General features: G+C 40.3%; 1 protein-coding gene across 4 annotated transcripts; it reads left to right on the forward strand.

Moving 5' to 3' along the window:
• The first annotated feature begins 14,510 nt into the window (after positions 1-14,510).
• Positions 14,511-60,572, forward strand: atf7ip (activating transcription factor 7 interacting protein). Of its 4 annotated transcripts, none has more exons than XM_020049726.3 (14): positions 14,511-14,772; positions 37,612-37,665; positions 38,652-39,197; positions 39,405-39,891; positions 40,141-40,328; positions 40,440-40,577; positions 40,840-40,911; positions 41,044-41,102; positions 43,844-43,902; positions 44,951-45,604; positions 45,698-45,802; positions 45,942-46,040; positions 54,208-55,445; positions 55,569-59,285. In XM_020049726.3, exons 3-14 carry the CDS (start codon positions 38,658-38,660, stop codon positions 56,019-56,021), a joined length of 4,092 nt encoding a protein of 1,363 aa, XP_019905285.3. In that variant the 5' UTR covers positions 14,511-14,772; positions 37,612-37,665; positions 38,652-38,657; the 3' UTR covers positions 56,022-59,285. The 4 variants fall into 4 exon arrangements, with proteins under 4 accessions (XP_019905285.3, XP_019905286.3, XP_034149958.1 ...); XM_020049727.3 differs by lacking the exon at positions 14,511-14,772 and adding an exon at positions 32,590-32,711; XM_034294067.1 differs by lacking the exons at positions 14,511-14,772; positions 54,208-55,445; positions 55,569-59,285 and adding exons at positions 33,745-33,792; positions 59,296-59,369; positions 59,524-60,572.
• Positions 60,573-60,948: the final 376 nt, after the last annotated feature.

Raw genomic sequence — 60,948 nt, forward strand, 5'->3', positions numbered from 1 at the left:
CACACATCAACTTTGCTCCTCTCATCCAATAGACAATGCCTAAAACAGGATAAACTGGTTTCTCAGACAGTTCAACGCTGTAATGAGGGATCCATTACTGCTCTGCAGGACTGCTTTGAAACAACGGATTGACAGATGTTCTGTGATACAGCCGATGGGAACGGTGATGAATACACAAGACTCTGTCTCAGCATATATCTCCAAATGCATTGATGATGTCATCCCGAGGGCCAATGTCAGGACATTCCCCAACCAAAAACCCTTTGTAAATGGTAATGTCTGTGCTAAGCTCAGAGCACGGTCCTCCGCCTAGATTAGATTAAACTTTATTGTGACTGAACAGTACGAGTACAGTACAACGAAATGCAGTTAGCATCTAACCAGAAGTGCAAATAGAAGAGGGCAGGAAATGTACAAGTATTAAGTAAAGTGTATTTTACAAGTGTAATGTATAGATGTGCCATGAAGGGAAATACAATGCAAAATGACAATTCTAAATGAGCAATGAAGGCAAATAGGGGAGAGCAGAACATTTACAAATTTACAAGAATTAAGTATATACCGATCAGCCATAACATTATGACCACTGACAGGTGAAGTGAATAACACTGACAATCTCGGTATCATGGCACCGGTCAGTGGGTAGGATATATTAGACAGCATGTGAACATTCTGTCCTCAAAGTTGATTGTGTTGACTTAACTGAGGACAGCTGTTAAGTCAACACAATCAACTTGTTAGAGCATCTCCAAAGCTGCAGTCCTTGTGGGATGTTCCCGGGTCTGCAGTGGTCAGTACCTATCAAAAAGGTCCAAGGAAGGAAAAGCTGTGTTTCCGGCGACGGCCTCATTGATGCACGTAGGGAGCGAAGGCTGGCCCGTGTGGTCCGATTCAACAGACGAGCTACTGTTAATGCTAGTACTGATAGAACTGTGATAGGATTTAGAACACACAGTGCATTGCAGTTTGTTGCAGATGGGGCTGCGTAGCCACAGACCAGTCTGGGTGCCCAAGCTGACCCCTGTCCATTGCCGAGAGCGCCTACAATGGGCACGTGAGCATCAGAACTGGACCAAAAATCAATGGAAGAAGGTGGTCTGGCCTAAAAGATCAGGTTTCCTTTTACATCACGTGGATGGCCGAGTGCGTGTGCGTTGCTTACCTGGAGAAAACATGGCACTATGGGAAGGAGGTAAGCCGAAAGAGGCAGTGTTGGTACAGTTCTGCTGGGAAACCTTGGGTCTTGTCATTCATGTGGATGTTACTTTGACACGTACCACCTACCTGGGCATTGTTGCAGAACATGTGCACCCTTCCATGGCAACAGTATTTCCTGATGGCGTCTTTTAGCAAAATAATGTGCCCTGTCCTGGTTCAGGAATGGTTTGAGGAACAAAACAACAAGTTCAAGGTGTTGATCCAATCGAGCATCTGTGGGATGTGCTGGACAAACAAGTCTGATCCATTGAGGCCCCATCACACAATTTGCAGGACTTACAGGATCTGCTGCTAACATCTTGGTGCCAGATACCACAGCACACCTTCAGCGGTCTAGTGGAGTCCATGCTTTGATAGGTCAGGGCTGTTTTGGTGGCAAAGGTGGACCTACACAATATTAGGCAGGTGGTCATGATGTTATGGCTGATCAGTATCTGCATGTGCAAGTGGGAATGAATAGTTGTGCAATGAGGCAAATGCAAGCACAAATGGCAATTCTGACTGTGCAGTCGAGCAAGATGGGGGTGTAAGGTAGTCTGTGCAACTGAAATGTAGGGACAGCAGCAATGAGGTTCTCGAGGTAGACGAGTGCATGTACTTCCAAAAAAAAAGGCAAGTACAATGGCAATTCTAAATGTGCAGTGCAGGCAAACTGATGGTGCAAGGTGGCCTGTGCAACTGAAAGGCAGGGATAGCAGCAATGGGATTGCCAAGGTAGACAAGTAGTACAAGGGAGTAGTGCAACTAGGTCTCTGAGAGGCAGTACTAAGCCGTGGGCAGGTGGGTATGGTTGGTGATGAGATGGGTCATGGGTTCAGCAGGGTTACAGTAGATGGGAAGTTGCTGTTCCTGAGCCTGCCGGTGTGTTCTAAGAGACCTGATGGTAGGAGGCCAAACAGTTCGTGGCATGGGTGTAAACAGTCTCTGATGATGCTGCATGCAGACACCACTTGTGCTGAAGGTCCACGATGGCTGGGAGCAGGGCACCAGTGATGTGCTGGGCGGTTTTCATCACCCGTTATAGGGCCTTCTGGGCGGCCACGGAGCATCCGACAAACCGCACTGTGGCACAGTTTGCCAAAATGCTCTCGATTGTGCAGTGGTAGAAATTCACAAGGATCTGGGAAGACAAGACACAGCACTGCTGTGTCTTTTAGACCGGGGTTGAGGGTCCAGGGGAGGTCCTCTGAGATGCGTTCTCCCAGGAATTTGAAGCTGGGCACACGCTCCACCTCAGAGCCATCAATGAGAACTGGGGCGTGACTGCAACCTTTAGACTTCCTGTAATCCACAATGAGCTCCTTGTTCTTCTTTGCAATGAGGGCCAGGATGTTGTCCGCACACCATGCCGCAATTTACCTCCTCCTCATAGGCTGACATGTCATTGTCACTGATCAGGCCTACCACCATGGTTTCGTCTGCGGACTTGACAATGGTGTTGGAACTGTGTACAGGAACACAGTTGGGGGTGAAGAGGGAGTAAAGGAGGGGGCTCAGCACACAGCCTTGTGGAACACCAGTGTTCAGGATGATTGCAGTCTTGAAGCACATTGAAACAATCGCTCTGGGGACATGGAGGCTTTGAGGAGATCCAGATATGACCTATGGAAGGCTATCAAGGATGGAAAAAGAGAATACAGGGATAATTTGGAGTCTAACTACCACAGCTCTGACCCCAGTTGCATGTGGGGAGAACTACGACACATCAAAGAATACATAGGGAGAAATAGCAATAATGCCCGCCACCTTGCTCCCTGACGAGCTCTATACCTTCTATGCACGGTTTCAGGTGACCAACACAATTCTTTCCATGAGGCTTGCTCATGACCAGAGCGACTACACTCTGTCCCTAACCACGGCTGACGTGAGGAGAGTTTCTTTTAAAAAGTGAACCCTCGGATGTCACCGGGGCCAGATGGCATTCCAGGCCGTGTCCTCAGGGTGTGAGCTGACCAACTAGAGGAGGGTTTCACCTTTCCATATTCAACCTCTCCCTGTCCAGGTCTGTAGTCCCCTCTTGCTTCTAACAGACCACCATCGTCTCTGTACCGAAGAAACTTTCCATCATCTGCCTGAATGACTACCGCCCTGTAGCACTGAACTCCCCCATCATGAAGTGACACCTTGGACTCCTTTCAATTTCATACCGCCTCTATAGATCCATGGACGATGCCATCGCCCTGACGCCACACACCGCCCTATCCCACATGGATATAGGCAACACGTACGTGAGGATGCTGTTTGTGGACTAGAGCTCTTCAACACTATTGTGCCCACCAAGCTTGTTTCTAAGCTCAGGACCCTGGGATTTCACACCTCCCTCTGTAATCGGATCCTGGACTTCCTGATGGGCAGACCCCAGGTGGTGAGAATGGGCAACCTCACATCCTCTGCACTGAACCTGAGCACTGGAGCCCCCCAGGGCTGCGTGTTCACTCCTCTCCTGTACTCCCTGTTCACGCATGTCTGCGTGGCCACACACAGCTCGAACACATTCCTCAAATTCACGGACAACACTGCCATCCTGGGTCTCATCTCCAACAACGATGAGACTGCTTACAGAGAGGAGGTAAAGAACCTGGCTACATGGTGCCAGGACAACAACCTCTCTCTCAAAGTCTGTAAGACTAAAGAGATGATAGTGGACATCAGAGGGGGGATCACGCCCCCATACACATCAAGTGGAGAGAATCTCAGAATTCAAGTTTCTCTGTGTGTTCATCAAAGATGACCTCACTTGGTCCAGACAAACAAACTTGACTATACGTCCTGTGGAGATTCAAGATATTTAGCAGGTCTAAAAAAACTCTCACCATTATTGCCATCCTTCCCATATCTAAATGTTCAATAATTCTAGCCAGATTGCTGCTAGTTTTATAGTACTATTTTTTTAAACTGTGGCTAGTGTATCGTGTTATGTATATTGTTGCTTTATTTATTCATTTATTTAAAAAATCTGGCTATATTTTTTAAGTTCTTTTTTTAATTCTTGTTCTTAACTCTCACTATGTAGTTGTGTGAGGTGCCATGTCACAAGAATATCATTGCGCAGCATGACACTGTTTGTTCAGTGCGTTTGACAAATAAACCTTGAAACTACTGTACTTGTGCTTGTTCAACTACAATAAAGTTCAATCTAATCTAGTGGCTTGCACAATACACAGACTCAACACCCACTGCTGAGTTGACAGTACCTTGTTTCCTCCTCTGGACCTGGTTGAGTTTTTGGTTCTAGAATGTCTTGTTCTCGTTTTAATCATTAAGCTAAGTGAAGCACAGATGGTTGATCTGACAACTTGTATGTGCATGTAACATTTAAAAGGTCGGTTGAACTATTTTGAGAGTCCCAATTTCCATCTGTAGATCTTTAGCGTTGCAGTAAATGTGCTCTAATAATTAAATTTTTTTTTATTGATAATCACCCATATGTGGTAAAGCCTATTTCATAATTAAATAATGCCCTCTAACTAATGAATTTACTCTGTTAGTTTTTATAAGCCAGGCTGTTTTTTGACCAGGTTTTGGATGTTCCTTACATTGAAAGTAATTAATTGGACTAGAGAAATGGTAATCCATAGTTCAGCTTTCTGTAAACGCCCAGTACAAACTTAAGATAACTAGCCACCACTCGTAAAGAATTTATGGAATTAGGACACCTGAGCATATTTATTCTATAATTGGCAAATTAGCATTAAGCATCCTTTATATAAGAGCAAACAAAATATAGGGTTTAATGTGATTTAAAATGTATTTTTAACATGCTTACACCGTGATTATTTCCAGTCTTATTGGAAAAAAGTCAGGGTAAGGCTTAGCTACAATGCTACTGTAGACAACACCCTGACATAACCACTAGATAGAGCTGTAGGCAAAAACCATATAGCTACAAATTTGGAAATGTTAACAAGCCATTTGTCGCGACAAATCATCTGTCTCACACATCTGCTTCCAATCAGCATCTTTAACTGTGGCAGACTGTGGCATCTCCAAGGTTGCCTGAAATAAGTAATTCACACCTCATGAAACATGTTCAGAGAGCTTGGGTTGTGTAGTTAAACTTCAAGGTGGATCAATTTCCAGGGGAGTCTTCATACTTTACAGTTGGCACCCTTTTTCTTGGTCTCATTGGTGACAACAATGTGTTCATGTACATTACTGTGTTAAGGTTGACTGGTGGTCAAAATAACATGGAAGTTAACAAAGGCAAGGCATTGGGGGTGGTGTTTGACTTCATGATACACCGGCCACCTCTCTCCCATGATACTGAGTGCTCAGCTATCAGTTCAGGTGAATCATTCAAATTCCTAGGGACCACCATCTTCTATAACCTTCGGTGGGAGGACGACATAACAGCAATCACCAAGGGACATCAATGGATCTACGAGCTTCATGCATCAATGACATAGTCTACCTTCAATTCTTCCATTAATGTTTACTTTAGGTTAGTGTGTATCTGCTAAATTGCAATGGGTTGCATGGTCCGTTAAAATGGTGACTGGCTGCAACTTGCACTATATCGATCTACCTTCTGTTAGAAAACAGCAAAAGCCTTTGGTACTTTTTTTCAATAGCTTCATTTCAAATATTTCTTGTTTCAAAATTAAAACATGAATAATAACATTATGACTATTTATGTGTTAACTTATTTTCACTACAAATTGACTTTGCTGTCAATGGTGGCTTTAGGACAGCATGCTAATACATATTTTGTAAAATTATTTTAGGTTTTGCATCTGACAACGATGAGGTATGCTGCATTTTGTAGTTTATTATTGCGTTAACCAACTGCTATTTTAATTAGCACTCTCAAATATTTGACCATGATCCAAGTGGACTCTCTCCAGATTTGAACAAGGATCTGCCTCAGACAGTTACAACTCTCTTTGTGATGCCAGTTGTGGAGCAAATAACTAGCTGGCAGCCTCACAACAAGCCAGTGAAGCACCTACCAATGCCAGTTCTGGCAGTGCAGGAGCTACTTGTGCCAGTTTAGCCAATGCAATGCCCCAGCAAGTTAACCTTAATCAAGTGGTAAAGAAACAGTCCCAGTAAAACAACCAAGTTACGATAAATCATGCTTCTCCCCATATTAATGTGGAACATGTGCTCTGCAACAGTTTTCAAGCAGCTGTGGCATTCAAAAGAAAATTGTTCAAATTTATTGACGATCACAGTCAATATCGTGAAATTCCCTCAGGTCATGAGTAGCGGTTTAACTACATTATTTTGAGTTAAGATATTTTTGTGCCCCTTTAAATAACATTATGCAAAGGAAAGTATTACTGCTCTTTGGTCCTTCAATTCCTTTGACTGGTGTTACTTCTTTATTTAAAATCACAAATGGCACTGTTTGACAAAATTAAAATGGCCTTGTTTGACAGGATTTAAGCAACCCCGATTGATTAATCTACAAATTACATTGCATCAAGAATAACGACTCGTTATTTAGAGGGGTTTAATCTAATAATAATCCCTCCATGGCCATTTGAAACACTGTCACAAAGCCAACAGTGTGAAATGTACTGAAGGTTGTGGCCTTGGGTGGACATGCAGTTTAAACAACTGCCTCTGGTACATGTGGACTGCTGCAGAATGTTTGAATAATTAAAATATACAAAATTATTGTATATTTCTGTCAAATAAATTCTGGAAAAATAGCTTGATATACACTACAGAAAATGTAAATATTTAGAGGGTTTTGAACTTTTAAGTGAGTGGCCCTTTCATGATTCTTGAGCAAAGTGGAAAGCCATGATAGGACTACATTTATTGCCCATGTAATTATCTTATTTTGAGACTTGATACATGTGAAATATGAAATATCTCCTAAATTGAACATTTAAATCTTACTCTGTGTTCTGTATTTTAATGAAAATATATATTTTTTATGTAATTACATCTTTGTAATTTACTATAAATGGGTATTGAATTTCACTATTCAAGTCAAAGTATGTCCCATAATTGATGCATTGTTAAACCTAACACCACTCCATGAAAGTCACAGATTTTTGTTAGCAACACGTGGCAGTGGAGGGCTTGTGCAATATCTCACACATTTCTGTAGCTTGCGTTATGTCACACAAAAGAACAGATAGGGGTTACCTAATTATATGTCAGATTTCGAGACTTCCCGTTGGAAAACAAAAATCCAAGAAGAGATCTCATTGTTTCCCCTGTTTCCCTTAAACAAAAATCTACAACAAATTTACCACCAAAGTGAAGCTAAGATTATTTTCTCCAGGAGAAACAAGCCAATATTTGTCTTCTTAAATCAAAAAGATGGATTGCAAAACTATGTTTAATTTTTCTCTCTTTTATGTCTTGACTTTTTGGTAAGAACTAAAGTTATATTACAAAAAATTGGCAGTCAATTTCCATCAAACAAATGCAGAGCTTGCCTAATCTTAGGCAAATCATGCAAAGTTCCATCCATCCAAACAAATCCTAAAGCTGAGATTACAGCAGCCCAAGCATATCCTGAAGCCAAGCTTCCAGCTCCCCAAGCAAATCCTGAAGCCAAGCTTCCAGCAGCCCATCAAGTAATTCTGACAGCAGCCTAAGCAATTCATGCAGACTGTAGGTCAAGCAAGTCATGCAACTGACCTACCTGCAGTCAATCAGAGTACCTAGCAGTCTACTCTGTAAAAAGGTGTTTTGGAACTAATAGAATTTATCATTTATCAATCTTTCATTAATACACTTCCTTTCAAAGGTTTGTGGTCACTTAAAAATATACTTGTTTTGCTGAAATGAGTTTGAATAGGAAATATAGCTAAATTAATAGGAAATATAGTCATTGACAAGGTTAGAAATAATAATTTCTAAGCAAATTTTTAAGGATACAATTATTATTTCAATGAAAAATCATCATCTCTGTTCACACCTTGAGCTCAAGCAAAATTTGAGATCAGAATGAGATTTAGATGTTACCATCCACTGGATTGTACCATAGACTACCAAGTGGTGGAGGCGACCAACTGTTGCATTTTATTGCACCATTACATCAGCAAAAAGTTGGCAAAAAGAGAAGAGAGAAGCGTCAAACATACTGAAATTCCATTATCTTTTTTGTAAATTGTTGTTGTGTCCTGCACTTACTTTTGATTACTATCCATAGACAGGATGCTCCATCACTGAATCCACCAAAAACCCTGTGACAATAGCTGTAAATTACAGCACAACTTCTAACACTTACCATGTTCAAAGGCAGGTGGGGGTCCTGTGTTTTGCTATATTGATGTTTCATCTTGTTTTTGATTCTGAAAAGATAGTTACTATTGAAATGTAGTTACTAAAGAAACTGTGTATGGTGAATAGAACCACATATTTAAATACGTCTGATGGTACACAAACTCTTGTCTTACAGCATTAAAAAAAAATTGGAAATAGTGTCAAATACCATGTTGCAACAGGTGTAGTAAGTGACAATTGTTCATCAACTGACCTGTCTTGAAAAATGTGGGATAATATTAAAATTTGAATATTTGCAGTGCACCCGTTGTGAGGTTCTGTTTTGTTTGGTTTTGTGTTTGTTCTTGAATATAGCCTGTTGGGTTTGGTTTTCTCTCTTTGTTTTTGTATGTTGCCTGTCCTTTTTGTTCTGATTGTTTTCACCTGTTTTTTGTTAGCCCTCGTTATTTAGTTTGCCCAGTTTTGTCAGCCTTTTGTCTTTCCTGCCATTCTGTAGTTTTTCCCCACCTCAGTTTTATTACTAAATCCATTTGTTGTCCTTTAACTCCATTCCTGGCATTCTGCTTACAACAAAACGTTACACCTGTCATTCAACAATTAAATTATGTAACCTCGCTCTCATATGTCTCAATGAAATCCTCAGAATAACTAGCAACATGCTATTTAGCATGTTAAATGACAGTCATTTTAACTAATTAGCTATTTAGCTAGCTAGTTTTACCTACCTTTAACAGTGACATAAAAAGCTTGCTGAGCCTGTTTAAATTGCTCTGAATTTGTACACATTCAACCCTTAAAATAAAATTTGGCAACATATAGTGTTGTTAGAAAGTATTCAGAACCCCCTCAGTTGTATTATGTAAATAAAGATTCAGAACCTTTTTTCTGTACTTTATAGAAGCACCTTTGACACAAATCACAGCTTTGAGTCTTCTTATGTATACCCTTTGGGTATCAACTTTGTGCAACCGGATTTGAGCAGTTTCTCCCATTCTTCTTTGTAGATCTTCTAAATCTCTGTCAGGTTAGATGGGGAGCTTTGGAGAACTGCAAACATCAGGTCTCTCCACTGATGTTCAATTAGGTTCAAGTCTGCATTTTGACTTGGCCACTCAAGGACATTCACAGACTTGTCTCTTTGGATCATTCTTGGGCTGAAAGATAAATCTTTACACCAGTCTGATGTCCTTTGCCCTCTGGATTATACTCCATTCAGCAATCCCTTAATCTTGACCAGTGTCCCAGTCCCTGCAGCAGAGAAGCATCCCCATAGCATGATGCCCCCACTAAAATGCTTCACCATAGGGATGGTATCAGCCAGGTGATGTGTGGTACCTTATTTTTGCCAGACTTGGCGCTTAACATTCAGGCCTCAATAGACAACGTTTTGATCTCATTAGACAAGATAATCTTCAAACAGCATGTCATATGCATTTTAATTAGGAGTGGTTTCTGTCTAGGCACTCTATTATAAAGGCCTGATTGATGAAGTGCTGCAGAGATAACGGTGCCTCTGACAGTTCTCATCTCTGCAGAGAAACTGAGACGTTCTGTTAGTGGCCATTGGGTTCCTCCCAGACCAATGCCCTTCTTGCCCAAATGCATATGTATGTGTTTATATATACAATACCAGTGAAACCTTTGGACACCCCTACTCATTCAATAGTACTTATTTAGTTTTACTATTTTCCAATGTTAAACAGACCAAAATACATTTCATATTTTAGATTCTTCCACGTAGACACACTTTGTCTTAATGACAGCTTTACACGCTCTTTGCATTCTCTCAACCAGCTTCATGAGATAGTCATCTGGAATGCATTTCAATAGACAGATGTGCTTTGTTAAAAATAACTTTGGGATTTCTTTCTTAATGCGTTTGAGTCAGTCAGTTGTGTTGTGACAAGGCAGGTTTGGTATGCAGAAGATCATAATTATGTCTGTATTATTATAGTCCATAATATTGCATGAACAGCTCAAATAAGCAAAGAGAAATTGCAGGCCATCATCACTTTAAGACAAAAAAATCTAAAAGTCTCTTAAAGTGCAGTCGCAAAAACATTTAAGTCCTATGACGAAACTGGCTTGTGGAGACTCATGGGGGCCGCCACAGGAAAGGAAGACCCAGAGTTATCTCTGCTGCAGAGGATAAGTTCATTAGAGTTACTAGCTAGCATGAGAAATCAGCAATTAGCTGCACCTCAGAATGCGGCCCAAATAAGTGCTTCAAGTAACAGACACATCTCAACATCAACTGTTCAGAGGAGACTGCGTGAGTCAGGCCTTCATGGTTGAATTGCTGCAAAGAAACCACTACTGAAGGACACCAAAAAGAAAAGAAGGGGTGTTCAAATGTTTGACTGGTACTGCATTTTTATAAATATACATATATATTTGGGCAAGAACATTTGACTGGTACTGTATATATACATATTTATAATGAAAGTGTCTGAATACTTTCCCTAAGCACTGTCTGGAAATTCATCTGTTATCCATGACCACTTAAATGTTACTCTACACTCACCTAAAGGATTATTAGGAACACCATACTAATACTGTGGTTGACCCCCTTTCGCCTTCAGAACTGCCTTAATTCTACGTGGTATTGATTCAACAAGGTGCTGAAAGCATTCTTTAGAAATGTTGGCCCATATTGATAGGATAGCATCTTGCAGTTGAAAGAGATTTGTAAGATGTACATCCAGGGCACGAAGCTCCCGTTCCACCACATCCCAAAGATGCTCTATTGGGTTGACATCTGGTGACTGTGGGGGCCATTACAGTACTGTGAACTCATTGTCATGTTCAAGAAACCAATTTGAAATGATTCGAGCTTTGTGACATGGTGCATTATCCTGCTGGAAGTAGCCATCCGAGGATGGGTACATGGTGGTCATAAAGGGATGGGCATGGTCAGAAACAATGCTCAGGTAGGCTGTGGCATTTAAACGATGCCCAATTGGCATTAAGGGGCCTAAAGTGTGCCAAGAAAACATCCCCCACACCATTACACCACCACCACCAGCCTGCACAGTGGTAACAAGGCATGATGGATCCATGTTCTCATTCTGTTTACGTCAAATTCTGACTCTACCATCTGAATGTCTCAACAGAAAACGAGACTCATCAGACCAGGCAACATTCTTCCAGTCTTCAAATGTCCAATTTTGGTGAGCTTGTGCAAATTGTAGCCTCTTTTTCCTATTTGTAGTGGAGATGAGTGGTACCCGGTGGGGTCTTCTGCTGTTGTAGCACATCCACCTCAAGGTTGTGCGTGTCACAAATCACAAATGCTTTGCTGCATACCTCGTTTGTAACGAGTAGTTATTTCAGTCAAAGTTGCTCTTCTATCAGCTTGAATCAGTCGGCCCATTCTCCTCTGACCTCTAGCATCAACAAGGCCTTTTCGCCCACAGGACTGCCGCATACTGGATGTTTTTCCCTTTTCACACCATTCTTTGTAAACCCTAGAAATGGTTGTGCGTGAAAATCCCAGTAACTAAGCAGATTGTGAAATACTCAGACTGGCCCGTCTGGCACCAACAACCATGCCACGCTCAAAATTGCTTAAATCACCTTTCTTTCCTATTCTGACATTCAGTTTGGAGTTCAGGAGATTGTCTTGACCAGGACCACACCCCAAAATGCATTGAAGCAACTGCCATGTGATTGGTTGATTAGATAATTGCATTAATGAGAAATTTTGAACAGGTGTTCCTAATAATCCTTTAGGTGAGTGTATGTGGTTGAGTCAGCTTGGTACAACTAGGTAGGTAGCTGATTGATTATTATCATTGTTTCAGTAACTGGCTGAGCTAGCTGATAAAAAAAGTGTCAACCTTAAATACTGATACGTAAAAGCCCACAAATCTTTAGCTAGATGTTTTTGATGCAACTTAGACTTCATCACCCCAAAACATAAGCTCTATTGACTGATTTTGCAGTTTATACCTATATATTGAAACAGCTGATACCGAAATGAGGTTAAGCGGACAATGTCACCTAGTGTTACGTTAGACCACACATTTGAACCAATTTTTATCCATCCCATTCTCATACTGGAGGTACGGTAAGCCTGTGCAGGCAAAGTCTTTGTGATATTTTGCGTAAGACAATATCAATGCATATTTTTAACTAATTGACGCATTCCTCTATTTTGCAACCATAGTTCTTGCCACACGCGTTGATAAGTTCTTTTTTTTTCATTCAAACCCAACCCACAGATTCGAACCCATGCTGCAGCAGTACATGTGCAGTGGAGGCAGTGGCTTAGACCACTGGACGCTCCAGGACACATGATGAGTTCAACAGAGGTTGGCTACTTCACTCCAACAATTGTTTTATCCATGCAGAGTGCTTATGTGTCTCTTTTCTCCCCTGCCAGTTCTGCTTGAGTGTATCCCACCACTGTCGGTAGATGGAATCTCCCAGCCTTTGTGGAGAAAGGGGAGGAACATACAACAGTCACTGAAAGTGTAGCGACTGTGTGTATGCATGTGCGACTGTTTGTGTGACTGTCTGTGTGCTCGTCTATGAGGGAAATGTATCTCCAAGTTAATTGCGTTGCAGGAGGTTTTAGTGATGAAGGTGAAGGTGAATTATTATGAAAAGGCATTTTTTTTAAAGAAGAAATTTTCACATTTTGGGGGAAATTTACAAAGAACTGTGTATGTCAGTGATTTAATAAAAAAGAACGAGAAATTGTGTTGTCTGCGAGAAAAAGAGGATAATAAATTCCAGTAAAACTAACAAATCAAGAGATTAAACAATGAAATGGAATCCAGATGTAACACAAAGTGATAATACAAGAAATAAAATTCCAGACATTTCAGGCATAAACATTTTACTCACAAAAAATGTAATCCCTCTATTGGTCATTGGTGGAACCACAAGGGCACAAGCAGACATTTTAAATGAAAAAGAGTTTGCCTGCAGAGGGCCATTCAGACAACAAAATGGCTGACTTGAAATATGCTTGTTGGATGTACAATAATGTGTACATTTTTCTTCTCATTAATGAAATATATGAAAAATATTTGCGCATGTTACTTTGGACCTGGCTGGGTTTATTGATTCCACATAAGCACCAAATATATGCGAACTAACCAGCTTTACTACCGAGATACACAATGGGTGCTGACAAATTGATAACATTACAATAAGTCGTTGTGTATTGTATATATACACACATTTTTTAAATGAATCTCTAATGTGTATGTCAGTCCTATGACTAGAACATAAAGGACCTGAAGCAGCTGAGTTTCTTTCAATCCAAGCTAGACTGAGATGCATCTGTTTATGTTTGAATGACCTTTTCTTCCTTTTTGGACTTCACAATTTGAAGACATAGATAAAAAAATTAAATTAAATCACCATTTAACAAGTAAGTGACCTTGCTACAATGTTAATGAACAACTGCAGCTTTGCAGCACTATTTAAATGGTTAAAAACTGCTAAATAAGCCCCATAGATCAAAAGCACTTTGGAGTTTCACATTTATATGATAGAAATATATCTCATGGGAAAACATAAACAACGACTCATTTCTATCAAAAAAGTATAAGCTGCTATAGCTCAACATATGTGCTTTTCACTGTTTTTGAACAGACTCCTCCCATTCAAAGATTCCACCCCTCCCCCGTTCATACTTCCCTCGCCCTTCCCCCAACAGAAAAAGATCACAACCCATCCCCCTTTTCCTTGTTAGAAAAACGGTCAATAGCTCTGCCTATCAGCTTAGGTTCCACCTTGGCAGTCTTATGACTGATAGTAGACCGACAATAAAATGTGATCACGCGGTCAGGCAGTCTGTAAAAATGTACATCCATCAACACAGATAACCAAGTCGCGTGTGACATGGCTCTGTTCTCATTTCAGAAGGTATAATTCTCTTCAGCACCTACTTACCTTGTTGAATAAAAAAAACGCTTCATAGACGACCGTTCACAGTATTCACACTGTACTTGACAAAATAGCTACTCCTACCAGCTTTCACGTTGTTTTTCTGTCATGGACAGCTTGTAGGAGGCGCTTACATTGCTCTCACTCAACCCCCTCCCTTCGACAACGAAAGAGGAGGAGCTGGCAACACAGTGTTGGAAGACTGTAGCCACGGAGAACAGTCTGCATGCACAGGTTTTGTTTTGGTGTTGTTTCTCTTGCCGGTTAAGTGTGTGCCCGCTCCACAGTCACATTGCTATTTACGTTTCCCCAAGTGGTTTGTGTTGCAATACAATCCACACACAAAAAACGATTTAATTGTTAAAGTGAGCAACCAGCAAGTTCGGCGCGTGCGGATACTACAATATTAGCGGGAAACAGAAGAGGCAGAATTCAGAAGCATCGGCTTGGTAACTGGCATCGGTGAGTTAGCTAGCATGCTAGCGGTCTTCTTACTGGTTACACAGATCATCTTAACTGTGTATGTTTTGATTTTCATTGTATGTTGTCTATTTATACTACGCTCCGTTTTAAATTGACTTTTCGTCTCAGTAACTTTTTTCTGTAATGTGTTTGAATTAGAAAGTTTATAAGGTTAGCTAGTTAGCTTGCGATGTAGACTGTTCCTTCCAGTGAGACTGGCGTTAAAAAGCTTGAGATGGGAGGAAGGGGGCGCTAGATAACGCTGGCTAGCTAGCATCTTAACTGTTATTGTTAGTTACGTTTTTTAATTTTTTAGTTGAGACTGACAATGAATTCTTTAAATACAGTACTGTGTAGAAGTCTTGGGCACTTGAAAGTTGAATTTATTTGTAATATTATTTTTAATTTTATAAATATGATTATAATGTTTTAGTTAAATAGGTTATATATATATATATATATATACATGATTATTATATACATAGTTATATACAGTATATAAACGCTGTCTAAATAAATTACTTTAGTTTGACATTCAAGTGCCTAAGACTATTGCAGAGTTATTTATAAAATATAGATTTATCCATCTATGTATTTACATATTTATAGATACCAATAGCTACAACTAAATGTTTTATGCAAATGTAGCTAGCTGTATTAACAGTTTTTATTTATTAGCTATGTTTCTAATTTCTTCTATTTTCCTTGTGTGTATTTGCACATATCAATAATTTTGTCCACCATTGGGTTATTTTAACACTAAAGTTTGCAGGCAGATAAAAATGCATTGAGTGCATTTTGCAAGGGCAGCTGAAGCAGTTATGCAGCTATGCTTTTTTTTGTTAGTACAGCAACAATATTGTGTGTGGTGTCCTAATCTGGGAATGCACAGGCCACCTAGAGATCAAATTCCATCATAATCTTCGTCTCAGTGCAGACTCAGAATCAAGGCTAATTGTATTGGTTGTGATTATGTGATCCTTTAACCTTGACTAACATTGCTATTTTGCCTACACATGCTTTCTTTACGTCTACACTCACATTTGTCAAAGTAGACTGAAATTCACCGAAACTATAACAATACACACTGGTTCTGGCCGCTGTAACTATATAGGTAGTTGTAAGTAAATTAAAAACACAAATTAAAGGAATTTTAGAAAATAAACAACAAATTAGAAACTAATTGAGGATAAGAAAAATGGTGGATGCATGGAATGGCCTGCGTTTAGGGTTGGTTTGCTGGATGAAGCTCTGATGAAATGCAGTGGGGATGACATTTAACAACAGATTCTAATCATAATAACAGAAATCAGACATCTAAAAATGTATACTATTGCTTTACAATTGAAACAACACATTTCGTTAAACTACACAATTGCTTCTTAAGAGCAAAATGTGTAAAATGTGCACTGTTTGGTGGTGAATCAGAAGTTAGAAGATCATTCTACTTTTTAGTACTTTTTAGGCTATTTATTTTGGAGTGATTCAATAAAATGACATAAACAACAACAAAATGCTAAAAAGAGGATCCAGAATTTTTTTTAAAGACATGTTTCTAGGCCTAGTATTTCTTGCATTTTTTGTGTGGCCTGATTACATTTGAATTTAATTAAGCAAACATACCACCAGTTTCTCCCATCAACTTGTAGGGCCTGAACTTGACATTAGATTCTGACAGCATATTTTCCATATCTGAATTTTGCAAATGGGCTCCAGTTTGCAACCGTCCAACCTTAACAAGCAAATTAAACAGGTCTAATACTGTCAAAACAACCACATGGTTATTCAATTTGCTTTTACAACCTAAACTGGTGAGGAGACACTGACAAAATTGTATTCTTTTCAGGATAACTTTTTTGTGCTTCAGACTTCTTAAGAGCCATATTGAGCCCCTATAATCTCAATAATTTAACATGTAAAATGTATTGAGGTTGCATAAATAGGCATACAATTTGTGTATGTCTGATTCAGCACCGGTATGGAACTTTGGAAAGCAAACTTAGTATCTCTGCAAAGTTGCCCTTGCCATTGTTAGGAGATACACCTCATTGATAAAACCTAACTCTTAACAGCAGCCATGGCAGCCATTTTGTGTTGCTGCAATAATAAGTGGTACCAGCAGAAAATGTGGAAGTGAGTGGGGGAGGGGAATACAGATTAAATAGTTAGGACTCAGCTAGCGGTATTTGCCTGCCAAGAAAAACACAGACATGACAAAATTTTAACATTTTAAGTAAAATAAGGAAATACTTTAATATTAAGAGTATTTTATTCACTAAGAGATTTTTGTTGGCTGTGTAGGCAATTTGGGTATTTCTGTGTTCCTCAAGCCTACTTCATATTGCACTTTTCTTTTGTCTGTATGTCTGAAAATCTATATACAAGGTAAAAGACACAATAAGCTGTGTTACATAGGGAATCCTCTGTTTCCATGGACAAGATCTGAAGATGAACAGTATCATTAAACTGTTTAATTTCCAGAGGGCAGATTATTTTTACACGTTGTCTCACTGGGCATGTTTATATCTGGAAAATATTGTGTTAATTGTGGATGGATAAATATATTTAGATGAACATCTAAATGCCTCGCAAGAAGAACAGTTTCTTTAATAATGCTTTTTTATTGGCACTGACCAATCAGAATAATTGTTTTACCGCAGGAACCATGTTGTTATTGCAATTCCTTTTTTATTGATTGGATTTGGACACATGGGTTTGTATGGGAAAAAATAGTCCTCAGATTTATAGTTTTTCTGAACCTGATGTAGAGGAAGCCTCTCTCAGCTGGTGCTGTTGAAATGCAGCTTAAAGTTTACATGACATATCAAAGTTGACCTGCTCCCATAATCAGCTTACTATCTTGGCTAATTGTTGGTATTCATGTAAATGTACTTATTGTCAGTGCTAGCGTGAAAGGCTGGTCATGCTTGGTAACCACTGCAATCAATATGTAAAATGTATGAGGTTGCATTAATGGACCTAGATTTTGCTTTTGTCTGATTCAGCAACAATATTTAACTTTAGAAAGCAAGTTCATGTCACTGCAGATTTAAAAGCTGGGCATAAAATTACCACTACTCGAACAAAGAAATTAGGAGTGTTAGAATGCTTACTGCTGTTTATAGCCTAGCAATTAAATCTGCCACTGCAGTCTTCAAAGTGTTGCTGCCATTTATCTAGACTATTTGTCCTTTTAAATGGAATTCAGCTGTTACGTATAGTGGTTACTTTTGTAAGAACACCCGGTCGAGCCAAGGGAGAGAGTAATTAAATTATTCATTAAGATATTGCAGCTTTCAAACTCATCTCTGTTACAAAATGGCGATTCACACTAATTTATACAGGTGTGACTAATTTATACAGGTGTGACTACCCAGAATTCCACAACAGAGATCACTGTTCAGGTTCAAGCTAGCAAGTGGCGCAAGGAAGAGATTCTCCTACAGACTAGTGCAAGGGGACTCGGTTACCACAGTAACCTGTAAAATGGCAGCTGAAAATGTTTGTGATATTTGGGTTAATTAACTCACAAAAATATAAAAACATTTTACAATATACCATATTATTTTTTACTAGGATTACGATTATACTTTTTAAAAACATTGCATGTGCATGTTGTTGTGTAATTGAGGGGGAAATAGTCAGGCTACTGAAAAAGTCTGATTGGGTTTTGAATTTGCTTGTCACTTTGGGCCAAAGGTTATTTTAAGGCCCGGTTTAGAAGACACATTTGCACATACACATAGTGGCCACTTATAATGTATTAGGTAGGACTCGCTTTTGCCTTCAGAACAGACTGAATTCTTAGGGGCATGGATTCAACAAGGTGCTGGAAGCTTTCTTAAGGATTTTGTTCCATGCTGGCTTGAGAACTCATTCATGCTGCAACCCTCTCATTCCACCTCATCTCGAAGGTGCTCTTGAATTCAGGGACTGTGCAGGTCTTTGAAGTAAATTTAAGTCGTTGTCATGTTTGTGGAACAAGCTTGAAATTATGCTTGCTTTGTGACATAGTGCATTGTCCTGCAGGAAATATCCCCTGGACAACGGCTAGACTGGCCATAAACGGATGCAAATTTGTCACAAACAAAGCTTAGGTATGCTGTGGAATTCAAAGATGCTTATTTGGTATTATGTTTGCCAAGAAAACATTCTTCACAAGATACCATCACCACCAAGCACACCAATGACACAAGGCCGGGTGGATTCGTAAAACACTGACCCTACCATTTACATGTCACAGCAGAAAACAAGATTTTCTCAGACCAAGCAAAATTTTTCTTCTTCAATCGTCCAGACCAGGCAACATCTTCAATCGTCAAGTTTTGGTGATCACATGTCTACTGTAGCCTCTTCCTGTTGTTAGCTTATGAGTGGAACCTGGCATGGTCCTCTGCTGCTGTAGACCATCTGCATCAAGGTTTGACATGTTGTGGTTCGAGATTCCCTTGTGCACACTCAACTGTTGTTGAGAGTGGTTATTTGAGTATTTGTGGTCTTTCTGTTAGCTTGAATGTGTCTGGCCAGAAACCTCTGACCTCTCTCATTAACAAGATATTTTAGCTCAGAGTGTGTTTTTTTACCTCTCCATTCTCTGTAAACTCTAGAGACTGTAGTGTGTGAAAATCTGCTGTTTTTGAGATGCTGGAACTACCATGTTTGGCACCAACAATTATATGATGGTCAAAGTTGCTTGGAATACTTACCTTCCCCATTTTAATGTTTGGTTGAAATACAACTAAACATCTTGACCATGTCTGCATGCTTTAGGTGTTGTGTTCCAGCACATGATTCGTTGTTTGGCTATTTGTGTTTACGAGCATGTTTACCTAATGTAGGGGCCACTGATATATGTGAATATAGGCCTAGACCGGCAGTATATCAGGCACTGTAACCGTATTAGGCAGTGCTAGCTTTGTTTGCTCTTGTGTTATGTTTGCTCCTGTGAGCAATATGAGTACAATTTAGCCAGAGGTCTGGGCTAAGTCTCTGGATTTGTCTTACTAACACAATATATTTAGCAAATATAACTTGCAAAGAAAATACTACCAAAGGTTAATTTGTAAAATCGAGAAATGAGAAGTTGAAATGAGTAGAACACGCAGATTTATATAGTAAAAAGGGCACATTATGAAGGCAGCGTCCTTCACCATGCAGAGTAAAAAGCTAGTGACGTGGCAGTGAGTGGGAGGGGGCAGGGCTTGGTGTGGGAAGCAGTAGGCCAGAATAGAGACTGAAAGATGACCGAAACAGAGTATACTATATAAGCAGACATAACACATAACATAGTTTCTTATGACATTTGGCTAATCAAATATTAAAATTATGTAATAAAAAGGTTAACTTAAAACATCAACCGGTACATGTATGAAGACCGTCCTATAATAAAATCAATTTTACTGCCCAGCCCTTACTGATTTCATTTTTAAGATAAGCAGAGTAAGGCATTCATGAAAATGTGTTCACATGTCATCATTATTCTAAAGATTGCTCAGAAAACCAGTTGTTTCAATTTACGACATAAACAACTCCAAAATGCAAAATGGATGCTTATGCTAAATTATGATTTTACACTGATTACAAATATCATGGTTGGTCTACTGCCTTAATCAGCTTAATATTGAATCACACTGAAAACACATGGTTGCTCATTGCTATTAACAGCAGCCATGGCAGCCATTTTGAGTTGCTGCAATAATAAGCGCCACCATCAGAAAATGTGGCAGTGTAATGTTAGGGTGTGGGGGAGGGGAAAGCAGTGTGAATAGTTGGCACTCAGCTAGCTGGATTAGCCTGCCAGGGGGAAAAACTATATGATAACATGTTAGAGAATCTGCCTATTTGTTAGAGAATATTACCTATTTGAAGACCGCTCTATTAATACAAATAATGTGCCTTGATAGCCCTATAGGTGTATTATGGGGAATTACTGTTTTCCTCAAATAGATCTACAGTGTATTGCAATGGCACTCTTTCATCACATTTCTGTGTCTGTGGAAAAATAAATCATCCAGAAAAGAGACATTTTATTTTATTAGATTATATCTTGGCCTAAAATGTTATTTTCTCTAAGCTTCTGTTTCCATCTCTCATGTTTTCAAACACAAAATCCAAACATTATGGAACAGTAATGTGAACTGTGATTTACACAGACGGCACACTATATTTTTGCTAAATTTGACATGCCAAGAGTTCCCTGACATTGTTAGAAATTGAAGATATACCTTATGGATAAAACCTAGCTATAGCAGCAGCCATGGTGGCCATTTTGAGCTGCTGCAATAATAAGTGGCACCGTCAGAAAATGTGGCAGTGCAGAGTTGTGTGGGGGAGGGGTAGGCAGATTAAATAGTTAGTACTCAGTTAGCTGTATGAGCCTGCCAGGAAAATGGCAAATACGGCTATATGATATGATTGTATTTTAGACAGTATGCCAATTTCAAAGTCTTAGTATATTGTTCGTTTTTATTATGATTTATTTATTGCCTCTTGGATATGTAGGAGGCATTTGGGCTATTTCTATTTACTTCATGCAGCCCTACAATGTATTGCAATTGAATTGTTCCAATTGTCTGGTAATTGTAACCTAGGAATAAGAGGAATGTCACTTTGAGAAAAGATTATTAATAGAGAAGATCCAGGCCTAGAATGAGCTCTTCTCGCTTCTCTTTCTGAACACAGTTTTAAAAGATAAACAGTATTATGAACTGTGCGATTTAGATAGAGGGAGGAAATGTTTCTTAAATTGGCACTCTGGTCTTCCTTTCACCTAATTTATTACCTGATTACCTGAAGCAAAGGACAGATGTGTGAATGGGTGGCCCAGGTAAGTTGTGGCGTGGCAGTATGTGAGGTAATTTCCTCTTTTTGTCCTGTATTATTCGTGTTGTTTCTCACAGGAGAGGGAAGGGTGATGACACCACGACTCCAAATTAGTCCAACTCCTTGAAAGCTTGACTTGTTTGAGGTTTACATTTGTTCATTAATAAATTATGTTGCTAAAAATATATGTTTATTCATACTTGAAATATTACCTTTCAAAAAGATTATAAAAAAAAAAGATCACCAGACGACATCTTTAAATGACATTTTTTACCCTGCCATGCTTGTGTCACAGTCTGTGTTAGCGAAAGGCTGTTCATGCTTAAGGGAACCTTTAGCACCCCTGGATTCATTGTTTCAAGGAGATTATGATATTTTGCGAAGATTCGTTTTGAACCTCTTTGGTTTTGATAGAGACTGTCTACTAGCTTGTTTTAAACAAATTATGCAATTAACAAGCAATTTTATTTTTAATCTACACTAATAGAAATGTAGAATTATTGGGTGAATTCCTGTTAATCATTGTTACTTCTCTTTGAATATAAAAAAAAAAGCAAAATGTAATGTTTCTGAGGTTCTATGGTTACTCTTTCCTGTTGTCTTGGTCTGCTTGATCTGAACACCCCCGGGCTTCTTGAAGTGGTACAGCCCTGGTTCGCTGTACTTTTCCACTCAATAGTACACAGTCTGCCTGTCACTGTGTTAGGGGGAGGGGTGTTCCAATGTCTCCAGTGTAGGTCAAAGGTTTGCTGGGTGGAACGCATTATGTTTGGTGTATTAGTTTTCACAACAATTTATTTACATGGGTGTTTTAGATACATTTTGAGCTTTTTCCCCCCTGCAAGGTTAACTAAGGATTTAGTTGATGTTCACTGGGTAGGGACACAACCATTTTTGGGATATTTTCTGGAGAGTGCCAAGTGTAAAGGGACCTTTTACCTCAAATGATTAATTGAAAACTTAAGTAGTTTCAGTTAATTCACACCAAGTGATTGCCCACTAAACCACTTTAGTCTCCCCTTTAAGTAAGTTGGTACAGCCCTGCAGCCAGTTACCCTCCCCCACAGTTTTTTCAGCCTCCCATATGCCTGCATTTTTGTGCTCACAAGATACAGTGACAATTCAGTACGCTTGCTTTTTTTTCTTTTACTGAAAACAAGTTTCAACTTAGGACAATAGCTAGAATTTTCTGGCTTTTGTCATTGCTGGTTGTATATTGGCTAATTTTTAGACATTGTTAGATGTGTTATATATGAAGTAATACACAGGCTTAGTTGTTCATGCACATTTTTGTAACTACGTTTTTCATGTAAAACCTAACGATAGCACTCAGTTTTTTCCTCTGTATTTTGACCACTGTCGTGTGGTTACAGGACAGATGAGAATTAATTTTTTATAATTTGTTAGCCTAGGTCGACATGACAGGCTACTAATACTGTTCAATTCCCCTAACCTACTGTTTTCAGTGATACCCCAAATGTTTTGGTACTTCTTTCAACCAGATGAAAGAAATGTCAGTTTCAGTAAACAGAACCAAACAGATCAGATGTGGATAATCACTGGTAGAAGGTAACCCAGGGGAAGGGACAGACACCACTGTAAAAATATAAGAAATTTGCAATCTGTTCTGTGTGGGCAATCAGATGCAAACCAAGAAATCACTGTTTGGGTCCAAACACTTTTGACACATTATGAAAACCTTAATAACATTAGGATTTATTTTAATGTGATTTTGTTTGTTGTTTTCATTGTAGAAAGTATTTTGTTCCAGAAGTCTGAAAACAAAGAATCACTGATGTGTGCCTGGTCTTTTTTTTTATGTGTAATGTAGGCCTACACAATCCCAGTGTGGAAATAGGACTTGCCTACAAGCCATTAAGTGAGATTTTCCCACTTGAAGACTGCTCCCAGGTTGTGTTGCTGTAAATTGCCGCAGAAGTATTGTGTGGGGGATGGGCAAGCCTGAAAAATTAGAGCAACATGTCACCCAAGATAGCTTACACGCTATTTTAGCTTTACTCCAGAAATGTTTTAAACCTGTGTGAAGGCCTACCAGTCAAAGTAGGTGTATGTCTATCAGGACTATAACATGCAGCACCACCCCCACCCCACACACACCTCTTTTCCCCTCACTACACACTCACACACCCTGTATGACTGACTGATTTAAACTTTACATCAATAAAATTTAGGCTAGAACCAGAATCAGATTTTTTTGTATTTAGCTAGTCTTATCCCATTATGGTCAGTTAGCGATTAGGGAGTCAACATTTATTTATTTAATACTGGTAGGCTGTTGTAGGAAACTGTATCACAAATCTTAGTCCTTGTTCTGAATCCACTGAGGCTATTATTGCCTGATTTCTGAAGGTCAGAGTTAAAACTGTAAAGTAGGAAGGAGAGCATTGACAGATTTTTCCCTTATCTAAATAACATTGCCTCAACTGGTTTCAGCCAGTTTTAGCCGGTTCCTGTTACACTGCCTCCGGATTGGCTAACCGCCTGATTGAGAGAGCTCGGGGGAGGAACATGTCCTTGATGTACTTGTGTCAATATTTGTTCATTTTGGTGATTTTGACATTTAATACATTTCTTTTTTTATATCCTATGGTCATTAACACAGGTGACTATTTAAATACGTAAAAAAATGTATTTTAGACATACAAACTTGAGAAAAATGTGTTCTGTTTCATCAATGAGCGCATACATTATGGATGGCAATCAATCCTAATTATAATTTATAAAAAAAATTACTGCACAGGAGACAATCTGTCATGCGCTTATATTTGGGAAAATACTTAATGGTAACCATTAGACCAGAAAATTATAATCCATACAGTCTTGCAGGTGAGTCTGTAATAAGTGTCTATAATAAAAGCGATGACAGACATTCCCCAGGTTGCTATATGTATTCAGAGTTTGAAGGCTCTTATAAATGCATCAGGAGAAGCAGCTGGAGGAGTAGTCAAGTTAACTGAACCCCATGTTAAACGGAGGTTGTTGCGCACATCAGATAAGCCTGACAAAATTACAATTCAAAGATGACCATAGCGGAAATTAACTAAATGAGTATTTGAAAATCAGTATATAGTGAGGCCAGCTACTTTTATTTTTGACAATTGATAATATAGGCGAGTGGTATTCAAATCATGGCCTCGATGTCAGTTCCACTCTATTTTTCCATTGCAACATCTTAACTCTTAAGCCTTCTGTTTTACCTCATTTAATTAATTGCACCAACTTGGTATGAACATTTATCCTTTACATCCAGTTTACATCCACTATATATTATAGAAAATAAGCTAACCAGCTAGGCTAGGACACTAAATGCATTGTTCATTTAATAAGATAGCTACAGTGGGGAGAACAAATATTTGATACACTGCCGATTTTGCAGGTTTTCCCACTTACAAAGCATGTAGAAGTCTGTCATTTTTATCATAGGTACTCTTCAACTGTGAGTGACGGAATCTAAAACAAAAATCCAGAAAATCACATTGTATGATTTTTAAGTAATTAATTAGCATTTTATTGCATGACATAATTATTTGATACATCGGAAAAGCAGTACTTAATATTTGGTACAGAAACCTTTGTTTGCAATTACAGAGATTGTACGTTTCTTGAAGTTCTTGACCAGGTTTGCACACACTGCAGCAGGGATTTTGGCCCACTCCTCCATACAGACCTTCTCCAGATCCCTTCAGGTTTCGGGACTGTCGCAGGGCAATACAGACTTTCAGCTCCCTCCAAAGATTTTCTATTGGGTTCAGGTCTGGAGACTGGCTAGGCCACTCCAGGACCTTGAGATGCTTCTTACGGAGCCACTCCTTAGTTGCCCTGGCTGTGTGTTTCGGGTCGTTGTCATGCTGGAAGACCCAGCCACGACCCATCTTCATTGCTCTTACTGAGGGAAGGAGGTTGTTGGCCAAGATCTCGCGATACATTGCCCCATCCATCCTCCCCTCAATACGGTGCAGTTGTCCTGTCCCCTTTGCAGAAAATCATCCCCAAAGAATGATGTTTCCACCTCCATGCTTCACGGTTGGGATGGTGTTCTTGGGGTTGTACTCATTCTTCTTCTTCCTCCAAACACGGCGAGTGGAGTTTAGACCAAAAAGCTATATTTTTGTCTCATCAGACCACATGACCTTCTCCCATTCCTACTCTGGATCATCGAGATGGTCATTGGTAAACTTCAGATGGGCCTGGACATGCGCTGGCTTGAGCAGGGGGACCTTGCGTGCGCAGCTGGATTTTAATCCATGACGGCATAGTGTGTTATTAATGGTTTTCTTTGAGACTGTGGTCCCAGCTCTCTTCAGGTCATTGACCAGGTCCTGCCGTGTAGTTCTGGGCTGATCCCTCACCTTCCTCATGATCATTGATGCCCCACGAGGTGAGATCTTGCATGGAGCCCAAGACCGAGGGAGATTGACCGTCATCTTGAACTTCTTCCATTTTTCTAATAATTGCGCCAACAGTTGTTGCCTTCTCACCAAGCTGCTTGCCTATTGTCCTGTAGCCCATCCCAGCCTTGTGCAGGTCTACAATTTTATCCCTGATGTCCTTACACAGCTCTCTGGTATTGGCCATTGTGGAGAGGTTGGAGTCTGTTTGATTGAGTGTGTGGAAAGGTGTCTTTTATACAGGTAACGAGTTCAAACAGGTGCAGTTAATCCAGGTAATGAGTGGAGAACAGGAGCGCTTCTTAAAGAAAAACTAACAGGTCTGTAAGAGCCGGAATTCTTACTAGTTGGTATGTGTCATGCAATAAAATGCTAATTAATTATTTAAAAATCATACAATGTGATTTTCTGGATTTTTGTTTTAGTCTCTCACATTTTAAGTGTACCTATGTTAAAAATGACTGACCTCTACATGTTTTGTAAGTAGGAAAACCTGCAAAATCGGCAGTGTATCAAATACTTGTTCTCCCCACTGTAGGTGCTGTGTTGTAACAGTATTTTATGAAGCAATAACTGTCTTGTTCTGCCTCAAGTCAGTGCAGTATTTCAACTGTCCTGATTGGCGCAGGTGAAGAAGACACATGGTGGAAGGTGTTATGGGCAATAATTTATTTGTGGATTAAACTGATTAAGTCAGGAACTATCCTGCACAGAATTTCACACAACTTTCTTATTGGCTGATGATCAGCAATACTTTGAAATGTATGACACCATTGGTTTTCGACAAGTTCAGCCTGGTACCCGGTGATGACTGGGTTTGTATACAGAAAATTGGTAAGAACTCTATAGTTATTCCTTCAAAGGGAGGCTGATTCCACCGTTTGGGTGCCAAGGACACAGAAAATATTTGACTAGGCTAAGCTGAACCAGCCAGCAGAGCAGAGGAGGCAGAACAAAAAGAATAGGTTGGATTGTAGAGCTCAAGCATAGCCCAGTGGTACCATGCACTTGTCATACTTAGACCGATAAGCCATAACATTATGACCACTGACCGGTGAAGTGAATAACACTGATAATCCTGTTATCATGGCACCTGTCAGTGGGTGGGATATATTAGGCAGCAAGTGAACATTCTGTCCTCAAAGTGGATATGTTAGAAGCTGGAAAAGTGGGCAAGCGTAAGGATCTGAACAACTTTGACAAGGGCCACATTGTGATGGCTAGATGTCTGGGTCAGAGCATCTCCAAAACTGCAGCCCTTGTGGGGTGTTCCCGGTCTGTAGTGGTCACTACCTATCAGAAGTGATCCAAGGAAGGAAAAGTGGTGTTCCGGCAAACAGGGTCATTGGTGGCCAAGGCTCTTTGATGGATGTGCAGAGTGAAGGCTGGCCTGTGTGGTCCGATCCAACTGACGAGCTACTGTAGCTCACATTGCTGAAAAGGTTAATGCTGGTACTGATAGATCGGTGTCAGAACACACAGTGCATCGCAGTTTGTTGTGTATGGGGCTGTGTAGCCGCAGACCAGTCAAGATGCCCATGCTGACCCCAGTCCACTGCCGAACGTGCCTACAATGGGCATGTGAGCATCAGAACTAGACCACAGAGCAGTGGAAGAAGGTGGCCTGGTCTGATTAATTACGTGGATGGCCAGGTGCGTGTGCGTCGCTCACCTAGAGAACACATGGCACCAGGATGCACTATGGGAAGAATGCAAGCCTGCAGAAGCAATGCGACGCTTTGGGCAAAGTTCTGTTGGGAAACCTTGGTTCCTGCCATTCATGTGGATGTTACTTTGACACATACCTAAGCATTGTTGCAGACCATGGCAACGGTATTCCCTGATGGCATTGGCCTCTTTCAGCAGGATAATGTCGCCTGCCACAAAGCAAAAATGGTTCAGGAATTGTATGAGGAACACAAGGTATTGTTCAAGGTATTGACTTGGCCACCAAATTCCCCAGATCTCAATCCAATCAAGCATCGGTGGGATGTGCTGGACCAACAAGTCTGATCCATGGAGGCCCCACTTTGCAACTTACAGGACTTAAAGGATCTACTGCTAACGACTTGCCAGATACCACAGCATACATTCAGAAACGTCAGAGGTCTAGTGGAATCCATGCCTCAACGGATTAGGGCTGTTTTGGTGGCAAAGGGGGGACCTACTCAATATTAGGCAAGTGTTGGAGTTGCCGCCTAGATGTTTGTGAAGAACATGGGGGGTTTTGTCAAGGATCACGACAAGGTTCTTTGCACACTGGAATGGGGGCACTGTGAAGTTGTCAACTGTAAAGGAGAGGTGGTGGAGAATGTCTGGCAGGCACTGGGAAATACATTGACTCTTTGTCACAAAAATCTCTTGTGGGGCCAACTGCGTAACAAAAACGTTCATACAACCGGATCCGTGAGGAATGCGTGAGATCAGCAGCATTAGTTTTGGTGGGTCACTGGTTGCTTAGCATTTAAACAAATACTTTTACTGGTGACAAGGAGTATCCCAAGTATAATTAATGCAGTACACACAAATAAATAGGAAAATAATAAAAAGGAAATGTGAAAAGACTTTTACTGTAGCTTGGATGGTTTAATAGATACTGTTTTAGTGTTGATTAATGCTAATTATATAAATCATGCTAATAAATATAGTCAATTGATGAGATGTGGAAGAACGTTGGTTTGGTTTATCTAGCTTGAACAGTTACTGTTTTATTTTTACTGAATGCTAATTATTCATATTACATTGATTAATATAGTCAAATAAAAAAAAAAGTAAGATATGAGATGAGATCGCATGAACATTATTGTTCACTAATTAGGAATTTTATGTTGAGAGCCTAATCATTTGAATCCAAGTTGGTTTGGTTGATTCAGTCGTAGTCCTAATCAATCCTATTTTAGGATTGGTTAGGACTATGTAAATTCAGCTAATTGAAATATTCTGTTTATCATTTATAAACATTTAATAGAATTTCAAGTTAATATAAACTAAAAACCTAGGTTATAATAATCTCATTTTCACCTATTAAGTTTAAAAATTCTTATAATTGCAATACTAAATATAGGCTGAAGAAATTGTAGTAAGTCATGCATTGCCTTTGGCAAGCACACGTAATACGCGTTTTTAGACAGATCTATGGAGAAGCAGTAAAGAGAAAGAATAGGGGCCTACCCCCAATAATGCTAAGTCACGAGGATACGTAGACCACCTTGTTAAGGGAGTATTTGCATTAAAGTCTTTTAGATTACCAGGACACAGGATTAGCATTGTCTATAAAGTTGTTTTAAAATGTAAATAAGTGAAAAGTTATGTTGGACGATCATTATAGGCCCCATCATTATACACCCCAAGGATCACTGCAGTGTAAAAATATTGTGTCTCTGGGCGTGTATTGTAGACACAGATGCTTCCTATTATAGACATAAGCCAATTGCTGCATTTGGCAGAAGACAGATGCTAATTCCAGAAAACATTGGTTTGTCAGCTAGCAAGTTATTAACTCAGCAACAGTAGTCAGTTATGCAGCTTTTAGTGGAATATACTCCACACTTTGTGTGCTGCATTGATTAGCTGCATCCCTAACCCTGTGGTTTGACTGGCTGGCTTAGCTACAATGTTAGCTAACATGTGACTTTCCATGACTGTCAAACTTAGCCAAGATTTATCAATCCATTGGTCCATAAAACACAATTGCTATTGAATGCCTTTTGGGTCTTTGTGTGTCCAAATAAAATAAAGTGTACCTTTTTAATTTCACGTATCAAACAAGTTAGTATAGCCCAAAAGCTTAAAGTTATTATTTCTGGATTGGCCAAGAAGTATGACCATTTTGAAACGAAGCCTCTGTATGCCTGTGGCTCTCATTTTAACCCATTAACATATGCTTACAATTACAATACTAAATATAGTATAAAAATTGGAACACAAGCAACTCAATTTGCATAGTTCACACTACGTTGTACATATTAACATTTGTCCGGAGTTGATTGTTCTAACAGGTTGAAGAAAATACATCTAGAATTTTTGGTTTTGTCCCAATTCAAGTCTATGGTCCTCTTTGGCCCATTCAAATGTGTTGGGAGCTCATTTAAATATTGTTATACTTAAAAAATAAATAAAAAAAGTTACATCAATACCATCTTCTCAAGCAACCAGAGTTTCATCAGTCTGGACATTTAAAAGCTGGTTTCGTGTTGAGAGCTTTTATTGTTTAGGCTCTAGAGCAGGTTGAAGAAATTGCAATAATACTTAAAACACTATGAGAGAAATCTAGAGTGTTGCTTTGCCTTTGGCAAGCACACCTAATGCGCGTTTTTAGACATCTGCAAATACTAGGGCATTCATGGTGTTTGTCTGGGAATTTGTGACATCATTGGGTTGAGGAACAATGGAGAAGCAGTTGAGAGAAAAATGTAGGGGCCTCCCCCAATAATGCTAAGTCATGAGGATACTTAGACCACCATGTTAAGGGACTATTTACATTACAATCTGTTAGATTACCAAGACTTTTCACCAGATTAGCATTGACTGTAAAGTTGTTTGAAAATGTAAATAAGTAAAAAGTCACATTGGACATGTTCATTATAGGCACGCCCTATGGATCACTGCAATGTAAAAAATGTGTGTCTGGGTGTGTATTGTAGACACATGAGCGCAAGTGTAAGAGGTAAAAAATCACCTCCTGTTATAGACACAAGCCAATTGCCACAGATTGCAGTTTGCCTGCAAACGTTCGTTAGCTAGCAAGTTAACTCAAGAACAGTAGTCAGTTATGCAAATTTTAATGGAATATACTCCACATTTTGTCTGCTGGAATAATTAGCAGCGTCCCTGACAGTATTCGTTTTTGTTTGATATGAAGTTTGACTGGATGGCTTAGCTACAATGTTAGCTAACATCTCATTTTCCATGACTGTTAAACTTACCTAGGAATTTTCAATCCATTGGGCCATAAAGCACCTTAACTATTGAACTCCTTTTTCGTCTTTGCGTGTCCAAATAAAATAAAGAATACCTTTTTAATTTCACGTATCAATATACAAAAACGATTACAGATTTTTTTTTGTTGACTTTGGTTTGGTTAGGTTAGCTTGCATGTTTACGCTTACCACAGAGCAATGTTCCAGTTGCAAATGGGTAAAGTAAATTTACATTATTAAAAGGTTTTTTTAATTTAAATGTTGTCCCCATAACCTGTTAGTCTGAATAGGCATAGTAGACGTGAAATAGAACTAGTAGAAATATTACTTTTCTTTATGCTTAATGAATATAGTTGAGGAAGCATCGGACAGATGACATTACAATTGTTTTGTGAACAATTCAAACACCTGATGTTCATGTGACCCTGTAACTTGTAGACTCTCCCAAATTTAGGGGCACCCTTCCAAAGATCAAGTTATTACCTAATTGAGTCTTGAGTGACTGTGAATGTGATATAGTCCTATAACTTGCATGAGAACTGAAAATGGATAAGAAATGTACTCAAGGTTCAACTTGCAATGTAGTAATCCAATGGAGAAATGAAGAGAATTAAATATAGAGCCTAGTGAGAAAACAGTATCTCAATCAAAGTGTCAGCGATCTTTCAGTGTCATTGTTACCGAAAGTATAATTTTAGAAGATGATTGATTGCGATATTTTGGTACAAACCCCATTGTATGTATGTATGTACAGTTATGTTTGAGTAAAATGATACCTAAAAGTAGGAGGAGTTTAAACTCTCTAGTCCTCCTGCTCAAATGGATGTTTCAGTGAACAGCTGCCAAGTGCTAAGCCTGGCTACGCACAGCAGCAGCACTGGCGGACATTTTGAGTTTGTGCAGGTTGTCCTGACGCAATCTGAGAGGAAGGAAGTGGGGGATGGGCATACTACGCAGAGTGATACGCAGACTGAGCTATTAGCTGGCTACTTAGTTATACTGAAAACCAATTAATAGCTGTAATGTCAGCAGTATTTTTGAATGACCTGTTTTTAGTTTCATCTTGAAATCCAAGCACTATGGAGTAAAGAAAGCATTGTTTAGTCCTGTCCCTCAAGAATGAGTAAAGCAGTTATTTCTTTCATTGATTGATTTTAGTGTTTATAGGCATTTTAATTAGTAAACTACTTATTTGTAAACATTTGTCTCTTCACGCTTAGACTTGTGTTTTCACATATGCTGTTAACTGTGTATCTGTTCTATTGATTGTGTGCTCATCTGCTCTAATATTCCATGATGGTGTTCAGGCACATGATTGATCGCTGTAAGGGTTGATATCTGTAATATTTAACAGCTTATAAACACTGATACATTTGACTTTGTTGTCATAGTTTACATACTTTGTCAGGATTTCTTTTGTCTTTTTTTGCGAAAGTCCTTATAAAAAAATTTGGATTCTCATTTTGGTCTACATTTTTTGGAATTAATTAAACAGTTTGAGGTTTCTAGCTCCCTCTCTAGATGTAAAAAAAAAATCTTGTCCCCCCTTCAAGTCAGAATGGTTTAGTCCTAGCTAGGCTGTAATTTTCCATGCAGCTGCAGACTGTGCACGGATGGGGGAGGGGTGGTGCTAAATGTGTCAGGCTGTGCACTCTAGTACTGACTGTGCGCTGCTAGCCTATCTTTTGCGGGCAACAAGCAGTCTCTGTGCTTCATGCTTCTGTCAAAGATAATGAAAAGTAGTCTTTGATGATTTTGTTGTAGTAGCTTTTGAGAAGGCCACCCTGAGGTAAATCTTAAAGGGAGAAAATCCCTTTGTTTCCATCCTTTTGTCATGAATGTATTACATTATGCGTTGTGTCAGTCTGTGCTGGGTCACTCTTGCCTATGCTGGTTGTTTTCAGTCCAGGGGTCTGATGGTTTCACTGTACGCATTTGTGCACAACCTTCAAAGAACACACTATACTGAAACAGATGGAACAGCCTAACCTCACCCCTTCTCCCACTTTTTTTTCTTTCTCCTTCTGCCCATTGCTAGTCCTCTCAATCAACACAGCAAAACAAATCACGCATACGACCTATGTCCAACAGAAGGCCTTCTTCTTACCTACTCTGTTTGAAGGTTTATTTGCATTTCTTTATTTAAGCATAATAATATTAGTCAACAATGCCCATTTCCTCTATTCTGACTAGTGTACAGTATTGGTCTCCATTTCAGTATTTAACCTAGCTTATGTTCTATTATTTTTCGCTAATGAGCGATATGCTAACCCCGATTCCGAATTGTAAATGGGATACATTTTCGGTTGTTATTGATCTTCTTTACTACAGCGCTGTCTTTGTCCTTCGTTGTTGTTGAGAATACACTTTGAGATATTTTCTTGTTTCTAAAAGGGCATTTATGTTGTAATGCCTTGATCTTTGTCAGAGTGGAACTGAGGTGTTCTGAACTGTTGGGAGAGAATGCCAGAAATCTTGGTATTGTGTAAGTAGCAGTGCTTTGCAAACAGTCTGAATGTGTAAAAACTATTGTCTGGCAAGTAAAAAAATGTTTTGGATCATCAGTGGCACAATAACAGGAGCTGGAAGAGAAACCTTAAAAAAAGGGCAATCCTTTGGATTTTTATCACATTTTCCCTTTGTTTTTTGACTAATGGAGTCCAAAGTTAATTTAAGAGAACACAATTTAAATATGACAAACCACAAACTGGCTTTGATTAACACAGGGATATAATCACTTATCAAAAATCTTGCTGAATTGCTTCCCTGTTTCCACTTTGCTAATTGAAAACACCTGAGTTTTGAAAGGTAGTTATACTCTTTGGTTGAATACAGTTATGAAACATCACATTTTAGAGGCAGTCAAATCAGTAAGTAAATTGAGGAATCAAATTTACTATGAACGTGAAATTCAGTGTATGATTTGAACTTGCTGAGATTATATATTTTTCTGTATCTTGGGAGGGATCTGAAAACAGAGGACATTTGCACAGAAATAGTCAGCTGAAACAAGTTCCTGAAATGTATTCGGGTAGCCAAAGGATGCAGCACACATAGGCTTAGCAACAAAACATAGAAACACTCTTCACTTGGCTTGAACTACCTTAATTAACAGAATACATCTAGTCTAACTAAATGAAACTGCTGCTCGCAGTCCATCTCTGTTAACTGTTAAATTATTCTCATTGCTCTTAAACAAGAAAGTTTATACTTTTATATTACTCATTATATTGTTCTACATTTTATCATCCTTTGCTAATGCTAATGCTTAAAACAACAGTTGTATTTTACAAAAGCCTACAATGACAAATGAGAGGAATTGCTTATCTGCATAACTGGTTATGAATTTTTTATTACTGAGACGGTGTGTTGGCATATGGATTATCTAATTTTATTCAGATGTCCATCCAGGAAGTTAGTCAGATCAGCGCATGTGAAGACAAGATCATTCAACTTATGTCTTCAGTCAGGATTTGCAAGCTCCCTGTGCCTGAGGGAGTTGCAAGAGTGAGACGAGACAATACAAGCCCTCACCTTGGGCGATGCTTGGCCAATATATAACACCCATGGAAATCCCTGCCAGGGACATGGACGAGGCTGTGGTGGACAGCATGGTGCTATGAATGAGTATTGGAGCGCTGCGCCACTTGGGGTTCCAAATATAGGTTTATCTTTAACTGGATTATGGGCACTAAAAGAGTCAATTTATCCAAACTAAATATATTTAACCAAATTGATTGCATGAACAAACACAAAATTATGTAGGATGGATGAAAAAACCATTGCTTTATAGAAAACCCAGACAACCAAATCTTTATACAAATAAAAAATAACGAAACTGCCTGCTCAAAATAGCATACACAGCAAACAGGTGACTGTTCTATGCACTGGATTGAATACATGTTCGCATAGCAGCGTGAGGGCTCAGCCTGACTGGGCACAGCAGGGCTGGCGGCCATTTTGTTTATTCCTGCAGTGAATCCAGAACATGGGTAATGAAAGAGGAGCGGGGGAGGGGTAGACTGCGCAGTGTGCAATAACATTGGAATTTGAACAGTACCGTTGTAACATAACAGGATGTGAATTCACCTTGTTTGTTATATCAAAAAAAGTGTGGTCAGATGTTTGAAAAAAGGAAAATACATTGAAAGAACAAAACTGTTACTTGAACTGTGAGAATTTGTTTTACTTTCTATGGCCCTATGCTAATTTTAATGATTGAAATAACTTACAATAAAAAGTATGGATTGCTTAATTGCATACCTGCTTCGTAAGACACTTCTTTATTATAGATATGTTGCTTGTGTTTACAACATATGGATTAATTGAGGAATGAGCTGATCGCCAGAAAGACTTTTATAGTGTGTTACATTCACAAATGTGCTTGTGAATTTTCAAGCTTTTTAATGATTGAACAGATTTTTAAACTTTTGTGGTGTTCTCTGACCACATACCCATCTGGAATTGTTGTGAGACCCGAACAGAGTACTGACCAAGTAGGCTACTAGCCTAGTCAATCACTCTGGTCAGACCAGACAAAAATCACCAGAGAAATGGAAGCAAAGAAAAAAATGTTATTGGTAGTTTTTGAAGTTCAGTTTTTACAGTGGACAGTTAACACCTATTGCAGACCAGAAAACAATCATATATGACTAACACAAATCTGTAAATGCTGTAGTAATTGTAGTTCAGTTGAGCGTTATCTTAACCTGGATCATGAGAGCTCAAGGAGTCAGTATACCCAAACGAAATACTCTGGACCAAATTAATCAACATGGATAAACACAACATTACATTATAAGGGTGTAAAACAAAGTATGACTACTATAAACAAATAAATAATACAAAATAGTTTTATACAAATACAAAATATTGAAACCGCTTATGCAAATTCAGCATTCTGAGCAAATGACTACCTAACATCTACAGTAGTTTCAATACATGTTCAATTAGTAGCGTGAGAGCTCAGCCTGGCTGCGCTCACCAGTGCTGGTGGCCATTTTGTTTTCTTTTCTGCAGTGAATTCAAAACGCGGGTAATGATAGAGGAGAGGGGGAGGAGAAGACTACGCGCAGTGTGCAATAACATTGGAATGTGAACAGAGCCTGTTGCATAACAGGATGTGATTTCCCCTTATTAGTTTTATATCAAGAAATGAGAGTACCACATTACTAACACAGTTATCAAGCAAACTGACTTGTTGTTTTTCAGGTCAAAGGATGTAAATGCATGTTGAGTTTAGTTTTGTGGGGGGGGGGGTGTATAATGGAGCACAAAAACCCGCTTTTACGCACACATGGAAATGGAGTAGCTGTGCATTTGTTTGCATCAGTGTCATTGGATGGCTAGCGTAGCCTGCAGCTCTGACTGCCTAGAGCTGTAACTTTGCACACTCGACGTAAAGGATTGTGTGCTCAACGGATGTTGTAACATTTCGGTGATGTTTGTCATGTGATACCAGGCTGCACGTTGAAGAGCAAACGTGCTTGCAGGAAGTCAAAGGCCTATGGGTGGGGCATCCAGCGACGTGGCCTATTTATAAAGCTGTCTGCAGTATTCTGCAGTCTGTCTGGGCAGCAATGCAGCAATATTGGTACAATAATTCAGTTCTTGTGCCTGGAATTGAATGTGTTTACAGGTTCAAACTAAAGTAGCTGAAACGCCTAGCTCCATTTAATATGCCAGGTGTAAAATCATGTGGTTCAAATCTTAGTATCTGCCAATTTTATGGGTAAATAAGAGGTCAAATAGACTACTGCTCACCTCACTATCATTTTAATTGGATTGTGTCTTGCAAATGTATTTTTTTTTTTTTTTTTGAGCTACTACCTTTTTGATGAGGGACAGATCTTATTCAATGTCATACATGAACTGTCCCTATGAACAGTGAATTGCCATCCAATCATCCGCAACGCTAGGTGAAGATTTCATAACGCTAACAAGAACTGTGCAGTGTTTCAATGTTTCCTCATATGATGGTGTCTTTTAGACCCCTGGCTTGCTATGACTGAGGCAAATTAGGTGTTGTTTTTTCATCAATATATTTTGCCTATCTGGGATTTGACTGTTAGACCAGGCAGATGTTGGGCCTAATTGTTTTTTTGTTGTTGTTTTTTTTACATTTAATCACACACCAGTTTCTCTGACCATTTATTTGAGTGTGTGTTTTTTCATGTTTTGTCTCTTCTACTTCTGTAGAGCCTTCTGCACAAATCATTCAGTTCTGTGCATAGAATTTATTTTCAGTGATAGATTTGGTCCTTATGCACTGTGTGCATTTTGGCGCTTGTTACTTTTTTGTTTTAGATTCAAAGTGCCTTTTAAGCACAGTAGCTTAGTGATAAATTACAGGGCTACCCTTTTTGGATAGTTCTGTCACGTTTTTCTTGAATTGTGTACACATGGCCTGTAAAATTTAGAAATTTGTTAGGAGCTTTGCAAAACCCACAGCCTGTTATTGTATTGGTATTTACATTAAGGTCAATGTCGTAGCAAAACTTGTCAGTAAGTAGATTTCTATGATGTACTCGTTAATGTGTGTTATGGTATGACTCCCCTATGCGAACAGTTGGTTCCGAATGTCCTTTCCCTACAATGTTTTACCTGAAAAGCTCTCTGACATGAAATGGTCTAAGCTTTGACTCCATTTTTAATTAATAATAAAGAACTCTCCCCTCCCCCACTCCTAGGTTATTGGAACCTTCTGGTGCCAAATCCATGATAGAAAACAACACTACCTCCAGGTGAGCTATTATATATTAAAATGTTTTGTATCTTACATAATATCGAAGAATCTCTCTTGTAGACACTAATGCATATTTAACTAAATACGAAAATACAGATAAATAATATTTAGTTTTATAACCTTATTTAACTTTTTGACATCGATACCACAGTAAGCTTACAGACATTACAGATGGAAGAGACATAAAAGAAAAAAAAGATATTGAATCTAGTCCCGACACAGGAATACGTTAGACAATTGGAACTGTATACGGTAAATCATACACCCATTGCATAACCCTCCCTCACTGTTGCTAACGGAGCCTGTAACTAAGGCCCCTGATTGGCTGAGGAGGATAACCAATGAGAGGAAAGGGGAGGAGGAGGGGACAAAGGCAGGGTAATGTTGCTGCTGTAGTCTGGGATAATGTCTTGTCCGTGCTGGTTGCAGACTGGGGCGTTTCACTTGAGAACTCAAATGCGTGTCAGCCAATTGAAGGAAGGGATAGTGTTCCTCCAGTAACAAGTACAACTCCTTTCATGTAGAGTTTTTGTAACTGTAGACAACATGGCATCTTGAGTTTGCAATCCAGAGGACAAAATGTTGTGAGCGAACATGCTGGACAGAACTTCAGTGGAGAGGCAGCAGGATTGCAGACCGTTGTACAGACTTCAGCTGAATCAGTCTTACTACTCAAATTGACTATTGTTGTACAGAATAGTTCTGTATGTCGAACACACAGTGAAAAAGAACCTTCCAGAATTAAACAAAGAAGGGAAAAAAACAAACTCACAGGGTTCTACAGTGACCCCTAGCGTTGGATCTGCAACACTGCATCGGTTTGGCTTTAACAGATAGCTTATCTGTAGCCACTCTGGTGGGTCAAAGCTAGGTGGGTGGCGCAGGTGTCTTTAGCACTCTTGAAAAAGATCCTTTTGTGACCCGTTCCAGGTTTTTTTCTTACCTGCTTTACTAACAAGCCAATCCCTCCTTGTCACTCCTCAGGTGAAAATGGAAGTTGCTGTGGCGGAAGAGAAGAAGAAGATATTCCGAGCCAGGAAAACCATGAAGATAAGCGACCGCCAGCAACTGGAGTCTCTCCACAGCACCTTGTCATCCCCTGTTCCACCCCTGTCCAATTCCAACTCCCCCTCCACCCCCAGCGTGTTGACCAATGGCACGCACACTGAGGGCAGACAGAAGGTGGCAGACGGAGAGACAAGTGACATCACTGACTCAAAAACGTCCCGTTCTACAACTCCCGTTTCCCCCACCTCCCTAACATCTCGGTCCCCTCCACTCGCTCTGTCCCTATCGTTGTCCCCCTCTCCACCCAGCTCTGAAAACCCCAAAGTCAAGGAAGACACTACTCCCTCCCCTTCATCGCCCTTCCACAACCTTAATGATATACTGAAACAGATGGAGGAAGAGGGGAAGAAAGATGAGTGTCCCACAGCCCTTTCCTTTAAGGACACGGAGCGGAAGCCTACAGAGACGGAGGTGGCAAAGACCGACAAGAAAGAAGAGAAAACAACTGGGACCGAAAAAGAGGTTGGTATGAGGGTGACATAGAGAAGCAGAAATATGTCTACATGGGAGGATTGGGTGATTTTTAAATTATGTCGGTTAGAGTTGGAAAGTGTTGAATTTGGTGTTGTTAAGGGGTCCCAGCACAGCGAGTAGGCAATTCCTTTTGACCACATATTTGCCGAGTTTGGCGGCTAAACTGCAAACTTACCTGGATATTGTCTTCTTCAGGATGCTTGCACTACAACTGGAAAGAGCCCAGAGGACCAAGCCTCTGTGGATCAGTCTTCTGTGGAATCTCCTTTATTGCCTGTTACATCCGACAAAGAGTCTGTGAAGGACAAGAAAACAGGGAAGGAAGAGGACAGTGTGGCCATGGAAGTGGACACAAACAAGGACCATACAGACGCCAAGGCCTCTAAGGCCTCCCTTTCCACCCCAACTGAGGATAAACCTTCCACCCCCAAGGCTACTAACACAGCCTCTTCCCCTTCCTCTCCCAGTCCCTCACACTCCGCAGCCCCTGAGCTTGACCAGGACATCAGAGAAGAGGTGCAGCAAAAGGGGGAGAAGAAGAAAGAGGACGGTCAAAAAGAGAAGGAAGTAGTAACGAAAGAGGAAAAGATGGAGGTGGTCTCTGTGAATGAGCAAAAAAATGAACCGAATGTAGCAGAGTCTTCCGCGTCATCTGCCATGTCTACATGTGCAAGTGAGAAAGGTATGAAATGAAAGGATCTGCGAAAACGGAGTTGAAGGGTACTAGTATTAACAAATGTCAGCTTGTTTCATTATTCACTGGTAGAATTCTTTTTTATTATAATGTATTCTGCGGATACTAAGGGGAAGACCATACAGCAAATGTTTTATATTTATGAAATACACACAAGCATACTTTACTGGAAATGACATAAAATGAACACTAACAAACATTAGATTAAACTAAGCTATGACACTTTTTCCCAAACAGGGTTGAAAGTGAAGGAGGAAAATGGCTCCTCTTCTGGACAGAAGCGTCCCCTGTCGGACGGTGATGAAAAAGATGGGGTGAAGGTTGAAAGAGACGGGAAGAGGCAAAGGGTGCAGGGAGTGGAGTTGGAAGCTCAGCTGGAGTTGAAAATAACTGCGAACAGTGGCAGTCGGCAGAAACTAGAAAAGGTTGGTCTTGTAAAAAACTTTATGATATCAGTTCCCACGTATTATCAAATTCCCCTTCAACGGCTGTGCCTACATTTTGTCTTCAATTAAAAGTGTTTCTTTTCTCCTCAGTTTGTGCAAAAAATGGTAGAGGAGCGATTGAGGGTGCTACAGCTCACTGTCTTCGACCAAGGTTTACAGGAGCTGAAGGACCGGGTAGAAAAGATTGACTGTGCCACTAAACACCAGAGCACCCTTAACACACTACAGGTAAGCACAGCATTCAGTAGCTTATGCTTGGTAGCTAGCTACTGTACTTGCTAATCAGTTGCGGTCTGCTACGAAGTCGATCGGGTATTAGTTAAAAGTTAACAATAGTCACAGCAGTCAAAAACATCCAGCAATGGACTTAGTTAATAGTTGTCAAAAGTCACAAGTGGACAAAAACTGTTGACAGTCTCTATTGTGGTTAATGATGAGCAATAGTCATATTTTAAAAAGTCTCACTTGTACTGTTTATTTCTGTTTTCAGGCCAAAATTGCTAGACTAGCAAAAAAATTTGGAGAAGCCAACCAGGCCTCAGAGAACAAAAGAAAACAGGAAGTACGTCTTTAAAAAAAAAAAAATCCGTTAATATAATACCCAGTCCATATGTGTTAATATTGACAAAGATACTAAGAAAAATGGCGCTGCTATGGTGCTAGCTAATTGTGTTAACATGACGTGTGTTTGCAGGTGCTTACGTCCCCTGCTGCTAAGACTGCACCTTCAACAAACACCACTCCCACACAACGGTAAGTGTTCAGACCTGCTGCCAATGTAGTACTTCCTCATTTAAAAAGGCTTTTTGTAATTTGGAAGCCTTTCCTCCATTCTTCCATGACAATTTTGGATACAATCATTCTTTTTTTTTTTTTTTTTTTTGTTCAGTCCTGTTTTAGTCAGCATTGACAATCATGGATGGCAGTTCCAAACGTTTACCTTTTCTTTAACTCTTGTGATAGCACATTTTTATTGGTGTTATTCTCCAGCATAAAATTATGTTACTGTGTTTCATTGAAAACATACGGACGTGTTAGCCATTGCATGTGGCTATACTAGCTATTGAGCCTTTGTATCAACGTGACAATACCGGCCTGAAGCCAATTAATGCAACACTTTGAGCCTCTAAGAACGCATGATTGAATATATGGTGGCTCTGCCCTGGATCGTTATCTATACCAGTAAGAGTTTGAATTTGTGTCTCGTGAAGATTTGATTAACGACAGCAACGTCCTATAGCGTCCTTTTGAAACAAAATGGAAACAAAGATGATTCACTCAAGGGCATTCTCTGATGTGCAGGGGTCTCCAACCTTTCCTTGCATATGGGGTCATTTCAGTTAAATACATATTATTTTCCCCAGTTTTCAAATAGGTTTATAAACAACTCTAAAGGGCACTATAAAATCTAGGTAGTTTGCTCAATTGTTTAAATATATATTTGTTTTTTGTTTTTCCACTCTTAACTGTTATAATTTGAAGAGAAACACCGAAATTGAGTGTCCATGTCAATGATTAAATCATATCAGAAGGCCATTCTTTTAGGTCTGAAACAATATATTTTTTTTAATTGGTTTTTGGTGTCATTCCCCTTTAATTGTACATCTGGCCCCTTGAATTGCACATCTAGCAAGAGATGAATGTGCCTGTCAGACTACTGCTCATTTCATGACCAAGTATGCAACCGTAAGAAGGAAAAGATAATTATGGGACAATTACTCATGACGTACTTCAGCTAGGTAAGCCTGCTTTGCAGGCTTGAGAAGGTGGAAGTTAAAAAGGTCAGATAAATTCTGTCAACCCAAAAGAAGGTTATCATAAGCAACTTGGCAACACATAAAATAATAGGCAAACATTTGCACCACACACTGATACAGGGTTAACCATGCTGGAAATGAATTGCCAGATATGTTAGGTTTCGTCCTCTAAGACTATAATGGGAAAACGGGTGGAATTATGTCACTGTTGTATTTTAGTAGCTCGGAGCATTCAGTGTGTGATACTTGTAAGATTTGTTTGGTGGCAGAACACGTGAAAATTGCATGCACTTTCAGAAATGTTTGGAGAGAGACCCTATACGCAGGCTGCAAGCTACATGTAGCTCAAGATCGACGCATTGGAGACCCCTTGCACTTATAAAAAAAAAAAAAATCCCCTCATGAAATAAGTCATTGTATTGTTTGGATTAAGCAAACAAACAGCGGTTCGTATTTTGCGTCTTCTTTTAATCACACCACCATGGTTCCAGGTCCTGAGTCTTGTGACGTTATACAATGCGCCTAAGCTTGAGAAAACAAGCTTTAAAAAAAAAAGTGCAGACAGACAGTGTACACAGCACCCGATCCAACTGCACCTCTCCTCTCAACAGCGTGCTCCGAATGCATCCAAAGCTGGAGCCGCAGTCTGAAGAGGGGGCGCGGCAGAGAGGGGAGATGGCGACCTCTGTTGGTTGGATTAAGAAGGAAGTAAAGGAGGAGGAAGAATCTGCAGAAGAGAAGGATGACGAAGAAACGTCTGAGGAAGAGGAGGGGGAGGAATTTGAGAAGCCTTCGTTCGCCCTAAGACGCCCACCTGCCAGAGGAGAGCAGTCTCGGCAGCAGTCACCACAGCAACCAAGTGGAACAAGGGTTCTAGCGGACATAATTCTGCGACCCATCTCTAAGGACAAGGAGAGGCAGTTGTATATGCGTTGTCAGAATGCTGTTGGGAAGGCCAGATCTGACCGTTATGCCGTGCTTCTATTCCGGAACCTGGTTTCTTACGAGAACTATGTAAAGTGGGTTACCACAGTGAACTATGTCGGAACCTTGGGCAAAGATGCGCTGCCGTTTAACCTCCGCGAAACCATGAGAAAATATTTTGAACAACGGTTCAACAAACTGCACGCCAGAGACTGGAAAAAGATCAGGGATGCCATCAATGAGATCCTGAGAGTGAAGAGACTGCGTTTCTTTTTTGAATCAGACGTTAATTTGACGTAAACTGTTTTTAATTGGGAAGGTGTTACCCAATTTTACCCAAATACTCAAGCACTTATGTTTTGTATTGAAGTCTTCAAATACAAAAGACGTGGTCGTAACTGGGACTTTTGTTTGTACCAACATTAACAGTGATACATGTATTCATGCCCCATAAAAAAATAGTTATTTGTTCATTATATTCCCAGCACATTATGTATTGAACTTAATAAAGCTCTGGAAATACCACAAAAACATGTTGATCATTTTGGCACACATTCAGGTTAAACATGTTGCCAACATTTCAAGATTTTCTGGCAGAAGACTGTCATCAAAGATCATACTCTCAACTTTTGTGATCATTTTTATAGCATTTTTACACAAATAATACAAAGAGTAACAAACAGACTTCAAAACACTGACAGAACGTCAACATTTTTTATTTCATTTTTAACAACCTAGCTCAATGCAAATCACAACTTTCAATAACCTTTAAAAAACCACTTGACTCAATGCACACTACCTATCTTTCTACAGGTCAGTAGCAGCTGTCGTAAAGCAGCCCATGACCAGCACAGTGTCTACCAACCTTCCAGGTAAGATTTATTTTTCTTCTCCTTTTTACCTACTATTCATAGTTTTCAGTCACGTGATTGCTCTGACAGCCTGACGGGCCAAAGATTGTTAAAACATTGCGAAGAACACTGGGAATTCTATGGAGCTAGTGCACAAGCCGGTCAAATTTATAATTTTACAGCCCATGAGTGTTTAGATCACCTCATAAAACATGAAAAACTAAGGTATGCTAACAAACTGCATGTCTTAGGCACTTGTGACCCATATAAACCACCTACTGTGTTATTAACATCATTACAAACAGCTAAATCCCTGCCGGAGCTGAGCTTTGGGGATGTGTACATATACCTTGTGGAGAATCCATCCCCTTATGCACACTGCTATCAAAATGAACGTGTACAAAAGTATAGACAGCTATCTGTACATTTGATCAGGGTGGGTCAAAAATACAATTGTTTGGGAGGTGAAGGAGAAGAAATTCTTAGTCAAAGCAAGGTTGAGTGGTAATTTACCAAAATTATCGTTGGTTCTATAAGTGGTCAATGTAGCGTAGTGCAGCCAGTATAACACAGAAGTTTGTGACAAATGTACCGGTAATAATATAAAAGTTTTCCCAATGTCAGGTAAACCGTTCCTACTGTTTAAATGATCAACCATTGACAGCCTGAGTTGCTAAATTAACTTTATTAATTTAGCCAACTACATAGATATGATTGCAAATACAATATATATGCGGTTAGCGTATCCAATAGAACTGCAACTATCTGGCATTTAGGATGATAAATATAACTAGTAAAAGTTGTCGAGTTGTCAATGGTGGGCAATAGAAGGAGAGTGTGTTTTGCCTGCCAGGTGGGCGTTCCCATATGCCGTGACGACACTTGAAAACTCATCAGTTTTGACATTATACCAAAGAGAGGCCACAAAATTATAATAACAGTTGGTGTCGCTCTAAAATTAAGAGTAATTCCAGCTGATATACTACCTAATCTTTCATTGAACAGGATATTGCGGATGAAAGCAGTCACATTGTTTGAACTCCATTCCCTTTTGTTTCCATTTGTATAGTTCAGCTGCCCAACAAGCCTAACCCTGCCACAACTGCCGCAACTGCGATGGTAACACAGGGCTCCATCCTGCAGCTGATCCCCACGTCTTCCAACTCTGCGTCTCTGGGCACGGTCACCTCCCAGAGTGGACCAACCGGCACCCTGCTCCTGAAGACCACGTCAGGCTCCAACTTGGTGGGCCAAAATGGCCAGCCCTTACTCATCCAGCTGCCCCTGTCCGCCATGGCCAGCGGCGGGGCCGGGACCCTTGTTAACATCCCAGTTTCCTCCTTCGGCACAGTCAACTCCCACAGCAAGGCCAAAACCACTACACCAACCACCACCTACATCCTCAAGGCCAGCCCCACCGCCTCCACCATGGCTGGCACCGCTACCACCGTGGCCTTGCAGGCCATCTCCTCCACCACTCAGAGCACTCCGTCTATGTCAACCGCCCAGGTGACCCTGGCCAGGGCCGTGTACCAAGGGGGCGCGGGGGGGATTAGCACGCCCAGTGCTGGAGTGTCCGTGACCACGGCCAGGGCGCCAGTTCAGGTGGCCTCTGTGCCAGGGGTTGTGTCGTCGTCCTCTTCACCGGTGACCACTGGTCCTGCCGCTACTGGCTCAGCTGCTCCGGGACCTCCCTCTGGGACAGTTATGACTTCAAAGACAGGTGAGTTTTTTTTAGCTACTTGCCTGAATAAAGAATGAATTAGGAAGAAACACGACACGGTTTCCTTTACATTTTCTTTGCTATTTATGTCAGATAATCAAGCATCAAGCTCTACTTCAACCAAAACGCCCGTCCCAGGGACTCGTCCCAAAGGCTCCTTCATAGACCTTACGGAGGAGGATGATGATGACGTACTAGGTAAGAATTAATCCCAAACTCAAATTTCTTTCCATTTGTCCCACAAATACTGTTTGTCTTGTTTTTTGGCTAAATAAAGACAATTACACAGAGAAATCAATTGTCCTGTCTTGTTTTCATGATTTCTTTTATTTGGCAGTGACTGGTGTGAAAAAGGCCACAACAGCTGTGGTTGGATCTTCCTCTTCCGTTACACAGCGATCCACTGGGCCTCCTCCATTGATCAGCACCCCTAGTGGTAAGGATCGAACATTACATCGGATTATTAATTTAGGAACTATATTGCCTTGATGTTACTAGAACACTCACTGGATTATTATTTAAGTGCTGAATATGTCATGATTGTGAACCGTTTATTGTCAAGATTTAAGAGTCCAGTTTTTATTGAGTGCCCAGGATGGCTTTCATGTATCATGAATCACAATTTTGGCTTTGATACTCTAATTTGGTAGCTTGACTATCTACAGAGACTTCGTTCGTTTCTCTGTATAGCTTAGCTGACTGGGCTAGCTTACTGCAAAGCTAGCTATACTATTAATCTATGTTTTAACATACATAAGCTTGTATACCTAAAAATATCTCTGAATATTAAGTTATTTTAACCCATGCCACCATGTTTTGTTTACATTTTCACTATGGATTGATGGTTTTTGTATTAGCTATCTTTAAAAGCCACAGAGCCATCTAATAGTGAATGTTTTCCACTTGAAAATGGGCTATTAAGCAGTTGCTTAAGTTCACATTCTGTGATTGGTCAGATATTTGTGCACCTCCGTTTATTCAAGGGTAATATTACCGCTTTTATCCAAAGTAAGCGTTTTGAAGTACCCCTGCGTTAGGGAAACCAATAAGGGCCCTGTAAAGTTGGGAACTTGTAGCACTCATAAGGATAAACACACAACAGGGAGCAACAAGGTAGTGGTGCCATTGAGTAATAATTTACACATTGCTGGTGTTCAAAATGACATTAATTAATTACAGATATACAGTGTCTTCCAGACGGAAATCACTCTTACGTAAAAGGCATATGAGATCCCTTCTGGAGTTTGCCAAACGTCACAAAATCTAATTATTAAGCCTGAGGGCAAGGTGCTATATCTGGCAAAAACAAGTTACCGCCCATCACCTAGCTAATGCCATCTCTGCTGTGCAGCATTGTGGTGGCAGCATCATGTTATGGGGATGCTTCTCAGCAGCAGGGACTAGATCAGGATTGAAGGAAGGAGGAAAAAAGCAAATTACAGAGTGATCGTTGGAATAAGACTGATCCAGAGCACACAGGATCTCAGACTGTGACGTAGATCCATCTTTCAAGCATAATAACAACCCAAAGCACACAGCCAAGTAAACACTGGATTGGCAAACGTGTAAATATCTTTGAGAGGTCTGGCCAAAGCCCGGACTTGAATCCAATTGGACATCAATGTGGATACCTGAAGACTGCACATAACCAATGTTTCCCAACCAATCTGAGCTTGAGAGGAACGGCAAGGAGGAATAGTAGAAAATGTCCAAATCCAGGTGGGCGAAGCTAATAGAGAAACTGATTGCTACCAAGGGTGCTTACATTGAATAAAGGGTCTGAATACTCATGTACATGAGAGATTTCATTGTTTTTTATTTTCAGGAAAATATTTAATTAGAATTTCAATCCATAACATAACAAAATTCCAAATTGGACATTGAATTTGTCTGAGAACTTTCTGATGGCATTGTTTATGCTTCTCACTTTAAAAAATCTGGATTCAAAAGAGAATGCCTTTTATAAAGAAAATCTCTCTTAACCATAACCCCCGGTCAAATTTTAAAACAGGAGCTTATATTTTCTAATTCCATCTTGGGTCATACATACATACATACATACATAGCTGGTGTTTTAAATGTAAAAGATAAATTCGATTATCCTTCATTACGTATGGGTATGAAGCAGACATGATCAAATCATCTTCATTAAATTACATTTTTTCATATTTGTAGTCATTTTAAAATGTCTTGTAATTTAGCATCGCAATTTACAATTAATCATAAGATAGCCACGTTGGACAACCACACTGCCTAGTGATAGTAAGTACACAACTCAAAAGTAGCTATCAACAAAGACAGTGGTAAAAAATTGCATATTAAGATACGTTAAGAAAGCAGCCCTCCTCCGATTGTTTGTGGGTTTGCGATAAAACAAATATCTAGAAGTAGCTAGCTAACTGGCCGATGTTGGCAAAGACCCTGCCTGGATTAGTACCTGCAGTGCTTCCTCTGAGGTAAGGTTGAACAAATGTTGTACTGCATGAATGCATCACCTTGAAGTTTGCAATAAATTACAATGTTGTCCAGGGTCACACCAAGGTTCTTAGCACCCTAAGAAGGACATGGTTGAATTGTGAACTGTAATAGAGAGGTCTTTGAGTGGAGTTACCCTCTTACCTGGGGAAAAGGAGCTTTGTCTTGATGTTATGCTATTGGTGATAGAACTTTCCAGCAGACATGTCTGACAGGCATGCAGAAATGCATGTCACCCCCAGGGTCTCAGAAAGGGGAAATAATTAATGCACCTTCAATCACCCACACACTAAATTCAATCATGCCTTTCAAAGCGAATCATGGCTTCAGTTAGCCCGAAAGCCCTGCCTTCCAGACAAAACCCAAGTGTGTTAATGCCTTCTGGCTTTACCCCAAGCATGTTTATCTTTCGCTCCTCAGTGCACTGAACAGAAAGTATTATGCTTTGCTAAAAGCCATTTCATTGGAATTTTCTTCACCACCTGATTTTCAGCATCAGCTTGACTGTCCATTTAGGTATGTCTCTCAGGCGTATGTCTCTACTGTTAGCAGTGAGTTACGGTTCTTAAACTCTAATTTTTGATGTTACCTCAAACTTAATCCAGACAAACCGATGAAGGGTTTCATGCAGGGCTTGCATTTTATTTTGTGTATCATGCAGCTTCAACAGCTACTTTCCACTGTTCACTCAGAAGATTCGGCTGGGTGTTTCGGCATCCATCTCAATTTGTTCAATTACTGTTGCTGATGGCCCTGACTTGCCCTCCAGGATCGGGTTTAGTTACTGTGAGAGTTGAAAGCCTAAATGAATGTCTCTATTTACTCCTTTCGTCTTTGTCTGAATCAGGTGAGCAGTAAATCTGTCTTCTTGATTCTTCCCCTCTGGGCCATCCTAGTTGTCGGTGTTGTAATTGAGGAACTCCCTACTTATAAGTTGCAGGCTGTGATCATGACGCTGAAGAAGTAGGATGCCTCTGAGGAGACCCGCCGACTTCCTTTCCATCATACCTTCCTCAGCGTAAATCTTTTTGATTCAGCAGGCTTTTTTGTTGCTGGTTCTGGCTTTCCCCCGAGGCGTAGCAACCCTTTTCTATGATTTCTGGACAGGCTGAGGGCTACCTAGCATTCAGCCAGGTCGCCTGGGGAGGGCTGGAAGGTAGGGAAAAGGCAGGGCTGCTTGACATTAGAAGTTGCCTACATGTCAGGTTTGAAAAGATAGCCGGACACGCACTTTTCTCTTTTGTCGATGAGAGACAGGATTGCTAGGTTGGATCTGGGAATACTAGCACACCAGTGGGCACAGACCCCTTTTATAAGTGTCCACCTAACTGGATCTGGAGTATCGGTCTTTGATTCTCTTGGTTTTCTGAAGGCATCTGCATCTGTTGGACTGGGATGCATGGGAACCACCGTGGTTCTGGGCCCTACAGTCCCAAGAGTGCAGAGAACTTGCATACATGGGCATAGACTGATTGGTCCAATCTTTTGGCTGGGGGCTTCTAAATATTATTGCTACTATTCAGTCAGCAAAAGCACTCACTACAAGGGCGCTATAATTAAATTATTTTGTGTTTTCTTATCTAGAGTGACTTATAGCTATAGCATTCCTCTTAAGATAGCTAGGTGGGACAGCCATTCATATCCATTAGTAAGTAACTAACTGTAGTGGTTAGAGACGGACTACGGAACAACAGATCCCGCGTTCGACTCCTGTGACAGTCAAAGCAAATTATGCATTAGGATTTGTTCCGTATAGATAAAAACATAGCTGGCTATAACCTTCAGTATCTACGTTATAGTAAGTCTAAAATAAAATTGTTTGTGGTTATGTTGCAACTATTTTTGGTGGATTTTCGAAGTACGCTTCCGTGCATGCTGTTTGGATCGGGATAGACAAACTTTGCTGGCTACAACCTTCAGTAGCTACGTTATAGTAAGCCTAACATTTAACTGTTTATATTGCGACTATTTCTGGTGGATTTTAGAGGTACGTGTCCATGCAGGATTTTTGGGTTAATATAGGCTAGATCAAAATCCCTTAGGCAGTAAAATAGTAGGGGTTTCCACGATTCTCTCGTCTTTTCACTTGAAGAAGTCAGTTATCGTCACCTACATTGATAATTATTGTATCAGTGTCATTCACGAATGAAAGAAAAACTAACGCTTTTGCACCATGAAACTGCTTTGGCTGTGTTAAGATCAAGTAGTAAGTTAGATTACTGGAAAATAAACTGTTAAAAAGGCCTGTGGCAAAAGCCATACATTTCATAGATGCTATTTGTGGTGGAGGTAAATTTAATAAGTAATGGAATATTCAAACTTGGCGTGATGTTAACGCGTGACAAAATGTTATACTGACCCTGTCACATAGCACCGTGGTGTAGCGGTTAAAGACACAGCCACTCACGTGGGAGAGCTGGGTTCGAATCCAGTGAGGGTTACAACGTTCATCACTTTTAACTGCCTGGTTCCTTTCCTTTCTTTCTTTTTTTTTATGAAACTATTACAGTGGCTGGTAGTACCTGAGTATTCTTTGCTTGTAAAATAGAAAACAATCCACACACTTGTATGAAAAGGAATTCCCTACAGCAGTAGGGAATTGACAAGCCTGCCTGGATAAAAGGAAAAAAAAGGAAAAATGTAGGAGAGTAGTTTCAAAGAGGCAGAATTGGAAGACAAAGGGTGAAGGTTTTATCAGATGGGAGAGTAGTAGGGACGATAATAAAATATTTTGAACCCATATTAGTAGTCTCATGTTGCCAGACCTTGTTCTGGTACTAATGCTAGCTTTCTCGCACATTTGTGAATTGAGGAAAAAACTTGTTCTGAGTAGTGTTCCCTTTAAACGAACAACTCTTACAATATGTCACATTCAAGCTTTATAATATTTTTCGTCTATTGTCCGTCAGATGCTCTTGGTAACTTCCTTAATAAGCTTGACATGCTGATTGGTCCATTCCCAGATGATGGCTCACCACCCTTGACTGACATCCTCCTTCCAGCATCTGCCTGAGTCATTTCTTAACACTTATTCTTTGGACCTTACCCCTCCCAGTCAATCCCTACATGCAAAGCAGGCAATGCACTTGATCTAATCTGTACTAGATGTGGTCTGTTGACTAATCTCACCACTACCCTGCTCCAGCAGTCTGATCACTTATTTCTCCCCTCTTTATCTCTCCACCACGCCTACACTCACCCCACCTTCGTCTTACATTGCCACAACCTTTCTTTCTCCCCAACTGCTCTGTTACTCCATCCTATCGTCTCTCCCATCTCCTAAATCCTACTCCATTCTATTTCCTGACTGCCAAATACACTGTACTCTCCTCCCTTTTCAGGTCTTACGAATCTCATTGCTCCTATTCTCCCGACAAAACTTCAGACTTCCAATCTATTCTTGCTACCTTTCTCTCTCCCCATCTGCTGCTAAAGCTCCTTTCTGTCACTCAAAATTCCAAGCTTCCGGTAACTCCAGAAAACTCTTCCACCTTCTACTCACTCCTTATTTCCACCACCTCCTTGTCAACAACTTTCAAAATGAAGTTTGATAACATCCATACCTAATTTACTCAGCCTTGTGGGCCTACTGGTGGCTCGCAAGCCTAACTTTGCCAAGCATTAGATGATATTCTGCATCTAGCGACAGCTAGCCTCCAACATCATGCCCTCTTGACCCCAGCCCCTTCTCCAGACCATCTCAGCAGACCTGCCGTATCTTACCTTCCTCATCAATTCTTTACTGAGCACTGGGGGTGTGCCAGTGGACTTCAAGATGGCCAGAGAGCGTCCCTCTTAAAGAAACCAAAACATTATCCCTCTGGGGGGAAAAAAATGACAGTCTGGTATCCCTTTGGTCTTTCCTTTCCAAGACACTTGAGCTCATTGTCTCCAACCAACTCTCCTCTTACCTCTCTCAGAATAATCTCCTCAACCCTAACCAGTCAGGCTTCAAAATGTTCTGCTCTACCAAAACGACTTCCCTCTTTGTGACAGAAGCTCTTCATAACGACCAAGCTAACTCTCCTCTGTTATCATCCTCCTTGATCTAGTCCTGCAGCCTTCGACCCTGGGATCACATCCTACTTTTCATGCTCTCAGATTTGTGACTTTCAGGCTCTCCACACTCTTGGCTTGCTTCCTACTTGGCAGGTGTTCCCCAAGGCTTGGTTCTAGGTCCTCTCCTATTGTATCTATACACAAAGTCTCTTAGCTCTGTCAAAATCTCACACATTTCCCGATCCACATGTTCTCTGTTGGCTAGACTCTCTACCCATCTTCAGAAAACATCTGAAAACACACCTTTTCACAGCCTCTGTTGTAAACTTTGCTTATATTTAATTTTTTATACATATACTGTTTTTGTATGGTCTTCTTTCCAGCAACTACTTATGCCGATAACTAATTAATTGAGTAGAACGCACTTAATACTAAGCTGTGTGGTTGTTCACTAAATAACATAAATGTAAATGTTATGTAATTCATCAAATGTATAGCACTAATGAATTATATGTGGAACTCTGTTTTTTAACTCTAGTTTAATATACTGTACCTTTACATGAATGGGCGATAAACCCCGACACACCTACTGTGGGGGGAAAAAAATATTTGATCCCCTGCTGATTTTTTACATTTGCCCACTGACAAAGAAATTATCAGTCTGTAATTTTAATGTTAGGTTTATTTGAACAGAGAGACACAGAATAACAACCAAAAATATCCAGAAAAACGCACGTCAAAAATGTCATACATTGATTTGCATTTTAATGGGTGAAATAAGTATTTTATCCCCTCTCAATCAAAAATATTTATTTTATACAGGTAACGAGCTGAGATTAGGAGCACACTTTTAAGGGGAGTGCTCTTAATCTCAGCTTGTTACCTGTATAACAAGCTGTCCACAGAATCAATCAATCAATCAGATTCCAAACTCTCCACCATGGCCAAGACCAAAGAGCTGTATAAAGATGTCAGGGACAAGATTGTGGACCTACACAAGGCTGAATGGGCTACAAGACCATCGCCAAGCATCTTGGTGAGAAGGTGACAACAGTTGGTGTGATTATTCGCAAACGGAAGAAACACAAAAGAACTGTCAATCTCCCTTGGTCTGGGGGTCCATGCAAGATCTCACCTCATGGAGTTGCAATGATCTTGAGAACAGTGAGGAATCAGCCCAAAACTACACGGATCTTGTCAATAATCTCAAGGCAGCTGGGACCATAGTCACCAAGAAAAAAGGATTGAAATCCTGCAGCACCCGCAAGGTCCCCCTGCTCAAACAGGCCCATCTGAAGTTTGCCAATAAACATCTGAATGATTCAGAGGTGAACTGGGTGAAAGTGTTGTGGTCAGATGAGGCCAAAATCAAGCTCTTTGGCATCAACACAACTCGCTGTGCATTTTCAATGCCTCAGCCAGGGCACTGAAAATGGGTCAAGGCAACAAAGGAAAATGGCCAAGGCAACAAAGGAGTGGCTCAATAAGAAGCACATTAAGGTCCTGGAGTGGCCTAGCCAGTCTCCAGACCTTAATCCCATAAGTAATCTGTGGAGGGAGCTGAAGGTTCGAGTTGCCAAACATCAGCCTCAAAACCTTAATGACTTGGAGAAGATCTACAAAGAGGAGTGGGACAAAATCCCTCCTGAGATGTGTGCAAACCTGGTAGCCAACTACAAGAAACATCTAACCTCTGTGATTGCCAACAAAGGTTTTGCCACCAAGTTCTAAGTCATGTTTTGCAGAGAGGTCGAATACTTATTTCACTCATGGATTTTTTTGTCATTCTGTCTCCCACTGTTCAAATAAACCTACAATTAAAATTATAGACTGATCATTTCTTTGTCAGTGGGCAAATGTACAAAATCAGCAGGGGATCAAAAAAAAAATCACTCACTGTATGCATATGATTGAATTGGAATGATAGAGAATGATGATGATGGTGATTGAATTTGAACTATAGGGTAATGATAAATAATATTAGGCGTTGTGGGCTGCCTAACATTTGTATTATGATAGGCTGGAAATGATATATAATCTTAACTCGGTGAGCAATTCAGGCACTGAGTACAATTTACAACGTGTAGTTCAAAATGGCAAACCAACCCAACGAATGCATGTGCTGACAGCATTGCAGGTGCTGCAAAATCTAGATGAGATGGAGTCAGATGGAGGATCAGAAATAGAGCCTGACATCAACGTGTCTGATGACGGGTCTTCGTCGGATTCTGATGATGAGCCGCCACCTCCAATGCCTGAGCCAGGTCGCGGGAAAACGAGAACGGAGCCAACGATGACCCCAACTGTCAGACAGTGGTCTGGGAGGGACGGCACGATTTGGGTAGAAAAGAGCAATGAGAGTGCACCAGAAAGGCGGCCTTCGAAGAATATCCTCAAGGAGAGCGCAGGCCCAACCACTCACGCCAAGTTAAGCATCAGCAGAGCCCTCGACAGTTTCCTCTGTTTGTGTGACATGCAAATGTTGCAGCACATCAGAGATTGTACCGTTACTTGTGCGAACCGAAAAGGTGAGCTAATGTGGGACATGTCTGTTGATGAACTCAAAGCATTCATCGCGCTCTTATTTGTCCGTGGCGCATACGGTGGAAAGACTATGGACGTGGAGTCATTTTGGTCTGATCGATATGGAGTGGACTTCTTCCGAGAGACCTTGACACGCAACCGCTTCAGAGAGATTATGCAACACCTGCGTTTTGATGACAGGGAGACAAGAGGACAACGCTTGGAAACAGACAAGTTCGCTGCAGTCTCAGACACCTGGAATGGTTTTGTGAAGAATTGCATTGCTTGTTACAAGCCAGGAAAGAACTTAACTTTTGTTGAGCAACTGTTCCCAACAAAAGCCCGGTGCCGTTTTAGCCAGTACATGTCCAACAGACACGACAAATTTGGAATCAAATTTTTTTTAGCTGTCGATGTTGACACAAAGTACATACTCAATGGCTGTCCCTATTTGGGCAAGGATGAAACCAGGATAGCGGGTGAGGAACTGTCGGAGACTGTGGCCTTGAGACTCATGGAGCCTTTCACAGGGAATGGCAGAATTGTTACCACAGAGGACTTCTTCACATCACTTTCCCTGGCAGACAAGTTGATGGCAAAGAAAACCAGCCTTCTAGGCACCATGAACAAACAGAGACGTGAGCTGCCGCCCTGTGTACAAAGCGGCACGCCATCGGAGCTCTACTCCACCACAGTGATGGAGAGTGGGAAAGCTACGCTGACCGTTTACAGATGTAAGAAGAAGAGGAGTGTTTGCGTCCTCAGTACTGTGCATCCAACTGTCGCCATCAGCAGTGGACCCAAGAAAAAACCGGAGACGGTGACAGACTACAGTCACTCAAAGGTATGTCTACCAGATATCCTTTATTCTATACCTGCAATACACCAAATGATCTCCTATTTTAATGTTATTGTTATTTTTTTCTCTATATAATGCTAACCTTGTTTATTCTTGTTTATTCAATAGGTTTGTGTGGATTCCCTCGACCAGATGGCCAAGCTGTACTCTGTAAAAGGAGGCACTCGTCGTTGGCCTGTTGCAGTGTTCTACAACCTGTTAGACTTGGCTGCTATCAACGCACACGTGCTGTACAAGCAGTGTCTCAAGAAGACAGTCAGCAGAAGGCAATTCATAATGGATCTGGCATGTGAGCTTCGTGAAAACTACATGAATGCCAAGATAGCCAACAAACAAGCCGCCAAGGAGGCAGCACGTCCTACTCTTCCTCTTCCCCGGCCACAGCCGCTCCCACCCGGCAAGAAGACGCAATGTCAAGTCGGCAGGTGCACACGGAACAAGACCAATGAAAGCTGTGTGAGGTGCAACCGTTTTGTTTGCCGGTCTTGCTCATACAAACCCCCGAAACTGTGTGCTGACTGTGGGCTGGAAACATGGAAACAAGATTTTATTGCAATGTAAGGACACAACCAACAAAAGACTTTCCTATATTGTTGTGAATATATTCAATCAAATAGTCTATTCTGTCTTTGAACGAACATTTATGTGTGCAAATATTTTGACTGTGCACCTTGGTTGACAACGTGTTTTACTTTCTATATGGGCAAGTAGTAATAATGTGTTACTGGGCTGTATTGCTGTTCTAGTCAAATGTATAAATAAAAATCACTGAATGTTGCACTGTAATGTTTTATTTTCAAGACTGCCTTGGATTGTATTTCCATGAATAGGTTAGTGTTTGGGCAAGACCAAGGCCTTCAATACAAACCAACCAAATTACTGTTCTTCATGTAATTCAGCCTTTCTATATTACTTTAAGTAGGTTGATAACAACACTGTAGATGAACTGCTGCTAGCTGCTGATACTGCAGTGGTGAATGTGCATGCTAATTGTGGCGATTGGTATGCTAATGACTAAACAATGTTAGTGCTTTGTCATTCAGCTCAACAATTGACACAAACTTACTGCCATAGCAACTACAGAGTTTGATTTTTTTTTCTTTGTGCCAAAAAGTGTTCAATATTAATATGTCCCAAAATGAAATAGATATTGGCAAATATTCTCAAACGGGGCACGAGAACAGGTAAGGCTCAACCTTGGCAGAGCATATGCTCTGGATTAGTCGTCCGTCTTTATGCGCGTCACGCAGTTCGACTGGGATTTGTCGTCCGTCTTTATGCGCGTCGCCCGACTGGGATTTGTCGTCCGTCTTTATGCGCGTCACCCGACTGGGATTTGTCGTCCGTCTTTATGCGCGTCACGTAGTCCGACTGGGATTAGTCGTCCGTCTTAACGTGCGTCATGCACTCCGACTGGGATTTGTCGTGCGTCTTTACGTGCACCACGCACTCCGACTGGGATTTGTCGTCCGGATTCATCATCCGTCCTTACGCGGGTGACGCACTCTGACTGGTATTTGATGTCTTGTCTTTATGCACTGTGTATTTATGCGGTGTCCGTCTTTACGTGCGTCGCACACTCCGACAGGCATGCAGCGCTCGTCGTTACGCTTCACGCACTCCGACGGGCATGCATCGCAGGTCTTTGTTACATGAATCACGCTCTTCGACACATCGTCTCGAAAGGTCTGTGCACGGCCCTGTTCTCTAAGTGGATAATTTTGCTCCAACCTCACATTGATTGTTTGATTTCAGTTTCAAACTTTTGTAGCGTTGAGCCAATACAATAAAATAAACAAATGTTACTTTCCCAATATCGCTGGGCACCAGTGTTGGGGGTAACACGTTACTAAGTAGTCTACTTTTTAAAGCTAACGAGTAATGTAACGCGTTAGTTATTTAATAAAAGTAATTTTCTTAAATACATTTCTTAAACTAATTTCCCCTCAGTGCAACCTAAGTAGCATTACTTTCCTCTAGTAGCAAGTGGCAACAAAGGACGCAACGACGGCAGCAATATCAAGTCCAGATAAAAGACATGATACACAAGCCATGTGCCCAGCTCCCATTAATTTCAAAACGATATGTACCGTCGATTAGTGATTTGTGCAGCGGAAGGCTGAACTTCGCGATTCTGGCTTGGGACGCAGTTCATTATTTTGACTACAGCGTTATTACTCTTGCATATAACCAATCATCGTGGTTGCTGTTATGTTTTGCTGGGATCTCTAGCCTGTTGGACAACCAAAGTTCAATCAGAAATCATACTCTAGTGGCCAACCAAAGTTGATACCAAATCATTCTCCATTATTTCCAGGCATACGATTGTTTAATCTGAATGAACATGTAGCTGCTGCTTCAGAGCTATATTTTCAGAGCTATATTTACGACACTTAAATAAAGGTAATTGGGCAGCGGGGCTGGTTTGGGATTCACAAGAGTACGCTATCATTCCGTTAATAAACATTATGTAGCCCACATTGTATTTGTATATGGGAAGTGTTAATAGTGCTTTAATTGTGGTTGTTTATATATTGTTTATCAGTGTACATTACTATAGCTGATATTTTGTTCCTCATTGTTCACTACAATGGACCTATCTAGTATTGAAGTCTGCACATATAGGCTGTATAATAAGCCTGGCCTGAAAATGTGGAGGCTGTTGCAATACAACATTATTTATTGATTAAAGAAATAAACACAAATATTATTTGGCATTATGGTATATGATCACTTGAGATAATAGGATTGGTCACTCTTGCTGTATAATGATTGATAGGCTGATGTTGTATGCTATTGAATGACACTGACTACGCAATACCTGACTATGTAATGATATGACTAAGTAACATAACTAGTTACTTTATGTGAACTGTAACTAGTAACTGTACTGAGTTACTTTGAAAAGGTTCCCCAACACTGCTGGGCACAGTGTAACACTGGATAACCTCAATAACTTACTGACATTTTGCAACACGATTTATGTTTTTCTAAACTTTTTAATTAAACACAAAGCATCTCAAAGCCATATGTACTCTTCTACTATTTTAACCAGAATCTATATTTCTGGCATTGTGCCAGAATGTCAATTCATATATGAAAATACATAATAAACCAATATGTTCACTATGAAGCCATACCTCAGTGTTTGTAACCATTGGAAATGTCAGTTGTGCTTTCTTTTTGACTTGCTTTGTTGTCCTGTGGGATCAACTATACCTGCAAGGATCTTTTTCTAGCTGAAGAACTCAAGGCTGTGTTCTTTATAAACCCAAGCTGTTTATGAAGTGTGTTTGCTACAAAACATTAACCAACTTGTAAAGTCTCTTGAAAGTTACATTGTTCCCAAACTGCACAATGTATTACCACATAATCACGTTACAGGTTCTATAATAGCGATTTAGACCAAATCACGTTTGATAAGCACGCTTGAATGAGTTTTTAACATAAGAGAGTGGGCCTTATTGGCCAGTTGACCTCTCCGACTCCGGCAGACCTGGGGTTATAATAGATACCGATTACAACTCTCAAAACTAGAGACCGCCAGATGTTAGGGAGAATTAACCTTTTTTTTCACAGTTTGACACGGTCATATTTTGCACAAGCTTTACATGAGCATGCACTCACATATACTATATGTCATAAAGTCATCATTGTACACACAACTGATTTCTAATCAAAGTAATCTTTGAGGACAATTCCATGTGCTGAAATATGCTGTTGTAATGAAGAGCTGTAAAGTTAAGTCTTATCTGAAAGTAGTTATTTTAGAGTGTTCTTGTTTGCCTGCTCTTCAGAATATTATGTAATTAAAAAGAACATGTTTTTACTGCAGGTAACACAGCGAGAGCATCGCCGCAATCAGTCAGCAGTCCTCAACTATCAACCATCCACTACCGCCCTCCTCTGGTATGTTACTGAACTGAATCTTTTTCACATAGACTTTCTTTCAAGTGCTACGAATGAAATATGAATTTAGAAATGAAAAGTAATATCACACTATGGACAATTAAAAATATTTTCATCTCGTATCTGTCCACTTACCCACGTCTTTGTCTCCCAGGACTCCCCGTCCAAAGCACGCTTGGGAAGCAACACCACTCCGACCAAAGCACCCGCTGTCGTTCTACCCCTGCTGCCCTCTGCTCCCCTGCCCGCTGGACGGCTACCCATGGAGGCCACCCAGACCTCGCCACCACAGCAGCCCCAGCTGAAGCTGGCCAGGGTTCAGACCCAAAACGGTATAGTCCTCTCCTGGTGCGTGGCAGAGACTGACAGGACCTGTGCCGTTGTGGAAAGTTACCACCTGTACGCGTACCACCAGGAGAACGCTGGCTCGGCCGGGAATGGCCCCGGAACGGGCCAACACTGGAAGAAGATCGGGGAGGTTAAGGCACTGCCGTTGCCCATGGCCTGCACCCTAACCCAGTTCGTCTCTGGATCTACCTATTACTTTGCTGTACGGGCCCGGGATGTGTACGGGCGATTCGGGCCTTTCTGCGAGCCACAGTGCACCGATGTCATCAGCGCCACACCTAGCTGAGTCAACTAGGATTGGAAGAAAGGCATGTCATTGTCATGTTCAAGGATGTTAGGAGGATTCTATTTACTACTTTTTATGGTGTTAGTGAGGAGCCTGAGATTGCTTAAGTGTTAACACATCTACAGTATGCACACAAACGCACGCACACACACACACAAACACATTGTATACGGTTGGACTCCAGACTACTCTGATTGGAGGAGAAAACTGTCAACGAACATCATTGGCAACGAACATCGTTATGTTCGTTATGCCTAAAGACATATTGTATATTTTTCGTGACTTAAGCTATTGTACATAAGTGAAGTGAGTGGTTCTCCATGGCAGGTCAGATATTTATATGTTGACTTCTGTTACCCTGGTCCAGATGTATTTTTTTTTTTTTTTCTTTTGCTTTATAAGAAAATAAGTGAAAGAAAATAACTTTTAACATTCACAGACATTGCACAGAAATGCAATACGTGTTAGAACCTAAATATGGATGATGATGATGGTAATTTTGTATGTTTTGTCTGGTAACCAGACTTTATAGGAATGAAGAATTCAATAAAACATTTTATTGAAGTTTTTAAGTGTAGATGTCTTCAGCTATGTTATGTTTACACGACCACCCTAAGAACAGAATTCATTTGTTTTTATGGGACCCATATCAGATTTTTGCATTCATACTAATGTAGCCTCTGAAATAGCACACAGAGAAAACGCTAATAGAGCAAACAATTATTATAATCAGATCGGAGCATAATATTATATTGCAATTGAGAAACAAATACAAGTATGGAACACACTTTCAGATTTTGTATTTTTTGGACGGGGGGCATGGGGTGATGTATACATTGTGGAACAGATAAGATTCAGTTTTAGATATGCAAACAAAGCCATTTTATAATTCCTTTTATATACTCTGTTTTTGTTGCCTCACAAAAAACAAATAATCTTCTTTCT

Source organism: Esox lucius, chromosome 9 (genome assembly GCF_011004845.1).
Source record: "Esox lucius isolate fEsoLuc1 chromosome 9, fEsoLuc1.pri, whole genome shotgun sequence".
Lineage (NCBI taxonomy): Eukaryota > Metazoa > Chordata > Actinopteri > Esociformes > Esocidae > Esox > Esox lucius.

Excerpts from the sequence above, each read along its gene's own strand:
- atf7ip (XM_020049726.3), top strand. The coding sequence starts at position 38,658 with ATGGAAGTTGCTGTGGCGGAAGAGAAGAAGAAGATATTCCGAGCCAGG. Across the intron at positions 39,198-39,404 it reads CAACTGGGACCGAAAAAGAG|GATGCTTGCACTACAACTGG; the intron begins GTTGGTATGAGG and ends TGTCTTCTTCAG. Across the intron at positions 43,903-44,950 it reads AGTGTCTACCAACCTTCCAG|TTCAGCTGCCCAACAAGCCT; the intron begins GTAAGATTTATT and ends CCATTTGTATAG.